Genomic DNA, 72,089 nt, shown 5'->3' with positions numbered 1-72,089 from the left:
TGTGTGCTCTCGCGCAGGCCGCGGCAGCCTTATCCTTAAAATTTAAAAAAAAATTTAAAAAAAATTAATTTTTTAAAAAAAAAAAGGTAGGACCGAGATCGGGAATATCTCCTAGATCCAAGCCCAGACCTAAGCCCAAGCTCACGCTCAGGCCTCGGCCTCAATCGCCTTTTAAAAAAACGAATTTTAGCTTCACATGTAGCTAAAAATTGATTTTTTGAGGACCAACAGAACGTCAGATGCCCGAAAATTGTGCTGTAAAGCACACAACGACCCTTTAAGTGATACGATTGTTTCGAGCTATCACACACTTCAATCAAAAAAATCAAACATTAAAAAAACATCAAAAACAAGAAAAAATCAAGTAGAAAATGGGGTGCAAAACACCCACAAAACAAAGCAAGTAACCTTTGAGGGTACTTGTTGACACTTGTAGGGCACCCAAAGCACATGTATCTACGCTCTGGTCGTGTGCTAGAGTCCGAACAACTAGCTAGTGCTTCGATTTACGGGGGTACTCACTATCCTTCCACGCTAGGGTCTACGCCCTCGGCAGGGACCCAAGGTAGTGCAACCCAAGACCCAAATATAGCGGCTAGCGACTCTTCCTCTGACTACGATATTATGGAAGATCATCTTACACAAAGCTCTGGGGGAACAAATGAAACCGTGCCTAGATGGGCCCAACAACCTGGAACTAGTTTTTTTAGCCGTTTGATGGAAACTTTTAGTAGAGATACGCGCTCTGAATCTACGGCTAGTGAAGTAAACGAAGGGGGCGGGGAAGTAGAATCACCATTCACATCTCCTGTAGACCCCACACTCCCTCAGAGTGTCCACGTGGACATTCTACCTACCTCATTTAATGAGGGCCCTACCGAGCTACCACCTTCCAAAGTCGCCTCTAAGGTAGCGGTGACTAAAAGTCAAAACACGGGAAGCAACATTGCATCCACCTCACGGCAACCCTCTAGTACACCAAGTTTGGATGGGGTATTTCTCAATGAAAATTGGGAATATGACCTACACATGAAGACTTTGAACGACCTATACATGGGCTACACATACCATGTGGGTTGGTTAGAAGTTGTACAATCCACATCTAGTGCCACTAGTCTGGAGGAACAACAACACATGATCTGCAATGTCATCCATAGGATTATCCAGTCCGAGAGGCAAAATCGAGGAATAAACATACCTTCGAAGGGTCCTATGCAATTTTTAGCCACGGGCAAAGGGAAACAACCCACTCTATCACAAATGGAGACTCCCCCAATGAGTCCCATCGATCCCCCATATGTTGTTTTGCCAGGGGTCTCAATGCAATCTGAGTCCACAAGTGATAGCTTTACTTTTCCAAGTCTAGCTCATCTTTCCGTTGATGACACCATGGCTACCATGCCTACCCCAATGATGGGCATGCCAAGAAACACGCCATGGACCTTGTTTGTTAGTAAAGCACCGCTACATGGTAGCTCAATGCCTACAATAGTACCTACAAGTGCGAACCAATCGTATGCACCTATGGGTCCACGTACTCATGTAGTCCCTACCCCTCCCATTGTTTCAACTACCTATGCTCCACAACCACAATACACAAGTTCTTATTTCCATGGGACTATACCGGCTAGCATTAGCATGCCGCATCCGACGTCTGTTATGCCTAGGGCCACTCATATGAACTATGGACCACCACATGGCACAACATCGTACCCAACGTGGAACCCAAGGGCTTCCTATGCGCCAAGCCCAATGCCAATACCTACTCCACATGTAGTCTTTGGAGCACCTTCACCCACGGTGCCTACTCACTTAGGTGACTTGGAAACATTTGCTCAAGCTATAGGTCGATCTATTGCTGAGAATATGCGTAATGCTTCTGATAGAGAGCCTAGAAGTAAGGCAATACAAATAGCCAAGCTCACACAAAAATTTAGTGGAGACGGGGATGTGAGAAAGCATATCGAAGTGTTTGAACAAATATGCGATTCTCTAGGAGAACACAATGACCTACATAAGAGCAATGCTTTAAGCCTAACCTTAAGTGGAAAGGTTGGGGATTGATATAGAACCCTAAGGGTGGAAGAAAAAACGATTTACCCTACTCTTAGGAGACTGTTCTTAAAAGAATACATACGAGAGGGATTACTTTGGGGTGTAGCCTCTCAGCTCTAGAAAGCCCAACGAGAGGAAGGAGAGTCGGTGAGAGACTTTATAAGTCGCTTGAAGCATTTGAATTCTCGTTGTAATCCAAATGATCCCTTCAACAATAACCAATTGCTGGATAGATTCATTAGGGGATTACGACATGAGGATATCTACAATGGCCTAGTCATTAGAGGTATCACCACATGGGAAGCAGTCACCACCAATGCGATCCAATTGGAGGATAATTTAATGATTCAAGGAGAAAGAGTGTCTGTTGAGTCTAAATCTATTAGCTCACAAGCATCGGGGCATCAGCCAATGACCCTAAAGCCTATTGCTAAGGAGCCAAAGATATCTGAGATGACTTTAGCAGATCTCACCAAGGCTATTCAAGAGAGTCTTAGAGACAATCGTGCTCCGCAAAACAATCATATGTATCCAAGAAGGGAGCAGCAATGGTGCTCAGTATGCTATGGACCGCATAGTACTAGTGAATGCCCTACTTTTAGAGTAAAATTCAATGGGAACTGCAATGCCTGTGGGAGGTATGGTCATCAAGCTAAGGATTGCATAGTATTTAAGCGTGCGATGGCCAATAGACCAACCTTAGCATGGACAGACACACCTCGAGTGCCTGCATTGATGCCGGCCCCACCTCCTGAACAAAACACCACAACACATGGTCCCTAGGGCCCAAAATGTTGTTCAAACAACACCCTTACCACCTCCAGTGCTAGGACTGCAACCACCACATCCGAGAATCACTTCTGTGAATCAAGTGGGTTGTGAGTCATCTATTTCTTGTTTGGAAGGCTATGAGGAAGATATAGATCCTAATATCGCCTATGGGATGGATGTGCTTGAAGAAAGTCCACAATACTACATGGAGGACTATTGGGGACAAGTCAAACCTGTATATCAAGTAGCTGCTCTTGCAACAAGAGGCCAAAATATCAATTACACCGCTAAGAGACCACCTCTTCAATGCTATGAGTGTGGAGGTCCACATCGTGTAGCCGAGTGTCCTATTAGGCTACAAAAGAACGCCACACTGATGCAAACCAATCAAGCGAGCACGTCTACAATGCCGATACTCGTGTAATCGATGTGGCATAGATCATTTGATTGCCCAATGTCCAAATAATCCAAATGCACCGAAGATCACGCCATTAAACTTGATTGAAGTTACCGAGGAGCCATCACCAAGTACACCCGTGGTACCAGTAAATGTACTCACACGATCGATGCTCCAAAAACAAAATTATATTCTTGAGGAAAGAGACACGGCATCAATTGCCCAATCTCAGAAAAAGAAGAAAACACGAAGAAAGAGATCGCAAAAAGCAGCGAAGTCAGACCCCAGTTCAAAGACCAACATAGGGACTGGTGATGACCCTGTATATATGAATGACGTTGAAGAAGATTCTGATTCACGTGAAACCATGGAGACCAAAACGACCACTAACGTAGAAACCAACAAGGAAGATCTTCATGATCCACAATGGTCAGGATCCAAAATGAAGATAGGAACTTTCCCAAACCCTACAGAGGAGATTGAGCGAGTCAAGCAATTAAGGATTTTGGTAGAAGATACCCAAAGGGATCTAGAACCAGCACCTAGGAAGATCCAGATTACAGACACCGTGTTCCCTACGCAACAACAACCTCACCAAGTCCATAGACCCTTGGACATACCTAGTGTCATCGAAGAAGAAAGTGACTTAAAGTCATGGGAAAGTGGGCGTACTCACTTCTTGATGGAAAGAATGTTTACAGAGGGACTACCTGATCCTATCGAAGAAATGGAGATCCCATCTTCCCCACGTCAAGGGATTCAAGGACAAAAGGTACCGTTAAACATTGCCAAATTGATGGATTTCATGTCTTCAGAAGTTAGAACCACCATCATGTCCAAAATATATAAAGACCCCGAGCTAGTCTCAGCTCTTCGAGCCTTCCTCAATGGAGAACTAAAGTTTGGGCTACCACAATTTGCACAGATGGATGGAGCTGGGGAGATGCCAATAGAGGAGGAACACTTAGATCCACAACCCAACCTAGATGAGAACCTTGTTATAGAAATACCTGTTAACAAGTTGGGGCAATACTTTGAGGGTGATGAATCCAATGCGACCATACCAATCACTACTAAGGGATTAACTGTGAAGGGAATCCTTGATGGTGGCGCTGGGATTAGCATTGTGACTAAAAATTGCTGGGAAACTATGGAAAGACCTCACCTTGCGACCACAACCATAGTAGTGAAGATGGCCAATGGGTCTATTGTTAAACCTATTGGGATGCTAGAAGATCTCAAGATCAAGGTATTTGGACATAAAATAAGGATTACTATTGTTATGGATTTCTCCAAACACACTATGGCATCGGAGATGATCTTAGGACGTCCTTTCATGAGGGAAGCAAAAATGGTGCATGACTGGTCTAAAAACCATGTCTACTTGCAGTTCCAAGATTCTGTCATTCGAGTGGATCTTGTGACGGGTCGAGCACATCCTCTAGGAAACAAGTTTATAATTGATCATAGATCTGACACCACAGTTCACTTGGCCCCATTGCAGTATTGTTACACGTGTAAAGTGGACACTGATGTTGGGGAAGATTCTCCTTATATGGATGTATTACCTGGGATGACTGAGTCGGACAATGTGGATTGGGTCCACCTAGCAGCAACCATAGACACTTGGGGGAACAGGGGGACGACTTGGGTAACACCTGAGGGGGATGAAATGACTGTACCCTTAAATATGCTACAAGCAATGCATATAGCTTCTGACAAGACTCATCCTAATATAACGAAGAAAACATATAAGTGGGTCCCTAAAGCTTCTTTAGCGACCATGGCTAGTACTAAAAAATAGAAGCCTTGTAAGAAACATACCACTCGCCCCAAGAAATGTAAGAGAACATGGCATTGGATCCCTAAACGATTATTGGAAGCCCAAGGCTACTATCGAGGAAATGATCAAATTTGGGTGCCAAAACGTAGATTGTGTTCTTACCTGTCACCTGACCCATGTGAGCCCAATCTTGTAGCTCCAAAACAAATTAACGACCGTGGAAAGAAAAAAATCACAGAATGCTACACACCCGCTCTAGAGCTAGTTTGGGTACCAAAGAAAGAACAATTTGTTCCACCTAGATCAGGAAGGGGAGAGGCCCATGAAGCTTCTAGCTCCTCATGTAATGCATCCATAGAGGTAAAAGCTTCTCCACAGCCTCCACCTACAATAGTGGACCTCCATAAAGCTACAAAGGAATCCACACCTCCCATTGTTCAAGAATCACCTAATGAACCACTTCAAGTTCGATCCTGGGAGAGTACCTTACCACCCTTGCAACTCGATGAGGCACCTAAGGTAATAGAAAACTACTGGAAAAAATCCTCACCTATTACCGACTGGAACAACTGGTTTCAAAGGGTGAGGAGCACATTTCAAACGATATGATCTACCCAAGGAAGGGGGGAATGTTTGCTGACAGTCATCATTCACTCATTCTCCTGTCAACCTTGTTTCCCTGACCTCTCAATCACCAATCTTAGGGAATGTATATATATAAAGCCTTATACTCACAAAAAAAATAAAAAAATAAAGAGCAAGAGCAATAAGCAAATGAGTATGCACAATAAAAGTCAAAACATTTGACCCAGACCTACACATTCACATTCGGTACACTGAAACAGAAACCTATGTCATAAAACACCTTTGATCGTCATCACTCGAGTGATGGAGGCTAGGTAGGATTAATACGATAGGAGTGTTTCTGTTTTAGAGTTGAGTGATTACCAAAGTTCTTTTTTCCCACTGATGTGCCTCCTAGAGGTATTCTTGTGTTTCATAGTGTGTACAGGAACATGTTGTTGTGGTTAGGATTTGGACCTTCATGGAATCTTTATCTCGACTCACTCTTCAAATCAAGCGCGACCATTGACACAAACAGGTGTTTCTTGTCCATTAGCATTGCCCCTTATCTTTTTGCATCCATGTTTGTCTGCTTTGATTGTGATTGGTAGCATAATATTCAGTGTATTTTCTTAGTACCAAACATTAAATTCAATGAATTTTTTGTCATAATCACTTGTCTAGATTTAAAAATCAAGCAGTTCGACTAAGCTAGTTTGACCAAGTTAGGTGTTAGAGATCTTCTCTTAATACCATGGGGAATGCCTTCCTAATAATCAATGGTTTCTTAGGTTCTTAATCCGATTTAAGCAACATTGTGTGAAATGTACTAGGGCTTTCTAGTGGGCTTGACCCTATTGACCTTTAGCTTAAGTATTATAAAGGGAGTTTACTAGTGTGATGAGCCTGGGGAGGTGTATCAGTGTTATATGACCCCCCCAAAGTTACAAAATTAAAATGCTGAAAACGAACAAACAAAAACAAATCAAAGTGCCACAATGTAAAATCTTAAGCTGGAAGAGAAATCTCAGTTTGATTGGGTACTTCACTCACATGTATCGCCTATGGTACTAGAGCCCTAGAGGTTCCCAATGTGGGCGCTTTTCCTTGAAAAGCAAAAACCCAAGGCATACAAAATAAGCACACACATCAAAATTGAATCACCGTGAAAAGACTTTGGGGGGTCAAAGAAAAGGTAATCAGTCAGGCGATGATTTCATGAGAAATTCCTTTTATCGTAGCTTAACTACAAGGTCTTCTAGGTATAGCCTCTAGTCAGCCCTCGAACATGAAATACTTGGCTCTCGCGATTAAACAACTTAATTGACCAAAGAAAATTAAGAAGCTTACCCATGGTATTAATAGTCGATCTCTAGTGCCTTTCGATCGTTAAATTAGTGACCCCAGACTTGTTTAATTTTTTACCTTTACATCTGTTTATGCATTTGATTACATTGCAATTTAATGTTTATTGCTAACAAATTGTTTAAAATTCTGTTACCGATCAATTTGTTTGCCTAAAACTGCATATGCTTTTTAATTGCTTATGAGAATGCAATTACTGTGCCAATGTTGTTTGATTTTGCAGTGACTGAAGAAGGCTACGGACATTCATCTGAAATGCTCTTCCACCTCGACGAACGAGCTTCAACTCAGTAGGTTCTGAGGACGGAATCTACATCAGAAAGGGGGGCATGTTAACCCTCACGGCTCACGGACACCCTATCACCTACGACGGACGTTGTAACCTACGGCAGACATTGTATTATTTATTTGGTAGAGTCAGGTACCGGGCTTGTCGGTCCAATAGGAAAAGGGTAAGAGTGATCGTCGATGAGAGGCGCACTCTAATTGGAACATTCAAGGGATTAGTTGGCTAAGCATGGGCGCCCAAGTGTGAATGGGGCAAGCTCATATAAAAGTCAACTAAACCTAAAATTCACTCATTCTCTCATTTGTGCAATAGAAGAGTGCTCTTGCTCCATCTCCATCTCCATCTTCTTCTTCTTCACCTCCTTTTGTGTGTGTGTGTGTGTGTGTGTGTGTGTGTGTGTGTGTGTGTGTGTGTGTGAGAGAGAGAGAGAGAGAGAGAGAGAGAGAGAGTGCGATCGAGCATTACGAAGGTACGACGGCGGTGAAGCGGTTGAGCGCGGCGTAGCGGCGTCTCCTTCTTCTTCGCGGCGAGGAATCCTCCACGAAGCAAGCGTAGAGCGGTGAGTGACACACCATCGCCTTCTTTGAGCTTACTAGTTTAGGCTTGTTGTGTGCTTGGAGCCATTTGTGGCTCGCACACGCACTACAAGAGGCTCTTCACATTAGCGACGCTCACACAGCGACGCTCAAAAAAAAAAATTCCCGGCGTCGCTATGAGCGTCGCTATAAGCGTCGCTATGAGCGTCGCAAATTTCTTTGTAAATTTGCGATGCTCATAGCGACGCTCATAGCGACGCTTATAGCGACGCTCATAGCGACGCCAGCTAGGGTAAAAAAAATAACCGAGCGCGCCCAAAAACTCAGATCTCAGATCTGAGTTTTTCGGCGCCCTCAAGCAAAGAGCAGGTAACGCTCTCCCTCACTCTCTCTCTCTCTCTCTCTCTCTCTCTCTTTTTCTTTTACACACACACACACACACACACACACGAGGAGAGGAAGGAGAGCCAGGTATGCTCCTTCCCTCTCCTCATTCTCATGTTCCCTTCCCCTCTTTCTCTCTCCCTCGCTCTCTCTCTCACACACACACATACACACACACACATAGTGTTTTTGAGAGAGAGAGAGAGAGAGAGAGAGCGAGAGAGAGTGCAAAAACGCACACACATACATAAACAAAGAATGCACACACATTGAGAGAGAAAAAGAGAGAGAGAGCATGCATAAACAAAAAACGCACGCATTGAGAGAGGAAAAGAGAGAGAGAACATGCATAAACAAAAAACGCACACATTGAGAGAGGAAAAGAGAAAGAAAACATGCATAAGATCCAAAAAAACGCACACACATTGAGAGAGAAAGAAAGAGAAACTAAGGGAGCGTCGTAGGAAACTAATTAAAATTAAAAGACCTAAAGATCTAGCCGACGAGGAGTTGAACTGAAGACCTATTATTCAAGAGAGAAATGGCATAATCAATCTATCATACTTGGCATGGGTGATAGAAAGGTTATACCATTTATCTCTTTTTATTGGCACACACATCCACACACGCGCACACACACAGGAAGAAGAGAGTTATAACGTCGTAGGAAACTATCTTAAAAGACGTTAAAGATTAGGTTATATGTAGACTTACATTAAATTAGATTTAGGTTTATTTTTAACTAGATTTACGTTTATTTAAGCTAGATTTAGATTTACGTTATATTAGATTAGATGCGGGTCTCCATAGACTGCGATGCCTGCATGAAGCGGGTGAAGAAAGCCCTCAATGGAATATAGGGTATTGCTGCCTTCACTCATGGTGGGCTCCGTCGATCCAAAAGTACTGGTGAAATGTCTTCAGAAGATAGGGAAGAAGGTGGATCTTCAGGGCGGCAAGAGTCACTACATCCCCGACACAATGACCATCTAGACAACCTCTAGTCATTAGACTTACGTTAAATTAGATTTAGCTTTATTTTTAGTTAGATTTACGTTTATTTAGATTTACGCTTATTTACGTTAGATCGAGTCCACGCAAGAATTACTTACGGTTTAGGGTTTAGAGTTAGACGAACAGTGAAAAGATCTACTGTGAAAAGATCTACTGTGAAAAGATGTTAAGATGAAGTGAAGTGCTACAGCTAGAGAAGAGGCAAAGGGATTTTGTCCACTACATGCAGTATCATGTAGACGTGGGTGTCTAGATTTCTTGTACCCACAAATATAGGTATTGACCAATAAAGACGAGATTATAACCCGGTGGTTCTGATCTCCGTGCACCTCTAGACCGAGGTGTGCGGGGATTGGACATGACTAGAGAATGTGAGGTAAAGAGAGAGAGAGAGAGAGAGAGAGAGAGAGAGAGAGAGAGAGAGATAAGACGAAGAATGCCAATAGAATATTAAATTTGTTGTCTAGGTTATAAGTTTTTTATCCTCATTATGAGTAGCGACGAGGATGTGGGACCGTCCAACCGAAACACCTATCTCTCAACGAGGGTCTTATGTCCTTGTAATCAATGCAAGCATGCTGTGCGACGGACAAGACGTGTTTCTTTGCAGCACGTTCGCGAATTTGGCGAGTTCGATCCATCTATTATAGATCGAGTTGTTGCCAATTATAACTCGTCGGACTCTGACGCTGGCCAACAAGCAGCAATCTTGCAACCCAATAGACGTATTCGCAGGCGCTTTGGTCAAGCAGCATATGTGAGGCCACAAGATGTAGCCTCTGACAGCTCGGGGGATGATCATGCAGAGCACATTCCCAACGAGACAATGTTTGAGCCCGAGATTGATGAAATGATCGAGACGATCATGGATTTAAAAAACAGAGTCATCAGCATACTTCATGATGAGTTTCCCGTTCCAACACGGGATCAGCGCTTCAATGAAGACCTGATGAAGATTCGAATGCGCGAATACTGCAAACACAAGCGTTCCGAAGTGCAAAAAGCAATCAAGAATGGGTGGAATAGGCCAGATTGGCTGGCCAAAGAAGATTGGAAGAATGCGAAGAAAGCAGCGCGCGAGAATCCCGACAAGTGGAAGCAACAAAAGGATGCAGCCAGAGCGCGAGTAGAGGCAGGGAGCTCGCACCACTTGGGGAGCGGTGGATGGGCATCATTTGAGGCTGATTTTGTAAGTCTTTTCACATTGCTCTTTATGCATGTTCGATAGTTTAGGGTTTATGAGTTTTTTAGTTCTAACATAATGAAATCTTTGTATGTTTTGACAGTGGTCGATGACAGGACGTGATCCCACACCGTACGAGCGCGAGTACGCAGGCAGGAAGGGCTTAAACGCCCTGATGGACATTCTCAGTTCTCGCGGCGGCATGGTTAGTATTAGGGTTTACTCTTTTTTATTTTTTGTATTGTTTTATAAATGTCGTTATATGTTTATATTTACTGAAAACTGTCTTATTGTCTTTTTTTGCAGAATCCGACAGATACGCCGCTTGGACGCGATGAGACGTCTGATTAGACGACGTCAGTTTAGCCGTAGCTAGATAGTATTAGTTTAGGGTTTCTCATAGCTTATGTATCATGAGACGGATTTTATACGTCTTTTTGAACCATGTATATTATTACATTTGTCACCGCAATTCCTTTTGCCAATCAATTCTTTATGCCTATGATGTTGTACAATTGTCATTATTACATTTGCCAATCAATTCAGTTTGTCTATGATGTGTACAATTGTCAATTTTGCAAACAATGCGTCTTGTGGGTGACTATTTTGGGTCTATTATTTACCTTTGCACTTTTTTTAAAAAGTGAATCAAGTACAATATGGTTGATGGGTGGCAGGGCATTCAATGCCCTGCCACCAAAAAAATATTCTCTCAGGCGTCGCTATAAGCGTCGCTATTTATGGCTCTGTAGCGTCGCTATATGCGTCGCTATACTCTTCTGTGAGAGCGTCGCTATCTGCGTCGCTATAGGCGTCGCTAAAGGCGTCGCTATATAGCGACGCCTATAGCGACGCAGATAGCGACGCTCTCACAGAAGAGTATAGCGACGCATATAGCGACGCTACAGAGCCATAAATAGCGACGTAGATAGCGACGCTTTTAGCGACGGTTATAGCGACGCCGGGGGTTATAAAAACCCAGTGTATTTCCGTCGCTAAGAGCGTCACAAGAGCACACAACCTCTTGTAGTGACGGTGTATCGGCAAGTTCCTTGCATTGACACGTGCGACATACGCGCACAAAAAGAGAGAGAGAGAGAGAGAGAGAGAGAGAGAGAGAGAGAGAGAGAGAGAGAGAGAGAGAGTTGGAGTAAGGAAGGAGATGTTGTAGCAACTATGGATAGAGACCTTGAAAGTGTTAGGGAGCTAGAGTTGGGAAGTTGATGCTACACATAAAGAAAGAGGTTCCATAACTCAAAAGAGAGATGCAATATTGGGAAGAGATAAAAAGTGGGGTAGGGAATTGTTCAAGGAAGGAGATGTTGGAGCTATGGAGAAAGAGGTTGCAAATTTAGCAGGAGATATTGGAGCTATGGAGAAAGAGGTTGCAAATCTAGAAGGAGAGGTTATAGCTATGAAGAAAGAGGTTGTAGATCTAGAAGAGGTTGTAGCTATGGAGAAAGAGGTAGAAGGAGATGTTACAGAGCTAAAATGATATGTTGTAGGCTACTTTGCAAAAAGGTGTCCTAGCATGAGAATAGAAGAAGATAGAGAGAGATGTCACGGCATTTTAGAGAGAGAGTGGGGATAAAGATTGTAGATCTGCACTTTTTAGCACAACTGAGGGGAGAGAAAGAGAGCTTGGGAAACTTTTGGAGGGGGAGAAAGAAGAAGAGAGAGAATACAAAGAGAGAATCAGAGAGGTAAACTTTTAATATTTGAAAATTGAAAAAGTACATTTGGGGGGTGGGAGGAGAGCAACTCTAACCAGACCTAGTAAAATCTGCATATATAGTCTTTAAGGAAAAAGAAAAAGTTTTTTTATATAGACATGTTTAAGTGGTCTATCGCACCATTCTAACCTTTGATCAAAGCTTGATTAAGTTTTAAGTATTTCTTTAAACTGCCAAATAAAGATACCCTCCTATACCCCATTTTCTTCCTAATGCATACACAAATCCCTTGAAGCCAATTCTTTAAGTGAACTTTTTGCAAATGAAACTATATTTTTTAGCATATTTATATTATTTTCTTATAAAATTCAAGCGAAATTTTTCCTTTTCACTCTCCTTTCAATTAATAGTCTTGAATTTCTAATCGGTTCAAGACTAAGCCGAGACAAACTTTTCTTGAATATTGATGTACACCCACTTCTCTTAAAATTGAGAGGGTTTCATCCCATTGTTTAGAGCTTGATAGGTTCCATGCTAAAATACTTAGAGCTTCATGTGTCAATAGTTAAACCTTGTGTGGGAGGAAAGAGAGCAAATTGGTGATTATTTACAATCTTATTCCAACGAATGTGTGGAAGAAGAAGGCTAATATGCGACTACAAACTTCAAAAAATGAGTCAGCAAATTGGTGATCATCAGCAATCTTATTTTAACAAACTAGTGGTGCATACCTGCATGCCCATAGCAAACGTTGAAAAAGGACTCTACTACTTGGAGAGAGTCTTACAATGGCAAACTTGACAAAAAAATAGGTTGACTCTCTCTCTCTTTCTTTCTTTCTTTCTCTCACAACATGGCGAGTTGACCACCCTCAACTACACCCTAAAACAGTGTCGAAGAAAGTTGTTTTTTAAAAAGCGGCGAGGTACTAAAATACTAGTAGATGTTTCCAAATTTACGATATTTTTGAGCTATTTTCTTATATATTTTATCGGCTTTTCTTTCCTTTAGCACAACTTGCAATTGGCTAATCTCAAATTTGCCCCCCCCCCCCCCCCCCCCCCCAAAAAAAAACAGCACTGCCCCCCAAAGCCTTTGCTAGGCTAATGAGACTTTTCCAATTCCATCTCTCCATATCTCTCTCTCTCTCTCTCTCTCTCTCTCTCTCTCTTTCTTGAGAGTTCCTAAATCTTCACCTTGTTCCTAAAATAGCGTGCGCTCAAAATAATAAGTCAAAGAGCTAGAGCTGTACCTCACGCAAACCTTTGAGACTTTGTGGAGAAAAACGAGCACTTTACGTTGCGTACGCCAAGTGTGACAGCGTGTAAAGGTTAAAGCTCCACACACGCGCGCACACAGACAATCTCAAGCTTTGTTCTCTCTCTCTCTCTCTCTCTCTCTCTCTCTCTCTCCATGTATATATATAAAATAAAATGCTGCTGCACTCCCCCTCTCACTACTTTCTCTTCCATTCATTCAGGGCAGAACAGATCGGTCCTCGGTTGTTTATTTATTGGCAGGCAGGGGGATGGTGGTGGATGCCATCGCTACATTCCTGCAGGACTATATCTATTTCATATTCCTCCTTTCTCTAGGATTGTTGGGCTTCTCCGCAGGCTTGTGTGCTCCAAGAACGAGGCGTCCACGATCAGAAGACGAGGTAGATTATCAGAATCAGCGTGCGGCAGACGGCAGCCGTAGGCCGACTAGAGCAGGTAGCGAAGGGGGAAGGGGCAATTACGTGGACAGTCGAAGAGTTAGCAAAGGTGCGTCTGGTGAAGCAGCTGGGGAATTAGAGGCTCGTAGTTGCGCCGGTATGAGTGCAAATGAGGTCTCTCATGAGATCAGACGAGAGAAGCGGGAATCGAAGCTGCCCGGCCGCACCACAAAGGGTGCGCAGGTGTTGAAGCAGCGGTCGTCGGAGTCGAGCCCGCGGCCTTTCTGGCCGCGCTCGCTGTCTCTAGGCCGGCAGCAAGAGCGTCGCCGTGAAGAGACGATCAACAAAGCTAGCAATGGAGGAGCTGCAGGCGATGATGAAGAAGAGAAGAAGGGTGTCGTGCAGAGGAAGGCGAGCCTGACGGGCGAGGAGGTGAAGGAGATGGCGGATGCCTTCATTGCGCGCGTGCGCGAACGCCTGCGTCTTCAACGACAGGAGAGTTACGAAGCCCGCCTCGACCGTTCCTCCTAGCCTAATCCCACTCCCACTTTCATTTGGAGTGCACTATGGCCTTATCCTTTCCCTCCCTCCCTCCCTCCTTCCTCTTGATTCTTGAGGGAAGGTTATTCTTGATTCTGAATCTAGTTGTTACTTTTATCACCATCCAATAAAAATGTAATTATAATCAAAACGTGGAAACGGAGTCTTTTCTAGTGTTTTTCATTAGATGAATAACATCATGAGCTTCTGCTCGAGAGGCACGGCATACCTAGCTAGGTATGAGTGCCTCCCTCATAGAAGCTCATGATGTTGAGGTAAGTCACAATGTGGGAATTATTGTGAGAAGACTTCTTGTGTATAAGAAAGCTGAAAAATGCTTACAACCATAACCAGTGCTACAAGAAACCTAACTCTACTTTGAAAGTAATGACAGATCCTTAAAATGCCTCTGAAATGACTTAAAGTGCGTTAAGGACCTAAGGTGCTTCAAACTGCTCTCTAGTACGAAGGTGCTTTATAATGGTAAAGATAGTGTTGAAGGCTACTTGTAATTGTGCTTCAAAGTGCTTTGGCATGCTTTTGGATGCCTCAAAGTGCTTTGAAGGGTCTTGAAGTGGCTGTTTATATTCTGAAACTTCTTCACTAAGTATTCATAGTGATGTGCAAGCTTTGAAAGCATGTTTTCACTTTAAAAGTAGAATCTATGGGCTTTATAAATTATGGATCTTAATTCATGCGATGGCATAACCCGCTTTTAGAGAAGGTTCTAGGAACCTCATCTTGACATAAAGATCTCCCTTAGAATCTTGATAATCTCAAACCATATTTTTTGCGCAAGCTTAAGGATCATAAGACTTGTTGTTGTGAATATTATGTGGAGCTTTTCTACTTTAAAGAATCTCCAATCAGTCGCATCAGGGAAGATTCGAGAGCATGGATGCTCAATTTTAAAGAAATTCTCTATGCGCTGCATCTAGTGCCACATTTTGAGTTTAACAGACCTCTTAGAGGCTATACTGTATCTAAAGTTATGTTGGCGTGTATATGATAGTGATGTGTGTGAACATACTTAGGACCATCGGGACACCTTTTTCCCTCACTAAAGGTTTTTCTTCTCCCATGCTTTGTATATATGCCCATCAATGGCCATATCTTATCTCGTATAAACACACTTAGTAATGCATTCTCTATTGTGTACCTTAAGCTTCCTCTTCATCTCCAAGTTGTGTGTGCATTCCTGCAACCCTAACTCCAACAGTTGGTATCAAAGTAGGTTGTGTCCTCCTAGGCATAGTCACGAGTGTCACCGAAACTCCCATATTCACTTTCTCTGGTTTGGGTGAGCTTTGGCAAGCATCAATAGGCCGATAAATACTGTGGGGCAACTCATATAGCTTGGTGTACTCAGAATTTTGATTGGGGCTCATTTTGGCCTCCGTTTCCACTACTACAAGTACTACACATGCAAATTCTCCTATTGTGCAAAATTCTTTCACACTACAAAGTTCCTCATAAGAGGTCTCTGACACTCTACTGTGGCTTGTACTATATAGCACATACAATTTCTCTTCATTTTTTCACTCAGTTTGGGCATTTTCTACATTAGTTTCAATCTTTCACCATGGTTGAGGGCGATGTTGTTCTCAAGATGTTGTCTATTGAGATGACGAAGTGGATAGAGACTAATATCCATTGTGGGCTTCCATGATGTAGTATGTACTTATTTCCAAGGGTGTATAGAACATTGTTAAAGGTTTTGATATATACCTGGGTTTTGTGGGTCCAAGTTTCATTCTAGAGATTCTAGTAGTTCTACTTTCTATTGCTAGTATTGTTTACCCACACTTAAACATGCTCCTTGGGATAGTAGAGATGCACAAGCACATGCATTGATTACACTGTTTGTCAAGTGCACCATTACTTCTCATATTTATTGTTCAGTCAAAACAACAAAACATGCTTCGGATGTTCTAGATGGATTGTGTACAAGTCGCAATGAGGCAAAAATAGCATATCTTTGCAAACAGGTAGAATCAAAGGTCATGCATGAGGAAGATGAATTGGAAATTTTTCTTGCTAGAATCAAAGATATCATGAGAAACTTATTGCCATAGGTAAAGTCATTCTTGATCATTCACTTTTGCAGACTCTCTTGGATGCACTACCAAATACGTAGTGGACTTTTGCTTCTACTTTAAGGCTTGTTGCACATGGCAATGATAATGCTCTTAAGTTTGATGGGTTGGGCACTTTGTTGTTACAAGGGGCTATGCCAAAAATATAAAATAGGACTAAGCAATGTGCTGCTAATCATGATTTTGTTGTTGCACAAAGAGGTAGCAAAATAACAATGTTGCTACATCCATGTTCCTTTTAGTTAACATCTACGAAAAATGCCTCCCATAGCAGCATATACATCCATCACTCTAGGACTATAATATTTTGTATTTGCACACTTAGTAATACATTTAATACATTCTCCCTTGTGTGGCTTGAGCTCGCTTATTCATCTCCAAGCTATATGTACATTCTTCCAACCTTAACCCCAACAAGTTCGTCAACTCAGCCTTTCAGAATTCTTGGTAGGTACCTCTTGTCAATGTGGCATTGCTAGATTTTCATTGTGTCCAAATGAAAAGTGTGCATGAAGACCCCCCTTTTCTGACTATCAAGGTTTTACTGTTGATGATGCACAAGAAGTAGATGAGTAAGGCCAAACAAAAAAGATAAAAGGAATTGTTGTTCAACAAGTTAGCCCCAAAGGTTTCATTTTCCGGTGTTAAAAATCTAGATAACTACTTTTGTCAAACATAGCTACAAGTAAAAATGGCACACTAAAGAAGTTCAAAGAATTTTCTCGATGATGGTGTGATCTTAAGATTGGTTTTTAAATAGAAACCTTGAAAAGGTCCAAAATGAGATCAACCAATGCATTATTATTCAAATTGCATTATCATCTTCGTTCACATCTCGTATGTATGCTCAATTGCTCAATGATGTTAAAAAAACCTCTCATTTGTCTATTTCAAATGACAAGGCCCATGACACTTTTGTTTTTAGCAGCATTGTTTTCCATTCCACAATGAGTGGTTGAAACACTAGGGATGGAGTGGGAAGTAGCACTAGGTATGATTCAATAGTGTCGCTTCATATTTCAAAGCAAGGTGGCCATTCCACCTTGTTGGCAAGTACTTAAGATGATGTTACCATGTATATAGTAATATGTATGTGAGCACACTTAGGACTGTTGGGGTGCTTTTTACCCTCACTGAGAGGTTTTTTCCCCCTATGCTTTGCATATACACCCACTCTATGGGTTGCACCTTACAAAATCCTCACTCTATGGGTTGCACATAGCTACAAGTACAAATGGCACACTAAAGAAGTTTAAAGAATTTTCTTGATGATGGTGTGATCTTAATATTGGTGTTTAAAGAAAATTACAGCAAGAAAAGGTCCAGAATGAGATCAACCAATGCATTGCAGGTACTTAAGATGATGTTACCATGTATATAGTAATATGTATGTGAGCACACTTAGGACTGTTGGGGTGCTTTTTTCCCTCATTGAGAGGTTTTCCTCCCCTATGCTTTGCATATACACCCACTCTATGGGTTGCACCTTACAAAATCCTCAATCATTAACGCCTAATAAAAAAATCCCTTTGCACATTTTGTGGATTGGAATAAAACTACACCTCTTTCTTCATAAACCCATAAACTTTTTTGAAAATTGAATTAAAATGTTTGCAAATATCTAACTCATATGAACTATGATATACCCTCCTATCAAGTGCACATGATACACCTACATATGTACAAGGTGCATCTTGAGCCCATCACTCTAGGGCTATCTTATATTGTATTTTGCACACCAAGTAATACATTCCTTATTGTGTGTCTTGAGCTGAATCTCCTCTGTTTCCAAGTTGTGTGTGCATTCTTGCAACCCTAACTCTAACAATTGGTATAAAAGCAGGTTGCATCCTCCCAGGCATAGTTGACAGTGTCATCGACACCCTCCTCCTCACTTTCCCCAATTTGGGGTAGCTTCACTAAGCGGCCTTTTGCAAAAAATCTCGTCCATTGTAAATTGTTGCATAGTACTTCCCTGACACCCTACTGTGGTTTGTGCTATATTGCGTGTATAGTTTCCCAACAGTTTCTATTCAGTTGGGCATTTTCTACATCAAGTTCAATCTTTCACTATGGTTGGGAGCAGTGATGTTTTCAAGATGTTGTCTTTTGATAAAAACTAGATGGAGATAACCATCCCTTTTGGGCTTACATGATGAAACATGTACTTGTTTCCAAGGGTGTATGGAACATTGTTAAAGGTTTTGATGTATGACCAAGTTCTATGGATCCATGTCCTATGCAGGATGCTGTAACTTCTAGTGGCTCGACTACTATTGCTAGGATTGTTTTAGCTATAGCGGAATAATCTTAGTAGAGATGTGCACGTGTATACAGTGATTGCACTATTTATCAAGCGCACCAATACTCCTCACATTTGTTTAGCCAAAATAACAAAAGAGGCTTGGGACATTCTAATTGGCTTGTATGTGTTGGGGTAAAGGCGCTGCGCCTTTGCCTAGGCCCGGTGTCTGGTGTCTGGTGTCTGGCCGCCCGTCGTCCACCCACCGTGTGTACACTTCCTTATTCTTTTATATATCAGGAGCTCCTCACTCATAGTTCCTGAGGTTGCTCCACCCACACCATATCGTGCTTCTCCCCTTCCCCTCACCGCACCACCGCGCACCCCGCGTGCGCAATTGCTTTTTAACAACCGATTTGGAAGCAATGGAGTTTGTTGGCTTGGCAGAGCTCGGAGCTCAAGCTTGAGCTTGGCGCTGGTAGTAGATCCAACACCAATTGGGCGAGATCGCAGATCTCGACACCCCAACGCGTGCAGCCCCTCTTGGCTTGGAGGGGGATCTTGATGATCCTTAGGGAATCTTAGTAGAAAAGGAGGATCTATAGAGCTGAAAAATTTGGGCAGGGAAGTAGCAGAATGAGCCGAGCATGAATATCAGCTTGAAAAGAAGCAAAGCAGGAAAAAGTCGAGAGCAAAGATAGTAGCTTGGCATCGAGAGCAGGTCGACAGCCTTGAAGGCTTTGCAAGCCTTGAAATCATTGAAAGCTTCAAGCAAGAAATCGAGAACAAGCAAATCAAAATTAAGTTGCAATCAAGCTCAGGGAACTGAGCAAGTTGGGTAGTAGCTGAGGATCAAGACACAGGCTTGGAAAGCATTGGTTGTGTGTTACACACACACACACACTTAGTATCAGAGCTGCCAAGAGCTATCGAAATGGGCCATCAAAGTCATATGTGTGTCAGTATGTGTCGTCGAAGCCAAAAATTGGAGAATCGTCGAAGGTCAAAACGTCGTGGAGACTACATCGGAGTCGGGACGCTTTGGATGGGGGCTAGAGAAGATCCCATGCCGCTATCGCTCTATCACCTCTTGTTGTGTCCATGTCGGGAAATTGTCGTCGATGCCGTCTTCCAGCGCCGGGCGGAAGTACGCTAGCCGAGATCGGTGTTGAACCAATGTGCCGAGTCGTCAATGCTCAAAGCCGGTGTTGCGCCGAGTCGTAGAGGAAAATTGCCGAGACTCGATGCCGTCACCAAAGTCGGGCCACCAAATCAGTGTCAAAAACTGATGCCGAAGTTGCCTCCCTTCATCGGACGGGAGTCTCCAATGCCGAGGAGAACGCCGAAATCGAGCCGATGTCGGGTGATGCTCGGGCTTACTTGCCACTTGTGTCTGCACACGCCTATGTATGTGTGCATGAGTGCACACCAAGAGCGCTCACTCTCTTTCAAGCTAGCTCGCTTTCTTTTTGAGAAAATCTCTCTCTCTCTCTCTCTCTCTCTCTCTCTCTCTCTCTCTCTCTCTCTCTCTCTCTCTCTCTCTCTCTCTCTCTCTCTCTCTCTCTCTCTCTCTCTCTCTCTCACAGCTCACTCAAGCTCAAGCCATTTCCCCGGGATTGCTGAGGGCTACAATGGAGCGGGGCAACAAGGGTGGGTGGGTGGGGGGGGGGGGAAGTCGGGATGGTCAAGAGCTTGGCGGGATCACGCTCTTGCACACACTATGTGTGTGAGTCTCAAATTTTTTTTTAAATGATGTTTTTCTGCTATGTGTTGGACTTGCAGCCCTGTCAACTGTCGGCTGAGTTGCAGGGTGATTTTCCTTTACCCGCAATGTTCCAAGCCTTCAAGGCTTTCCCAATCTTTTGCTCATCTTGCTTGCTCCCAATTCTGCCGACTTGCTGCATGTCTCCAATTCCTGCTTCTCAACATGCCCAACTCCAATTGAGAAGTACCCAATTGGGAGTATGTGCCACTTCCCCAGCGGTTTTGATTACAGGTTGCACAATCTTTGCAGTACAACTTATGCGGCACATGAAGTACTCATGTACGATTTTGTGGAGAATTCGAGAGAGCTTTTGACATGGTCTTGTGCAGTTTCATGCTATGTATGTATTTGTGGATAGAGTTTGAGCTAGCTATAGCTCGCAAGTAGCATGTTGGCATGTTTGCAGGTGTTTTTGGATAGGTGTACGTCCATAGAGCCACTCGATCTAGAGTGAGCTGTTTTTCTAGGGTTTTGGCAGAGTTATGTATGCTATTTTGTGGATCTGTTTAATGAGACACCGAGTGTCTGTTTTTCATGCGATTTGGTGAGATTTTTTAAGTTTTTGCTCAATTTTCAAGGGAAACTCTGCCGGATTTTTCACAGTTTCTTGCCATGGTTTATGTATATTCGCAGTTACTCTCTCATACTTTAGTGGTCAAGTTTACTCCCACTCTAGCAGTTATCTCTAGTTTTTTGGCTTAGTGTTTGCGTTGAGTTTTGGTTCATTTTGCAAAGGAAACTTTGTTCGTTTTTCCCCGTCTTCTCGCCATAAAAGTTTGTAGTGTTATGCCATCTTGTACAATGGTCGATAAATTCCCACTTTTGACAGTGATCAAGTGTTCATTGTCACTTTGACAGGTTCTCCCAGCTTGGACATAGCTTGGTGTTCTTGTACCCACTCTCGCAAGAGTGAGGTTAGTGTATGCTTGTGTGGTTACATACTTTGCTAGTCACAAGTTTTTTGTTGACTTTTGTAGGCAGTTTCTCTTGTGGGATGCGTTTTGAGTTAGTTTGCTCTCTACTTGCGTATATGGTTATGCACTTCACGCTTGGTTGAGCAGTTTATCCCAGTTTATGCTTGCAGATAGCAGACTGTGGAGTTGTTTTGTGTATTTGCGAGCATCGATTTTGATGTGATTGGTCATGGTTTTCATGATTGTGTAGTGGTCGAGTGATTGCCACTTTGTTGCCATTTTTTGCATTCACTTATGGCAGCACATATGTGTGACAGTGGGAGATGACGGTCTCCTTCTTGCCGATACTTGCATTGTTGGCATTGTGGTCACACAGGGCACATTAGGCACCGTTGTTCCAGACGTATGAGACAACAACAGAGATGTATGTGAGATGAAGATACAGATTTGACACATGCTAGAGAGGCAGTTCTAGTGGCAATCTATGCCAGTGATGACGGTGATGTTATGCTTGCCTTGAGTGTACCTCTTGCAGATATGTATATGGATATCACACTTTCTCCAGAGTGGTTACTAGATATGTATATGGATAGCACACTTTCTCCAGAGTGGTTACTAGATAACGATGTTGCTTTCCACGTCACACCATGTCGTGAGTGGTTTAGCACATTTTCTAGTGGGAGAATTGGTTGTGTGTACTTGGCCGATGGTTCACAGTTTGAAATAGAGGGTGCAGGAGATGTTTGTTTGTCTTTGCCTAGTGGTGCATCATACACGCTACGGCATGTGCGCTACGTTCCTCAGTTAAGACAGAGCTTGATCTCAGTGAGACAATTTGCACACTTTGGTTGTCAGATATTGCTTAGAGAGCAGTCTTTCCAGATGCATTGTGGTTCATTAGTGATTGCCAGAGGCGCCCGCAACGGCCTGGTATATCCTATGCATGTGTCTGAGGTTTGAGACAACATAGTCTTGATTTTGTTGTTGGCATGCTTTGAGAAAGAGACGAGATGTGTCTCCTTTGTAGGTGAGCTCCATCATGTTCACGAGACAGAGAATTTAGCTTTGCATGACGTGCCAATAGATTCTGTAGAGACATATAGGATGACAGTGCTCTAGTGAGACACAACAACTATTGTCAGAGTTTGTGCATGTAGAGGTAGAGTAAGTCTACTTCCTAGAGACACAAACAGAGATGACAGACATGGAGTTCTTTGATATGATCACGTTAGAGGATGATGAGTTCGTACCAGGATACACAGTTTTGCCTATGGGTGAGAGGGATGTAGCTATCCCAGTGTCGATGTTGACACATCCATATGCGATGGGTAGTCCTGATGATGCAGTGATTGCAGATAGCACAGGGGAGGCAAGTACAACCAGGTTTGTGTAAATTTTGTCAGCGTTCGGGCATTTCATGTTTAACTTACTAGTGTCGAGGCCCGACCTAGTAGCTGCAATGTGAGCATTTGTAGCAGGGGTTGTCAATCGTGCAATGACTGACACTAGCATGATGCATAGTGGAGTTTTACAGACCATATAGATTAGTTTGTGAGATTTACATGCAGGCTCTAGCGTGGGTATGCATGCTCGCCTACCACCAGAGTTGATACGAATGCATGTAGATTGACAGAGTGAGCCAGTGGACATACGTTGAGAGAGTCTCTCACCTTGTTTCTTGTACATACTAGCAGTTTAGCTAGTAGGTCTCACTTATAGGTGCATTGCCTTTAAGTGGGAGTTTGTTGGGGTAAAGGCACTCTGTCTTTGCTCGAGGTCGAATGTCTGGTGTACGGCCGCCGCCCACCGTGTGTACACTTCCTTATTCTGTGTACACATAAGAATAAGAAGCTCCTCACTCATAGTTCCTGAGGTTGCTCCACCCACACCATATTGTGCTCCTTGCCTTCCCCACACACACTGCACTGTGCACACACGCACTCACAGTATGATGGTCACAATGAGGCAAAAATATCAATTTTACATTAACAACTAGAATCAAAGGCCATGTATGAGGAGGATGCAATGGAAATTTTTCTTACTAAAACCAAAGATATCAATGAGTAACTTATTGATGTAGGTGAGGTCATTTTGAACATGCACTTGTGTAAATTTTCATGGATGCATTTCTATATTTGTATCACACTTTTTCTTTTACTTTGAGGCTCGTTGCATAGGGACATGCTAATGCTCTCAAGTTTGATGGGTTGTTCACTTTACTATTACAAGAGGCTATGTTAGGTAGGGCTAAGCAACATGTTTATGATCAAGCTTTTGTTGTTGCACAAAGAAGAGGTAGCAATAACAATGTTGCTACTTCCAATGTTCCTTCTTAAGGTATAAAACCATTTATAACAAATGTCTTCCATAACCGTAATGCATCTAATAAATCTCCTGAAAGAGGAAAGAAAAAGTTGCATTGCAATTGTTGTAGAGCTAATGATCGTCTGATAAAGAGATGTCTTGATCTAAAAGCTAAAGAGGCACGTAAGCATGAAAGAAAATCCTCTTCAAATGCAGTTATTACAAAATTTGCAAATTTTGTTGTTGATGGGTAGAATGGACTTTTAGTGCACAATGTTAGCATGACCCTTCTATTCATAAAGAACACATGGTTGAGGCTGCATATTCACATGTGTGGTATTTTGGGATGGTGGTACCAAGCAGATTACATCTCATCATGACTTGTTCAATTGTCTTGATACTGTTCCCAATGGGAATATTGTCCCTTGTGCCAATAATGCCTCTTATCCAATTCAAGGAGTGAGAAAGCTTGTGCTCACTATAGTTAATGGAAAATCTTCACACTTTTTTATGTGATTTTTGTGCATCCGATCAAGAAAAATCTATTGTGAGTTTCAACACTAGCAAGACTTGGTCTTATTGTAAAGTTATAGATGACATATGCACTGTCCATTATCTTACTTTAGATGATACTATGGTGGCATCATGTACCTTGTTTCATGGGCTATACAAGCTCAATTCTTATGACAATTATGTGCAAAAATATGCAAAACCAGTTAAAAATTCTAAAATTGTTTTCATAATCTAAACTATAGCATGCACATTTGGACATCTACATTTTTCTAGTTTGATGCATTTACAAAAAATTGATATGGAAGTTGAGGTTTTGAGCGAGTTTTTTAAAGAAATTGCACCACTGGAAAAAAGCTCACTCAAGAAATCTCACTCAAACTAGGTTTAGGAAGTATGTTCTCTCTTCCAGTTTTATCCCTGTCTCTATCTCTCGCTATATTTTTATACCTAATGTCTTTCTCACCCTCTCTCTAGCTCTATGCACATGTACAACTCTCTCTTTATTCCTTTCTCCACTCAAACAATTCCAAAGTGCTTTGCTAAAACAATCCACTTCTCTCTCTCTCTCTCTCTCTCTCTCTCTCTCTCTCTCTCTCTCTCTCTCTCTCTCTCTCTCTCTCTCACACACACACACACACACACACACACACACACACACACACACACATTGTATTACTCAAGGAACATTAGCATATTGGACACTTAGAGCTTTAATTTATTAGGAGTCCACCATGGGAATTGACCCTTCTGAGGTACAAGGTGGTTTTTTCCAAAAGGGGGTGGTTTACTGCCTTTATTATTACTTGCCGTGAAGGCGCCTTGTGTAGCTCTCTCATTCTGCTTATAGGCGGCCTCATTGTAGCCAGAAGGGGGGGGGGGGGGGGGGGGGGGGGGTGTCGGTCTCTCCATTCATGGCGCTCTACTCATTACTCTGAACTGGCGGCCATCTTCCTTCCTCTATTTAAAGAGGTGAGGTGCCCCTCACTTAGCTCTGGTTGTTGTTCTGCTTACATTAAGTAGAAATTGTGTGGCTATTTTAGACTGAAGTATGGAGCTCGCTACACAGGTTTCTCAGGTTGGCCACTCTGCCCTTGCATATTTCTTTGCAGACCTATTTTTATAGTTAAGAGGGGTGTTATTTCACTATGTTAATGACATTGTAGCTAGTTTTGATATCGTGATTCTTGATGTGGTTTCTACTCTGCATAAACAGATCCTGGTTACGGTCCTAGTTGGTCGATGAGTGTATATGATGATGATATTTTTGCCAGTGCTGTGTAATCTACTCATTAGTTTGGTTAAAATATTTTTGTGAAATAGTATAAGGGGTTACTGCCACTTGGCTTGTCCATACTATACTCCGTTAAAATTTATGCATCATCATTTAACAAATTACAAATTGGCAATACATTGGAGGGTTGAAAGTACATATGTATGGTCTCACTATTGGGTGTGGATATTACATCTCTTTTTTTTTGTTCTTTTGTGTTTTAGTGTTCTTACAATATTGGGTTATGTTGCTACCACATGGCTTGGCAATATATGGCCCTGATTGTTGATATCATACTATTGAAGTAGCATAATCAGTGGTATTGGCAGGTTTTCCTGTGTTCTTTTATTGTTTTTTTGCAGATCGTGCAATATCAATAGGGGTTTTTTTCCCTTAATGCGTATCGTTACGGAGTTTTTAAAAAAAGCAAGCAATGGGTGGGGGGTTTTGTGGTTACCCCTGCTACTTAATCACCATTTTCATTCTAAGGACCTCTAATGAGGCATTAGGAGAAATATGGACCTTGCATGGGCCTTGTAAGGAATCCTAATTTTTAGGGATTAAGGCTAATGTTGTGTGGGGTTAAGGGGACAAGGGCATTGAAGAAGGTAGTTTTGAGTAGGCTTTTCTAGCCCCCTTTTTAAGACAAATGTAGGATATGGGCCTAAGGGGTTACTTTCTCTCTCTAGCTTTTTTAAAGTGAAGTAAGTATAGGGGTGTGACCACATCAGCAAAAACATGGGTCACTAAGAGTCAAAATTTGACTTTTTAAAAGGAAAAACTTATTTTTACTTAAAAATCCCTCCCAACATATATACATATCCAAAAATCTTTTTTGACCCTTTTTTTTACCAACAACGCTAAAAAGTCCATTTTTTCAAAAAACTTTTTTCCCAAAAAGTAAAAAACACTTTGTTCTCTCCTCCTCCTCCCTCCTCTCTCCCTCTCCTCTCCCTCCTTTCCCCTACCTTCCTCCTCGTCCCCCTCCCTCCTTCTCTCCTCCCATCTTCCTCCCTCTACCTCCCCCTCCCCCTCCCCCTCCCCCTCTATATTTTCATCCTTTGCTTCCTCACGCAACAGCTTCCATGGTGTTCACGGACGTCACAAATTGTTTTCTTCCACCACCACGTACTCTGCACTCCAAAAGCATACATATTTGCTTACCCACGGTGTTTGCACCGAAGACCGCATGTGAGGGTGATCAAAGGTCATCACAGGAACGTCGCGAACTGTTGGTGAGACCACTGTTGACATTTGGGTGGACGACCATTTGTACCCTTATGATCCTATAAGCCGTTTCCATCCATCCTTTAATAGCCTTTCGACATTTCTTCAATTTCTTGGGAGGGGAGAAGCAGCCTTCACCTCAAGACGATAGCATTACAAGAGAGTGTTGCCTCTTTGGAGAGGGTGGTTGAATCTCTTCAACAACAAATGCAAGACAAGAAATCCCACATTATGAAGCTTTCCAACACCATCACATACTTGAAAGAAATACCCCTTTGTGCAAGGGAACGCAAACGCACGTATTCATCCATTGAAACTCTTGCACATTTGGGTGGAGCACGCAAACGACGAGTGATAGCCACAAGGTGATTTAGTCTTTACTTGCATGATGCATTTTTACTTCACACTATTTTCTAATATTAATTTTTATTGGTTGCCAGAAACTTCATTCAGGAGGTAGGCGATGGAACAAGCCAAGATGATCGAGTCAACCTTCTCACTACTTGTCTCAATACCCAGGATGTGATTTCTATCTTACAATCACCTGGAGGTAGCACATTAAGGATGCACTCACCAAGGACCTTATGCGTAAATTGACATGCAGCAAGCTTGTGATGAGACTGGAATCAGCACCAAAGCCTATTAGGCTATTTCCAACTCCTAAAGGATTCCCTCAAAGAGCATGGCATTGTGGAAAACCTATTTCCTATTCTACACAAGGTCAACCTCGCAAAGAAGGCCACAAACGAAGATATGTTCTCCTGCACTGGGTCATACCTATACATTAAGGACACATGCCAACTTCCCTTTATGCTTTGTGCACAACAAAGGCAAGGGAAAAAGGTAAGAAACAATCCAAAAGACCTTTGGAGAAGGGCTTCCCTTACACAATGTGGAACAATATTTTTGTGGACCTTAGAAAACTTCAACAAGCCATGCTTAGATTTTACGAGTTACCTAAAGAAGGTGACACACTATACTTTTTTCTTTTGGTTTTGTTCTTATCATAGACTTTGAAGTATAAGATCTTGGCACTATTTATTTTGTAGTGCTTGGCATAAAGGTCGCTTTTGTGCTGAAACTCGATGAATATCAAATAGTGAAAGGTCGAAGGTTAGAGAGGCTAAGTGTCACTCTAACGAATAAGGCCCTTTTGCAAACCAAGTGAAGGGATTCTGTCGAGTCATCTCCCACCCCGTCTTTTAGCATGCAATCAGAGAAAGTCATTTGGTGGTTGGGTGCTATTGAGGTGCCCAAAGAGACCAATGGAGTACTTTCATGGACTTTTGAGAGAACTCCATGGATCACAGAAGTAATACACTCCCAAATTTCAGGTCAAAAGTTGGAGGTTGAGGATTTTGATAGCTATGATGTGGAGTGGCACTTAGGTGGGGACCTGAGGACCATAAAGTGTTTGCTTGGCTGCAAACAAGGGGCTTCTTCTCTCATGCCTTGTCCATTTTGCACTCAAGGATACAAACCTAACGAACAAAAATCACACAAGAGCACTACAAAGGTCGGTTCCATGCCTCCATGTCAAGGGCATGGAGAACAAGGGCTGGATTGTCGTGATGTCGGAAATGAAGGTAGAGAATGGAAAGCGTCTATTCTGATGTCTCATGCTCAATGTCCCAGACCATGATAAAAAAGAGCACGCTTGAAATCCATCTTTTAAATTCCTCTATCGAATGTACATTTTTGTACATTACACGCATTCATGCACATTTTTGATAGGCTATTGAAGCTCCACATTGACTATGCTTTCACAATGAAACCATTGGAAACGTCCCAGGAAGCGATCGAAAGAGTGGAGGTACTCTTGAATTCCATTGGCTGTCACGGTGGAAATGTGTCTATCGTTGCTGCAAAGAACATAGGGGAGGCCCATGAAATTGCTCAACAAGTGTCAATGAGTGGACAAAAAGCCAGACACTTTTTGAGGAAAGTTTCCCAAGGAAAGCCAGGTCGATATACTGCTCAAAACAGCTCCAACTAGCAGGCAGGTAACCTTTAGGAGCTTTGGAAGGAGTTATGCAAAGCTACTACTGAAAATGATTCAAATGGTGAGCTTGCAAACAAGCACAAGCAAGTTTGGGCACATTTTGATAAAATGGTCAAGCTTATGGGCCTTAACATCACAACAAAACAATGCCAATCATTTCAAGAAGCCTTGGAGGATTTTACCGAGATCTTCACCCTTTCTTGGAGTGAAAATAACATCACACATTATATGGTAAGCCATGTTACGTGGTGAACATAATTATTACAAGGGATTGTTTTTATTAAATAATGTGGATTGTTTACTCATGTGAACATCATATCTTTGTTTGCGCATGGTGCATTTTTTATGCACAAATATGGATCGCTTGAGATTTTTAGCACTCAAGCCATGGAGAAGTTCCATTATCGAGCAAGGGGGATGTACTTCAAAAATACTCGACATGGTGGTGGAATGGTGCAATCCAATTATTTGGAGGAGATGTTCAACTGATTTTTTCGCACAACATTTGCTCGTAATCTCACAATGGAGCATGCACGACAATCCAAGATTGCTATTGAAGTGCAAAAATGGAGTCGTTAAGAGCATAGCAACAAGTGGAAAGTGTCGCAAGGCCCCGCCAAGCATGCTGCATGGTGCCAATGCAGAGTGCGACAAGGGTCAAAGTGGATTCTGTGCGAGTGACTACACGTGAACGCAGGGTCCAACTCTTAACGACATGTTCATTTAAAAAATAATAGTTTTTTTCCAAAATTAGTGAAATTAGTTGCAACAGGGCCCTTTTTTAATGGGCCCTTATAAATCTTGCATGCTCTCATAAACCACTCATTTCTTAAGCACATGTGAGCTCTTACCATACCAAATGGTGCGCACTAAACAAACCACAAAAGAGCATTCACCTGCCAACAAAAACACCCTCCAAGGATGTAAGAAGCCGGCATAGCTTAAAGGCACAAGAAAACAGCCACAAACACCTTGTCGTTCCAGGCACTCTTCTAGCAGTGGGCATGGTAGTAGGGCACGAGAGTCATCAAGGGCTGTAGAATCTTTACGTCCACAAGAAGAAACACCTAGACGAAGAATGAAGCAACGCGCCCAGCGTTGGAGAGAAGAAGTGGCCCAACAAACACCAGAGTCTGATAGGGAGGAGCCGCCACGCCACAAATCACAAGAAGGACCATCCAGGACTCGGGTGGTCCATACAGGCACTAAATCAAAGACAGAGCCACCATGGCAGCGAGCTGATACACCGTGCACACACCGGGTGCCCGCTGGGGGGAAGACACTGCCTCGAGGCTAGGGAGCTCTCCCCACAGCACAAGATTGAGATCCAAGGGAAGAGGATGAATCAAAAGGGGTTGCAGATCCAGCCCCTAAGCATGTAAACAAGTGCAAGTCAAAGTTTTTCAAGAAGCCTAAACGCCGCCAGCCAGGAAATGTGCAAGTGCCCCCAAGACAATCATAGTGGCACCGAAAAATAGCAAGGGCATTTGCAAAAATCCGGCACTACTAGAAGACTACAGACCTTTTAATTTGATAGAAAAGCTTCTTTTATAGTTTCTTATGGTGAAGCTTCATTAATCTTGAAAGATAACCTAAATAAACTGTTAAAGATGTTGATGGGGGATTAAGGCACTTGGATTGGAAGGGATGATTGCCTTTTAATCAAAATAATAATCTTTTTTTGCTAGAACCTTTGGGGGATTTTTATAAAAGGAGAACTACATTTTAGAAGACATAAAATACTTTTGGACTAAGCTTGTAAGTTTTTAAAAAAAGTTTGTAAGCTGGACATGGATAACCACTGGTATAGTCCATTGATACCTGTAAAACACATCCAAGGCTAACATATGTGTTGTCTTGTTTGGATGGATGCAGGTAAGGACTCTATCTTATCTTGGAAAGTTTTTTTTGGCTAGCGAGCTGTCCAACACTAGATTACACATTTACCTACTGCTTGGGAAGTTCTTTTGTTAGATATAAAGTTTAAGCCTTTCAACCACAATATAAGGACAGAAAACTAAAGTTCTTGGTTTTCTTATTTACAAGAAGAGAATTTGAAATACTGGCTTCTCTAGGAGATAGAGAGTTTAAGTATTTCAACCATTTTATATAGACAAAAAATGAAATTCTTGGTTTTCTTATCTATAAAAAGAGAAAAGAAATTATTGGCTTCTCTTTAAGATGGCAAGTTTAAGCTTTTCAACCAATTACATCACATTATTGAATGAAGATGTGACAGGTTTGCCTTGGATTAACTTGTCAATACAATGGAGTTGATTGCATGCACAATAACACTAAGACAATGAACTTTGTTGTAATTTATTTTTCTACTGGCTATTTAAAGCACTTTTTTTGTAAGTGTCTCCATCACAATCTACAAGCTTGTAATTTTGGTTCAGTGAATTTTGCAAAAGGAGATTGACAAGGCCTCCATACCCACCATTAGCAAGAAAAAAACGGAAGTGGTTTGTATGTTTGAATTTTACAATTCCCCTCCATTGTACTTACCATTCAAGTGCATCTCCTAGTGCACATAGTTGACAAGGTGGAATTAGCAAAGACCGTACATTCTAGATGAATGTTCTTTCTAGAGAATTGCATGAAGATAATAAAGGGATTTGTGCATCAAAGGGCTCACCCAAAGGGTAGCATTGCCAAGGGCTAGCTAGTTTCAAAGCAACAAGTATGCATTGAAAAGTGGATATGTAGGATTGAGTATGGAGATGACATGCTATGGTGGATAGCGGATGATAAGTTCCTGATTGAAGTTTTTGTTGTGGGCCCATGCATGCAAAAAAGAAGGATCAAGGAGCTAGAGAAAAAGACACATGATTTTGTATACTTCACAATCTTACAATGGAGAAGTGGCTTGCCTTACTTACACCAAAGAGAGAGAGAGAGAGAGAGAGAGAGAGAGAGAGAGAGAGAAGTTATGTGAGATGCCTTTAGAAGGGGGAAACAACCATCAATGCACTATCCAAGGGAGCTTGAGACATTACCATATTTTAGGAGTCTAAGATGGCTACACACCACTTTGGTGTACATGTCACAAATCGAGAGTGGGATTATTCTCAAGGTTGTAGCCCTTAAATAAGTATCTAAAGTATAACCTTTTGAAGGGTTTAGCTTGGCTACTTGGCTCATTATTTTGTAAATACCTTAATTGTGGAATCATGGCTAAATTTGAGTAGGCTTGTTGACGATGATACTCACATGCAAATCCGATTGTGGTGAAGATTTTGTATGTTGGGACATTGTAAGAAATATTGAAGATGAATTGTAGAGGGCTTGACATTGAGATATTTGATGTAAAATGGTTTAAGTTGAATCTGGAGGGCTATGTTGCAATAGTGCACAAAGGAGAGTTGGGCTTTGTTGTGCATTTGGAGAAAAAATGCAGCAATCTTTAGAAAAAAAAAATCCTTTCTAAGCACTACAAACAAGTACGTCCATTTTATTGACCACAGGTAATCGTGATAATTGACCTCATATGCGGCCATTACTCTTTGCTAGTGATTTTCTCTCACAAGACTTTTGCAGGCAGCCCTTTCCACATCAAGTACATCATGTATATTTGCATCAGTAATAGGCTGATCCACATTTTCCAAAACCCCTATAGGCTGTACACTTGCCTCAATGGAATTTACATTCAAGTTTCCACCATTAAAAAGAGAAAACAAAGTGTCATAAATGTCATGTGAGCTTACTTTACTATCTCTAGTACATGATAACAAAGGTTGAATAGAATCTTCACAAACACAACATCTCATGAAACCAAGATATGTTTCATTTGTGGACGGTATAACCTATAACCTTTGCTTTCAATACTATAACCAACAAAAATGCATTTAATAGCCTTATCATTTAAATTTTTTGTTGCATTTGTAGTACCAAAGCATAAGATAAACAACCCAAAACGTGCATGTGATTAATAGTAGATGGCTTTTTATCATGCCATGCTTCATAAGGATTCATGAACTGCAAGGCTTTGGTAGGACACATGTTAAGTGCATAAGTAGTACCCATGATAGCCTCAAGCCAGAATAAATGTGACAAATCTTGACTCTTTATCATACATCTTTCCATTTCCGTAAGCGACAGTTTTTTCTTTCAGTAACACCATTTTTGAACAGCAATAAAAGCATGTTCAATTGCACATTGTTTAACCACGTTCTTTCTTGAAAGTGACTCTTGCAACAGCAATGTGCATAATGCATCAAAATTGACAACTCGAGGGGTTCCTTAGGTCATAAGTCTCAAAGTACTAGCAAAAGTTTGGTAAGAATTTGGCAATGCATGAAGAATACTCTACACAAGTAAACTATCAGAAATGACTTCACCTACAGCAATGAGTTTCTCATTAGTATCCTTGATAACAACAAGCAAAGTGTCCATGTCATCTTCCTCTTGTATGATCTTTGAGTCTAGCTCTTTATGCAGCAATGCAATTTTGCATCATTGCGACTTGTATAAAGATGAGCCACAGTATCCCAAGCCCGTTTTGTTGATTTTGCTGAGCGAATGGTAAGTAATAGTGCGCTTCACAGATAATGAAATCAATGCATGAGCCTGTGTATCTCTAACATCCTAATGAGCTTGCTCGCCCGTAGGAAAAACAACTTTAGCAGACAGGTGTGCCAGAACTTGCGACATCCTCAACAAATCCTATATCCACATGCGGCAAACGTACATCAATGCCCTGCACAACATTTCAAACACCCTTTAACACAAGAACATGTGTCATCATGTAAGACCACATTAGGTTGTTATCCCCATCCAATTTATCCTCAGCAACAGTGAACATCTTGAAAACATGTGTTGTTGTCAACCATGGCGAGTGACTGCACCCTATGTGAAGACTGCTCGAAAAGAGAAAAACAAAGTAGGACTAACACGTGCTATATAGCACAACCCAAAGAGGACTGTAAGGAACCTATCATGCAGAAAATTGCACTGATAGAAATTCAGCACGAAAGGACAAAATTGTCTATGTAGTATTGCCTATAGCAGAAACAAAGGCTAAAATGAGCCCGAATCTAAATTTTGAGCAATGTGAGCACTACAAGGCTTCCCAAAGTATTAATCAACCTGATAACACTCACCAAAGCTCACCCAATTTTAAGAAAGTGAGCAGGTGGACGTTGGCGACTATACCCGGGAGGGTGCAACTTGCTTTGATACCAATTGTTGGAATTAGGGTTTTTTCATCGATAATTGTTACTTCACTCTATACTTGTTCCTATTTCATGCATTTTTAAAATGATACAACCTATTCATTGATTCCTATATTCACAAAGTTATGAGTCATTTTAGCTCGATGTATTCAACATACCTTTCGGATGACCTATTGTTTCTCTCCCCCACATCCTTGGAAGCTATCCAAGACAAGGGTAAGACGCCTAATCGTAGTGAGACAAATCATATTCCATGTCAAGTGTGTCTATGCATTGTGGAAGCCAATTTTCTCATGTGTACATTTTAATGCTTCTCGATTCTTTCTGATTAAAGTTACCCTAGTGTGATACTTTTTTCATGCTTTTGACACTTTCTATGATATTTTATGACATTGATGAACCGTTTTCTATTGACAAATTTTATCCTTGATTGAAATCTTGTGAATAGCTTCACAAAGATCATTGATAGGTCGATACAATAAGAAAAATCATGATAATTTATACCTGATTCTATGTCTAGAATAAAAAATAGGTGTTATACCAACCATAAATTCTACTCAACAACATGCGTTACTTTGTGGGAAGAATTAGTCAATAGTCTAGAAAACTTTCCGACCTCTTGAGAAATGACTTCACGTAGAGAATTTTCTACTTTTGGTAGAATGCAACACTAAGTCTACTTTCTCGAAGCTCACCATAACCAAATAGTGAGGATTTTTCTTTCGTTTTTATTTCTACCATGAGGAGCTAGCTGTCTTCAAGCTCAAGTAAAGCTCAAGTAAGGATTAGTAAAATTGACAAGCCTATTAGATGTATTGAGTTTTTTTCCAAAACCTTGAAAAGAAACTTTTGTCATGTTAAGCAACCTAGTATTATGGGAGACAAACACTAAAGGAGAGCGGGGTCGAAAGGGAGTATATATAGGCTAGACCTTATAGATGCACGCTGGGTGGTGATTTACTTGCTAAGTTCTATGACAAGGGCTTGAGAGGGCCACTCAAGAAATTAGCTATGGTGATAATGTAGCCATTGACATACGCATTTTGGGTTAGCATCACTAGCTTATAGTATTTAACTGTTTGTGAGTTGACTTTACAACTTTCCCACTCTGGACATAAATGTTACTTTGGCTGATTTTTTAGAATCAGAAGTAAAAGAGCAATGGCTAAGTAGACTCCATGATGGTGTTATTTGTTGAACATTCTGAAAATGGTACCCTCAAATCACAAGTTCTTTTTAGTAGAGTTTAGTAACAATTATATGGGCATACCTGTATCATCTTAAAATTTAAAGGAGAACTCTTGTCATGGCAAACTTTAAAATGCAGAAGTATGAGAAAACATTGAAGGATGCCACATAACAGCTCTTGCAAACTTAACTATGATATTCAGGACAACCACAACTAGCCCTGATGTCACAAGAATTGGGAAGGCTGTTGGATATGAGCAAGCATTCCAAAAACTTCTAAAATTGAAGCTTGCAGACTAATTGATTCAAGCGATCTTGACAACATAAAGGAGTAATGGCAAATATACTGAGGGTGAAAAGCTTTAGTGGTAGCAATAGCAGTGGAGCTAGAGTTGGAGTGACACAAAATGCAGCAACAATAGGTACACGGCTTCAAGCAATAAAATCATGACAGAAATTCACAAGAAGCAAGGCACCACCGTCATCCACGACCATCATAGAAGGATGATAAGACTGCCTCAATGTAGCATTAAAACATCAACATACAAACAGTTGAGATGGCTTGGTGTCAACATAAAGGAGCCACAAGAGCCTCCTCAAGGCACAAGCCCTACAACTGGGTCACAACAAGACAACTTCCGCTTATGGAAGTGGTCTTGTTGTGACCCAGTTGTAGGATGATAAGACTGCCTCAATGTAGCATTAAAACATCAACATACAAACAGTTGAGATGGCTTGGTGTCAACATAAAGGAGCCACAAGAGCCTCCTCAAGGCACAAGCCCTACAACTGGGTCACAACAAGACAACTTCCGCTTATGGAAGTGGTTAGGGGGTCTTATGGAAGTGCAAAAGTGATAGACTCGAGCATGTCTAGACTGATGTTATTCCGCTTCATCACATGCACAACTTACGAGGGCGCCTTTTTGATATATTCACCAAACACTTCCAAGAGATTGTTGACAGGTTTACCTTGAATGATAGAAGGTGATCATCCTGTATGCATCAGAAAAAATTACAAACCCGAATCAAATTTATGCCTTGCAGTTTCACTCCCTGTAATGAAGGGAGTAGCTGTAGCCTGTACTAAGCTTATAAAATCGCTATATGTCATTGCAAAAAATTATCACAAGTGAAAGAACTGTCCTTGAAGGAAAATTGAAATTGGGATAAAAGTTCTTGGAGCATGTTAAGTGTCATCTGCTTCTATCAAGATAAAGAGAGGCTTCCCTGCCAATCTAGCTCTCCCCTGCACAGCCAACAAAACATAGGCTTCAATATTCACTACAGCCAGTCCAGCACAAGATAGGAGATGCAATCTCATGCTAACCTTCAGTTCTGGTAATTCAATGATGCATGCGCATTCCAAGACTTCAGCTCCAGCCCTCTCTGCTCAGTTCAAATGGAAGCAGACACTTGTATATATAAACCAACTCACAAAGAAATGCCCCTTTCATCTGATCACAGATAAGAGGCAATGAGACTCACCGAGCAAATTGATTGCAGCACAGAGTGTGCCTCCTGTTGCAATAAGATCGTCAACTACAAGTGCACGGTCACCCGTCTCCACAGCACCTACATGCATTTCCAGCCGGTCTGATCCATACTCCAACACATACTCTTCAAAGATCACTTCACCTGTCAAAACCATGAAACATCCAAGCACCCTTTTCAAATTTAAAAAATGTTGAAGCTCTTAAAACCATATTACAAGGGGTACTTTTTCAAGACCTGGTAGCTTTTTGGGTTTTCTCAGGGGGATAAATTTGGCACCAAGAGCTAAAGCAATGGGTGGCCCAAAAATGAAACCTCGTGCTTCAACTCCTGCAAGAATCTCTCTCTCTCTCTCTCTCTCTCTCTCTCTCTCTCTCTCTCTCTCTCTCTCTCTCTCTCTCTCTCTCTCTCTCTCTCTCTCTCTCTCTCTCAAGCTTTGTTGTTACCTGGGGAGCTTAGATTGACATCGAGAGTCGTGTGCGAGAGCAATAAGGAGCTCTGTTGCAAGGGCAGCGGTGAATCTGACAGTGGTACCTGATAGCGTGGTTCCATGCGCAGGAGGGTTCAGCACTGTGGCAGCCAATAGTGCACAGGACGCAGTCACCCACCTACTCGCAGTGGGGGAACCTGCAGGGTGAGCACGCACAAGCTGGCAAGGTAGCTAACACAGGTTAGCAACGCACATAGAGCAGGCCACCTCTCTTCTCTTACTCTCTCGTGCTACTCCGCGATGATGTTCTCGCGTTGCGATGCGCCAAGCGTTAAAATTCTGCTGCCTTAGTAAGGCTCTACAAAGGGCTTTTTCACTAAGCATAGGCTTTGCTTAAGCACACGGCTCGGGTCTAGCCCTCACGCATGTCAGATATATGCCACGACCACCCTTGGTCACTTGTATGAGCGAATTGTTATCAACATGGAGAGCCTTTCCCAGATCTCTCTCTCTCTCTCTCTCTCTCTCTCTCTCTCTCTCTCTCTATATATATATATATATATATATATATATATATATATATATATATATATATATATATATATATATATATATCTCATTATTAAATGTCCTGTCTCTTTCTACCTCAATGATCTCTCTTCTCCTCAGGTGTGCCTTGTTCATGTGTGTGGCATTGCAAGTGTTCTAGATCGAAGTCGAGGTGTCCACCAGATCACGAGCCAGTTCTTGTCTTCACTGCATCTTCAGCTGCCACCTTTGACACTTGCTCTGTCTGCTCTTGAGGGACCAGTAACATACAGGCTCACACACAATCCAAAAGCTCTCTCCCAGCTAAGGGCACCCAAAAGAGAGAGGTCTTCATTTTCAGCTTTTGTGGGTGGATTTTCATGTCACAGCTTTAATGAAACGCTTGCCTTCTCTCTTGTCTCATGTAGCGCGACGATTCCGCTCTCATGCATCTCTTTCCCCCTTACACACATGGTATTGCCCCACTAGTTAGGCTCCTCAAATAACTATGTACAGTCTTGTGGGTTTTATGCACGTTTGCCCAAGGCAAGAACCTTCTGAACAGGAACTGGATTAGCTAATTGCTAATCCGCCACAGGTACACATTTCCATTGCAATAGATTGTGAAACCGGAGAGTTTTCTCACGTGAAAACTCTTCTAAATCGAAAGGGAAGTGTCCCATTGCGTGCGAAAGCTCCTAAGACAATAGTAGACGTGTTTGCTCGGCTCAAAACGTATCACTGACCAAACAGAAATTACAACACGCTGAAATTCACTTACAGCTCATCGGAAAGCTTCTGAAATGCAAGGAAATCCATCCTAGACTTGTACTTTTGACCTATAGAGATTTTGGCAGCGTTATGTTGCCGAAATTAGGTCGAAAACCTGCAATTTCAGCCCTTGACAGGTTTGTACAGGTTGGTGAGGGTTTGGTGTAAGTGTTCGGATCGTTTGTTTGAAATCTAATAAAGAAATACCGCAAGGTGCACCAGTCTTTGGGGCCTAAACGATGTTGATCTTCATGTGCGCAGTGACATTTTGGTCGGACCCATCTGTGTTCTCTCTTCCTCTCAATCTTCTATGCAAAGTTAACAGGTCATTGAATTAGTACCACCCTCTACTGTGTACAGCCGGTTATATGGTTCCATTGAGGGGATAGTCACTTTTTCTTCAAAAACTACAGCGTGGATTGTTGTGGGTGAAAGAAACACAGAGCATATCATTATGGCAAAGAAGAGGGTCTAGACCAAGTACTTGAAGAGGGATCTTCCTCACATGGCACAAAGAAAGTTCCTTCAACTCTTCCAGAAGAGGACAAGGGTATTTAGAGCTCAGCTGCTTAGCTGCATGGAAATTTTTCAGAAGTTGGTCAAGAATCCAAAGATGCAAGAGTTCTTGCAAGTTCCTATAGGCTCTGACACAAGGCATGACTAAGCCGTTGCAGATAAGGGAGATTTCCCATGCAGAGGGGTCTCTTCATGCTCGAGGGAAAGCCCATGTGATTGAGCAACCAACAGTGTCCATTGATCCAAAGCAATTTTCCTTACCTAGATAGGAACCGTTTGTGAATGGTCAAGGGAGTAATGAACAGGCTATGTGTCAGACCCTCCCATTACCTACTTGATATCCTAGTGATTTTGGAGGTGGTTCAGTGTTTCAAGCTATGATTGGACCTTCCATAGGTTTGTAAGGTTATAAGCCAAGGAATGTGTTTAGGACAATGCAACCCGGCATGGTTAACCCTATGTAAGGGAACATGGGTGTCCAACCGAGTTTTCAGGGTGCCTATGGTCCATTTCGAATGCCTGGAATATGGTTTGTTTTTCACAACCATATGCCCAAAATGCACATATGACAGGTAAAACAGGTGATGCGAGTGTTGGAATGGTCAATTGTGGAGCACCACTTTTACGAACACCTGTTTATGACAATTTGACTCCTTTGAGTCAACCTAAAGATTACAAGGAAAGCGGGTAGGCAGTAGTGAACTTTGAAACTTTTAGGGGAATTGAGGACCAACTGAAGGCTTTGTCCTTTATGCAGCAGTTTGTTGCAACTTATGTTGGAGGAAACTTCACAGAGTCTTCAAAGATACGCAAGGTTGCCACTTTCTTGAAAGGAAATGCGCTTCAGTGGTGGACCGCATTGTTGAATCAGGGCATTAGTGGTGCTAATCCTATATTTAAGATTGAAACTTCATACTTAAAATCAAACTGAGACTCAAGAGACTGAATGTGTGTTTGATTGATTGAATGAATGCTTGAAAACTGAGTACAATAGGCTCCTTATATAGGAGACGAAGACACAAATGAAGAGACACTTCTCATGGTGAAGAGACATGACTTTAGACGTAAAGACATATCCTTTCGACGAAGAGCTCCAACCATTGGATGAAGCGTCGCAACCGTAGAGCGAAGGGGTGTAACGAGTCGACAAAGGAGTGTGGCTTTTGGCGAAGAGGCATGTCTCTTGAGCAAAAGGTCATGGCCATCCAAGCGTAAGGGTCCTCCTTGGCATGGCACTTTGCGTATCCGCAACTAGGAGTAGATGCAATACTGTAACATAGTCACAATCGTGACATTCCCTCCCATTTAAAATGAGAGCCTCGGTTAAAGGAATGACTTGTGATGTTGATAGAACTCTAGAAAAGCAATGAATCTTCGAAAATCTTCAATCTTTGAGTTATTTGAAACCTTTGTCTTGTACCTTTGCTTCTTGCGAAACCTTTTTGCTTTGACTGCTAAATCCCATGTCATTGCATTGTTCAAAGACTTTTAAGACTTTTTAGAGGAATCTGGCATACTCAGGTTGACTGCAACAAGAGATTGATCTTCAAAATCCTTCATGTGATATAAAACTTCTGGTTCAAAATCTTCCAATAATGTGAAATATTTGGTGAAGAGAAAATCTTCTCAAGACATTCTTCAGAGAGGGTAACTTCATTTTTGCTAATCACTGGAGAGTATTTTGGATTAAGACTGCAATCATCTTCCAATAATGAATCCCAAAAAATTTCAAAATCGTCTTCAGAAATTGCCACTTCATGACTTGCAATTGGCATATCACCATCCAACAAAGAATCAAAGAAAGCATAATCACCTTCTGACTCAGAATCTGCAACTATGTCCTTATCTTTGTCTTGTAACGAAGTATCACTTGGAAAAACTTCTTGCTCGAAATCATCTTTGTCTTCATCAATTGACTCAGGAGAAGTTAATCAATTCAAAAATTCGTCACTTACATTTTTTGCATCCGCATCGGAAATCATATTCATTTCATAATCCATTGTATCATGCCGTTTGATTTGTACACGTGAGGCTTGGATCACTCGTTCCACATGATTAAGTCCGTGTAAAATCAGTTCACGTCCAACTTTGAACAAATTGATAGTATGTCCTCGAAAGCTAATGGTTTGATCATATTGAAATAACCAATGTTGACCAAAATAGTAAGATAAAAGGCATGACTTCGAAATCCAATTGATCTGCATAATTTTGAATATCGAACAGCAACTGTCGAACTGTCTCATCACAAGTTAAAATTGATCCATCTAGTAATTCCACATCATATAAGTGAGGTGTCTTTCGAGTTGGTAAACCGGGCTGTTGAACTATCTGAGTGCTGATGAAGTTATTAGAGCATCCGATGTTCACCAAAACATTGATGGAGCGACCATTGAGAGTTCCAAGAAGGCTCAAAACTTGCTTTGAAAGAGGCTCCAAAATTGAAAAATCACATTGAGCATGCTTCATAAGAATAGTCGTATCCTCTGAGACACGAATTATATTGACCACAGATTTTCCTTTGTCTTTAGAAAAAGCTGGTTGTTTAGAATTCGATGATGTTTTCGCGTTGGAATTTCTTTTCAAATTAAACGAATTTGGTTTCTTTGGACATTGATACCATCTATGGTCACCACCGCAAATTGTACATAATCCATCCTTCTTTAAAGTCGAAGAAACATTTGACGAAGAGCCTTGCTGAGTATTAGAACGCCAATCTTGAGAAAAGTCACGTCCTTTACCACGATCAAGTGGAGTATTTGAAGAAGATCTTCTTTGAGGTTGTCGATCTTGAGAATAGAACCTTGAAGTTGAATAAGGTATTGTGACTTGCTATCTGAATTGAGATTGATGCTGATGACTTTGGCTATAGCTTTCTCTGCAATCGCGCTGTGAAAAGCGAGCGTTGTTTGAAGATCAGTCTCTACGAAGAAAATTCCGTATAGGATGCTGATTATCGCCAAGACGCTCTACATAGGCAATTGCGGCATCCAAGGTGGTAGGGTTGTATTTGTGCACATTGTCCTTTAGGGTTGGTTCAAGCCCGTCAATGAATTTGTGTAGTTTATCAGAGGGGCTGACATTCTCTATCTCTAGAGTTAGTTTTTGAAACTCTATGATGTACGCGGCCAAGGAACCTGTGGCTCAAGCGGCGAAGAGAGGACCGGGCATGAAAATCCGCATCGGCAGGTTCAAACGCTTTGCGAATAGCACTCCGGGATTTATCCCAAGAAGGTGTGTGTTTACCATCAGCACCCCGTCGTTGCCACCAAAGAAATGTTGTGTCCTTGAGCAAAGAACTAGCAAGTGCAACTTTTTTACTCTCTACTAAGTCCGTGTTGGACAAGTAGACCTCCATTTTGAGTAGCCATTGGTCCATTACGCGCTTGTTGCGGCGACCATTATATGGTTCCGGCATTTTAGCATCAAGCTTCTTCTTTTGAGCAGCATTAAAAATTTTATAAAGTAATTGAAGTTCACGATTGTCTACCTCATCAGTAGGATTTGGTTCGTTTTGTTCGTCCACTGAAGCTTTGGAAGAAGGTGTGGAAGAAGGTGTGGAAGAAGCTGCATGTGTAGTCCAAGAAGTTGTAGGACGACTTCGTGAAGTGTTTTGCGTCTGCATCTGATCCAAGCGAGTGTGAAGTGATGCGAGGCTTGTGGAAAGTGTGGCCATCTGCTCCTTGATAAGAGTAAGGGCGTCTTCAGATTCACCTTCTCCACCCTAAGAAGTCGGCATGGTTACGCCTCAAAGAAATTCGAACATGTGAAGGAGCACGTTTTGCCACAGGTACTCCGGGAGCAGGAATGGCGCCTCACGGATCCAGTGTATCGGGAATTACGATTACTTCGGCGTCTCGCGGAACCTCTTCGGGAATCTCGTCTATACGAGAGAAATGGGACCGGAACATGGAAGTCATCGACGGCTATGATGCGCGCGTAGTGCACACAAGGCCAGCGCGGGAGAGTGGGAGAGAGGGTGACGCTGGCTGTAAACGACTGCTGATATTCATTTTGACATAAGTTTATTTGGGGGTTTTAATTGATCAAGTGAGTGAGTTCACATGGGATGTAAAATAAGGGGTTCGTTGGCCGGTCACTTAAAATGTATCAAAAGTGGATTTAATATGTAATTCAGCGCTGCTAAGGTTTGACGTAAAATAAAGAAAAGGACCAGCGCAGAGTTGCTCCAGCGATTTCAATTTTCATGGCGTTTCAGCCCAGCGCATGGGGAAGGGAGGGGTGTGATCCGCTAGGAAGGGGTGCGAACCGCTAGAAGAGGTGCAATGAAAGGGCAGCCGATAGGTGAAGAGGTGGGGCAACGATGCAGAGGCACAACGGAGGGGTACCTTCAAGAAGGGCAGGGCAGCCGATGAAGAGCCACTATGGAGAGGTACCACCCGGCTATGAAGAGGCACGACCCGATGGAAAGTTGCCGATGAAGAGGTGCGGCTCGAGAGCTCCAGCAATAATTCTCAGCACGCACATGTATGCTGCCTGTTGTGTGCTTGTTCGCAGGTAGCGGTGGGAGGGCGGGTTCGAAAGGGTGTCACCCGAGCAAAGGTGCACGAGGTTCTTCGGGTAGGCGGCACACACACATCAGTGCTACAATATGGTTAGTAGTAGTAAGTAATAAACAAATACCAATGTTACCTCATACCGTCGGGAGAAAAATTGCATTCCATCTTTCTTCTGCTTCCATACAGCTCCGTGAAAAGGGTTAGTGTGTAGCGACGAGGGTGAGAGGCTCACAACCTTCGAGTCCCGGGAAAAAAATTCGCTATGATACCATTGTGAGGACTAGTGGTGCTAATCCTATATTTAAGATTAAAACTTCATACTTAAGATCAAACTGAGACTCAAGAGACTGAATGTGTGTTTGATTGATTGAAAGAATGCTTGAAAACTGAGTATAATAGGCTCCTTATATAGGAGACGAAGAGACACAAATGAAAAGACACGTCTCATGGTGAAAAGACATGACTTTAGACGTAAAGACACATCCTTTCGGCGAAGAGTTGCAACCATTGAACGAAGAGTCGCAACTGTAGAGCGAAGAGGTGTGACCAGTCGTCAAAGGAGTGTGGTTTTTGGCGAAGAGCCATGTCTCTTGAGCGAAAGGTTGTGACCATCCAAGCGTAGGGGTCCTCCTTGGCATGGCACTTTGTGTATCCTCAACTAGGAGTAGATGTAGTACTGTAACATAGTCACAATCGTGACACAAGCACCTATAACATAGGTTCAATTCAAACAACTTTTCGCACATGCATGGCTTACAAACACTTTTGAAGAGGATGCGATGACAGCATGGCACGAGTTAAATGCAGCAAAGTGTGCGAACCTTGAAGAGTACAATAAGCAATTTTAGGCCGCATTGTTGCCAATAAGCTCCTACATGTTTATGACATTGTCAGAACAGATTGAGAAGTATAGTTGTGGATTGTCCAAGGGAATCAAGCACTATTGCACAAAGACGACTATCATGAATATGGCACAGTTGATTGAGAATGGGACATTGGCCAATAATCTGTGGAATTTCCAATGGATTTAAGGGCAACGAGCGAGTCCCAGGGCAAACAATTTTCAGCCAGCGAAACCGGCCGATAGGGCGATAGACTTTAGCTTTCACCCAAAAGTTCCCTTGATAAACTTTACTTGAACTTCACGACACAACGAAACTTCAAAAAGAAACCTATGACAGGAATTCAATACTACAAACAAACCACGGCTTGGTAGCTAGAGCGCTCCCAAGCAGACGACGACACCATATTGACCCCAAAGACCGGTGCCCCTTTCAATATTTCTTTAATCACACTTGAGAAAGACCTATAAACTTTTACAAGCTGTCCCACTTTTATCACGTTGAAATTCCCCTACTCTAACAGAATTTCGGCAACATAACCACAATAGAAGTCTCCATTGACAAAATCCCAAGTAAATGGTGACTTTCCACGCACTTTGGAGCACTTTACAAAACCTGGCGAGAACTCACAACACGCTGAAATCTCTGTTTTTGGCCTACAATTTGCAATAAAACACATGTTCGGTGATTCTCTAGCTTCCCCAAAGCTCTTGAGACTTGTAGGCATCAAAAATGGCCAAAAAATCAACGACGTAGCTTACACGTTGAAGCTACCACAAGGCTGGAAAATACATAATGCTCTTCATGTCAGCCTTCTAAGGCCCTTTGTTGATGATGTGCCAGAGAATATGCTTGATGAGGAGCAGCCCGAACTGGAAGAACTGGAAGAACTGGATGAGATTCTTGTTCCTAAACATATATTAGCACATAAGGAAAGGAAGGTTAAGAGAAAAAGTTGCAAGACGCTACCTGGTGAAGTTCAAGAATTATCCATCATTGGATGCCAAATGGATGGAGGAATCTGAAATTTGATTTGGTTGATTCGCATCAGTTATTGCAACTATATCTTGAAACCTTTCAAATGGAATCCACATTGATTTCATGTAGCTCTTTGAAGCAATGTGAGAGCATGGTTCATGATGCTCAAAGGAGTAGTTAAGCGATTGTTATCTACTTCCTACATACAGAATTTAAGAGCGGAAGTTTGTACTTGAAAGTACACCATAAGACTTCTATGTTTGATAAATGTGTGGTAGACAGGCTGGTGGGATTGTTAATCGTCCAACGCTACATTTCCAAAAGCATGTATATCATTGAGTCCTATCATAGAATGGCTAGTGTGAAACGGAAAACCGGTTTTTCACATCGAGAATCTAGGTCAGTCAATCGGGGACTGGTTGAGACAATTAGCACGGAATTCTGAAAAATATGGCAGCTTCTGTGCGCCTAAATGGAATTTGGGCCACTCGGCAAGTCACTGACAACTTCGTAAGTTGGGAGGGGTTAGAAAATTGAACCATAAGGGACATAGTTGAAGAGCAACCTGCAGGCCAACACACAATCCAAAAGCTCTCTTCCCAGTTGGGGGCGCCCAAAAGAGAGATAGGAATGCATTTTCAACTTTTGTGAGTGGATTTTCATGTTCACACCTTTAATGAAAAGCTTGCCTTCTCCCTTGTCTCATGTAGCGCGATGATTCCGCTCTCGTACATCTCTCTCCCCCTTACACATATGGTACTGCCCCACTAGTTAGGCTCCTCGGATGATGTCACGTGGACATGCTTTATCGACTGCCAGAGCCAGTTTCCCCCTTCTTCCTAGATAGGAGTGTCTAGAATCCTAGGAGGATTAGTACCAACAATTTGGTGAGCGTGTTCGCAAGACCTGCATGTCCAAACGAGTCCATTAGATTAGGTTTTCCAGTTTTAGAAACCTGTTGCATGAATGGTTTGTGCATGCATTTTGACAGATGTTATTACACTACAATGGGAATCATGACGTGCATATAGTTTTAGGTTAGAGGAATCCAACGAGCCATTCCCCGCATGGATCGGATTCCCGGTGGGCGGATGAGCGACAGTTTACCGTAGAAACTGACCCCCTGGTCCAATTTAAATCATTTTATGATTTATTTTGTTGGGTCTGGTGGCTAGTTTGTCCTACGCAGATTTATAAGTCAAAAACTCGGCCTATAAAGGGAGCACTCAGCCTAGCATTTTCATTCAGATTTCCAATGCTAGCAGAAGAAGAGCAATCAGCCCAGCGTTTTTGCTCTTATCAGCTAGTGTTTTCCGCAACGAGCAATCAGCCCAAGAGTTTTTGCCTAAAAACCCCAGATCAGCCTAGCGCCTGAAGATTTTCAGCACATCAGCAACATTTTCAGATTTCAGCTCCGTTACGTCGCGAGAAACGGCGTGTATCTGTATTCGCTCTCTTCCCGTTGAGGTCGGGTACTTCCGCAACCCATCAAGCCTCACCTTGGCTATTCCCTCACCGTCATCGAGTGCTCACATTGTTGTCCATCATAGGCGTCGTCGAGATCTGCATTTTTAGCCGTGCTTTACGTGAGAGATCTGCTGCGTTTTACGCTTCATATCTACGTTTTTGTAGCCAGCTTTCAGCCCTTCATTCCTCTCACATCGGGAGCGCAAAATCAGCCCCAGATCTATCCCTTGGTGGCCATCTGCAATCCCACATCGAGAAGGATCCAAAGGTGCATCAAATCAGCCTCGGAGATGCCTCGTCTTGAGGAGTTACAGCGACGACAGTCATCATTCGCGTCAGTAGAGTCTGCACTTGAGATATTGCATGTGTGTACATTCCATTTACGCAAACAAAAGCAAATACCACACCGACAAGGGTGTGGGGGGCCCATGAGAGGGTTGGTTGGGACCCCATCGGGTGTCATTCTCCTCTTCTCTCTCTTTCTCTCTCCCTCTCTTCTCTCTTTCTCTCTCCCCTTGGTCCAATTTATTAATAAATCATTTTTATGATTTATTTTGTTGGGTCTGGTGGACAGTTTGCCCTACGTAGCCCTTAGCAGATTTATAAGTCAAAAACTCAGCCTATAAAGGGAGCACTCAGCCTAGCGCTAGCAGAAGGAGAGCAATCAGCCCAGCGTTTTAGCTCAGATCAGCCAGTGTTTTCTGCATCGAGCAATCAGCCCTAGCCTTTTTGCCTAAAAACCCTAGATCAGCCTAGCGCCTGAAGATTTTCAGCACATCAGCAACGTTTTCAGATTTCAGCCCCGTTACGCATAGTTACAGGGAATGGCCATTTTCAGGTCTCCATTCCCCGTTCCCATTCCAACTTCCCGTTCTGAATCCCCGTTCCGTGTTTTAGACGTGAGTATTCGTAACAGGGAATGGCATTTCACGCCCGTTGCCATTCCCCGTTCCGCGTTCCGGATTCCCGTCCGGGTAACTATGCCGTTACGTCGCGAGAAACCGCGTGTATCTGTAATCGCTCTCTTCCCGTTGCGGCCTGGTACTTCGGCAGCCCATCGAGCCTCACCTTGGCCAGACCCTCACCGTCATCGAGTGCTCACATTGTTGTCCATCATCGGCATCGTCGAGATCTGCGTTTTCAGCCGTGCTTTACGGGAGAGATCTGTTGCGTTTTATGCTTCAGATCTGCGTTTTTTGTAGCCAGCTTTCAGCCCTTCATTCCTCTCACATTGGGAGCGTAAAATCAGCTAGAGTCTCAAAGATCTATCCCTTGGTGGCCATCCGCAATCCCACATCGAGAAGGATTCAAAGGTGCATCAAATCAGCCCCGGAGGTGCCTCGTCTTGAGGAGTTACAGCAACGACAGTCATCATTCGAGTCAGTAGAGTCTGCACTTGAGATATTGCATGTGTGTACATTCCATTTACGCAAAAAAAAAAAAAGCAAATACCACATCGGCAAGGGTGTGGGGGGCCCATAAGAGGGTTGGTTGGGATCCCATCGGGTGTCATTCTCCTCTTCTCTCTCTTTCTCTCTCCCTCTACACATCTCTACCGCACTCTCTCATTGCCTCTCTTCAGGGAAAGGTAAAAGGAACCATCATCTAAGCTAAAAGGAATCACTGATGCAAGGAAAGAAAGAAAAGGATTTGTGGAAGTGTAAAACCTAGATCTTCACCATTTCAATTTCGCTGCACCCGACATTGGTATCAGAGATTTGAAGATTTTGCACTAATCCGCTAATCCCCAGTCATTTCTCCTCAACTCACCGGCTTGGCTCTTGCGGACGCGTGATTGGGTTTGAGAGGGCCCAGCAATGGGAGTGTCCCCTCCTTCAACACAGAGGTCAACGGGAAGTCCGCCTCGCATAGGGACTCCAAGGCAACTAGACCCACAGTGATTCGAGGTGCCCGGCTCGCATGCGGGGCTCCTCGGGGCCGTCAGCCCGGATGTCGGCTCGGCACATCGGCAAGCTTCAACGACTTGCTACTCATGGATGGCTTGTCCAATTTTGACTTTTAGATGACTTCCTCTTCGAGATCAGCTATGCACATTCATGAACATGCGCTCGAGGCGCTCGTCGTTCGCCTACTCGACATGTCAGCAGATTTTGGCCCAGCCCACGTTCCGAGGCATTTTTGACAAATTTTCAAGATTGTCCGAAGTTGCCTGAGAGGCTTTCAGAGGAACCTCTAGGACATGCGCTTGAGGTCGAAATAGACTCGTTCGCCCACTTGATCCTAAAGACGCTTCCACACTCAGCTTCAACTTTCACAACGCGGAGCCGCGACGGCTCTCGCGCACATCAAGCTAAAAGTGACGACAGGCCGATTTCTCGATAGACTCTGCATGAGCCGGGCCAAAGGGGACTCAAGTTAGCAGAACGCGAGTTGTGGGGACTTGGCCTCTCGGTGAAGGTTCTACCTTGAGTGTCCCGGGCACACCCGTAACATTTGGTATCAGAGAAAATGTTCTCTCTTCTTCTTAATCTTCTGTGTAAAGTTAACAGGTAATTGATTTAGTATCGCCCTCTACTATGTATGGTCGGTTATATCCACCCCGACAACTCCAAATTGCTCCAAACCCAGCCAAAACTGCCTACAACAAACAAGGAAACAAGCAGCAAGAAACGTACGGAAACAAGCAACCATACATGCTCACACCCCCTTGACAAGCCACCACACACACACACACACACACACACACACACACACACACACAGGCATCACATGCAACCACAAGCAGACATACAAAGCCAACAAGTCGCAAACATATGTAACAAACAGGCATGCAAAAACAAGGAAACGAAACCGAAGAAACCTGTGAAAGAAAGAGGCAGCAAGTAAAGAAACCATCACGAGGCACAGAGACAGCCGACCAGATTTGGGGGGGGGGGGGGGGGGGGGGGGGGGGTGGTTTCTCTGGCACTGCGCAGCATAAAACTAAAAAGCCCCTGTCAGCGTGCGGCAGCAGAAGTAACCCACGAGAGCAGCCAGTAGCGAGGGCAAGTCATGGAAGGGCAGCACAGCAGCAGGAGAGGTGAAGGCGTGCGGCATAGCAGATTCGCATCAAAGTTTCCCTAGCTAGCTCTCGCTCTCTCTCTCTCTCTCTCTCTCGTGTACTTTGACAGCAAGAACCCCCAATTCAATATGACAAACATGAACACAATTTGGCTTGAACACTCCCAGATACATACACACACGACACTCCCAGATACATGCACATACATACACACACCGACACACCCACACAACCATCCACATTTCATTATAGAAAAGATTTGAAGACTTTTTTTTCCATACAAAGTTGCAAAGGAAGAGTCAAGACTACACACAACATTCCAAAGTTAAAATTATTCAAGCCATCAAATAAAAGCATTCAGAAAGATGACAATACCTGCAACAACCGTAATATTTTTGTCCTTAAACCTCTCCACAAAAATGTCAATAGTATCTTGAAAAGCTTTGTGATCCAGTAGAAGAGTTGTTATGTCTTGAAACTTGATACCTTGAAGTCAAACAATGTCTTAATGTTAAAGATTGACACCAAAAAAAAGCTCTATCACGTTGATATGGTGCACATCTCCTCAAAGTTAAAAGACTTTAATATGCCATAGTTCATAAAAGGGACAAGAGATGTACAATCTTAACACTGGTGGGAGAAGTCTCAAAATAGCCTGTGTAAATAGGTTGGTCTCACACAAGACAGGCGATAACCTTATGAAAATCAACACATTCTAATGGAAGTCCAGAACCCATTCCGCATAGTTTATGTGATTGTAAACATCTTCTTGTTCAATGGTTGCATAGACTGTATTTGTGGATTGCTTGACATATTGAAAGCATGCATGCTTGGACAAGTGACTGCTCATATGTTCTCTTGAGTTTGGTTTTGACAGATTGCCATTACTCTTTCTCTGAAAGGAGGATATGTGACCCTCTTGATAGGGCATCTGCACACGTAGCACTTGCTATCACACTACGTGCCTCGACCAATGGGAATTGGTGGTTTAATTTTTAAGCCAAGTTGCTTTACAAGAAAACGAGGAGATGAGGAAACAAGAATTCGTTTTTGCCCTAAAAAGCTCTAAAAACATGTGTTTTTCAGTGTTGCAGAGACCTCGAAAAATCTCTTCAACATATGAGAATTTGGATATGCAACAGAAGAGATGTTCTTCTCGACGAGCCCTACGCATTGGTGCGAACGGATTTTTGTTTTGATAACTTTGGAAAATTTGGGTTTTCAACAGCAAATTAGATTTCGGCATGTGTAAAATTAATGTTTTTGGAAGCTCTTTGTCATCAACCTTTGATACCCATGAATCAAAGAAATTTATGGAAGATTATATATGTTGTTAACGTAATTGGACACGTGTCACAAATGGGTGACGTGGCATGGCCCTCAACACACTCACAGAGTGGGGCAACGATGAAGGGTGGGAGTGGCTAATAAGTCCGGGGTCGGGACACGAAGATTGTTTAATAGAATTTCCAATAAACTTTGGAGGACACTTATGCTTTGAGAAAAGCACATGCCTGAAGCTCTGATACTACTGTTACAGACTTGGACACCCCAAGTCGGAAATATGGCACGAAACACAACAGAATCGCTTAAAATACTTCACAACTTTATCACACTTTAAAAATTAGAGTCGACATTGCCCGACGTGGTTCCGTGCTTAGAGGTACTGTAACAAACTTGGACACCCCAAGTCAAGATTCTACCGTGACACACCAAAGATTCGCTTCAAAACCCTTCACAAACTTAAGAGAGAGTCGACACGGCCCGGCGTAGTTCCGTGCCCACAGGTATCGGCCCCATAGACTGGCGCCCCTTTCTGTATTTCTTTTTATATTAATCTTCGAGCAAAGCACAACTCCCGCGGGTGCTCGCTCTCAGACTCTACGTCCAGATGCTCTCAGAGTGAGCCCCCTTGGGTTTAATTTAAAGGTTACAAGGGTTGCTAAAAGCAGAGCCCCAGAAGCATTAAAAATTAAAAGCAATGTCTCCCAAAATCTAGTGCTGCCAAAAGCAGCCAGCGAAAATCGCGGGATTCTATACGCACTGCCACATCAGCAAGTCAGCACAAATCATGGGATTCCGTACGACTGCCACGTCAACCACTAAGCGTGAATTACGGAGATCGGTATTGTCAACCATGTCATCACGTCCATATGTGTGTGTCTGAGCACTGCCACAACATCAGTTTGTGACACACCCCCCTCTTGAAAGAATTGTAATCGCCCTTGATCACACCTGCAAAACAAACAGAGGCCATAAACTGTCTTAGTAGACATTGATTGTTAGTACCGACGCACTAAACACGACACATCTAGCACTTGTCCAAAACGGTAGTCACAACACAGGACATCACATGACAAATCACAAAAAAATTTATTCCAAATCTCAGACCATGACTGCCAGCAACGTATTTAGTAATCGCATATAGATCCATTCCGGACCTCATTGATGCCCGATTAGCTAATCCTTATTGCGATCATGTCTATAGACATTCATTAGACCAAAATGTTGCACTCATTTCGTCTTTCAGTTCCTGCTCAAACAAGTCAAGAGAGAGAGTACAAATCAATCATATTCATTTTAGGGAATTTCGTGTCATAAAGTCATACAACAGAATACTAGTCAGCCCATTAGTATCCCTAAAACCCAAAGGGGACATCAGTGACCTTATTCCAAAATCGAGGTAATTCGTTGACAAAGGAGCGGAGTGACTCCCCTCTTTTGCAAACCCGTGGCTAGCTACTCCAGCTCAAACTTTACCTTAACCTCCAAAATTCAATGGAACTCTCATGAGCGCATCAAGAGTTTCTGCGGGATGAGATGGCCACACAGTTAGAGCTGAATGATTGAACCACTCTGTTTAGTATGAACTCAGTGTGTGATGGATTGGGATCCCTAGAAATGATTACTCACACACAACAGTGCTTAAGTGCAGATTTCCGGAATGATTGACCAAATAATCCGACATCAGTGAGATCTGGGATAGATCTAGATGCGATTGCTAAATACGTTGCCAAGAATCAAGGTCTTAGATCAGAACGGAAACCAGATTCACCCTTGCTGAGTTCGGGGTTCTATCGAAGTAGACCATATGCTAAACCGAATGCTTCAAGGTAAAGTTCCAAAATCTGAGGAGTATCTGCTAGGTCCTCCTCCTCCATCCACTTCGCATCTAATGCCGAATAGTTCTTGAATTTAACAAATAACTGCCGAATCACTTTACCTTTCATCTTTCTTTCCTTGTGTGCCAAAATCTGTTTTGGAACGAGTATCTCCTCGCTTTCTTCCACTTCAGGTTGCTCATCAGGCTCCCCATCAACTGGCACATCACCTTTAAAAGGTTTAAGTAGACTCACATGGAATGCATTGTGAATCTTCCAAGTATCGGGCAACTTGAGTCGAAAGGAGACATCATTTATCTTTTCTTTAATATGGAAAGGGCCATAATACCTCATGCTAAGCTTTAGAAAAAGCCGCTCCTTCCCCTTTCATTTCCTTAGGCGTGCCTTCTCACAACGTAAAAACACCCAATCGTCTCCCTTTAATTTCAAATCTCGTCGATGTCGATGTCATTCTTGAGATTTCGCTAAGCCTCTTGGACCTTGGCAAAAGCAATGTCCAAGTCCCTCGTGTACTGGTCGGCTTCAAAAATGTTGTCCTTAGTGTTGAGAAAGGGTGGAACCTTCGGAGCACCTTCAATTATCTCAAATCGTATAAGACTCCAATAAATCCAAAACAACTGAATTTGCAATCTCAGATTTCCCATCTGTCTGCGGGTGGAATGATGACGAGAACTGCAACCGTGTGCCAATGTTCTCCCAAATAGGCCTCCAAAACAAACTCGTGAATCGGGGATCTCTGTTGGAACTATTGTCTCAGGCATGCCATGCAATCGAAATATCTGTGCAATGAACAGTCTCGCTAAATGGTTTGGCTTGACTGTTTTCTTCATTAGAATGAAGTGAGCCCGCTCTGTGTCTTCCGGAGATCAAAGATAAAATCCATTGCAATACTTTCCCAGGGGCGGGTGGGAATGGATAAAGGCTGTAGTAATCCCTATGAATGACAAAATTGCATGTGCAAACCTACCTGTAGTGGAAACGGAGGCCGAAATGAGCCTAAAATATTTTTCGACCTGCGAGTGCTTGCCAAACCTCATTGTAATCGGAGAAAGTTAGCAGGCATGTGCTGGAGCAGCTGGCCACTAAGTCTGGGAGGATGCAACTTGCTCTGATATCGATTGTTGGAATTAGGGTTGCAAAGAAACGCACACAGCTTGGAGAAGACAAAGGAAGCTCAAGGCACACAATAGTGAGTCTATTACTTAGTGTGCAATGGAAAGATAGATAGCCCTAGAGTGATGGGCATATATACAATGCACGGGGGGGAAAACCTCATAAAGAGGGAAAAAATGCCCCGGTGGTCCTAATGTGTTCACACACATCACTACCACATGTATATGGTAACATCTATGTGAAGCAGCAGGAGAAAAGAGTGGCAAAGTTCAACCAACATTTTCCAAAAAAGCTGATCGAGAAGGGTGATCTAGTGATGAAGTATGAGAGATATCTCGACTTCACCTTTTAGAAGAAATTCAAGAAGAAGTGGCCAGGGCCTTATAAGGTCCACCAGGCTTTCCCACTTGATGAAATCCAGTCTTTTTGTTTATTTGATCTTCTTGAAAGAACTGAATGATGATCAAAGGTCAAATATGTCTGACCTCGACAAAGAACGACAAGAATTTCTGCAAGCTCAGGCTTACTGTTTCCCTGGATCAATCTTTTCACACACGTGTCAACCTGCAGTTGACGTTTGTACTCCGCTCTAACTTCCCTGTCCAAAATTTGCCCAATTCTTCATTCTTTTCTTCAGTTTCCGCACCGGGTTTAAACTTTTCTTCGCCTCCCTACTAAGAGATGTTATCTCTGTCAGATTCTCTGTGAAGCCCCGTGTGTGCTCTTGGGTTCTTTATGGCTTATGCCCCTTAAGACAGAGCAATGAAGACAAGAGGGCACCTGATGCGCGATGGACTAAGGGTGGGAGTGGCTAATAAGTCTGGGGCAGAGGCACGAAGATTCCTTGACAAAAAGCAACTTGACTGCTCTGTCAGATTCTCCTCGACAACCTGTGTTGCAGAAGGGATTGGCTCCTCCGTAGAAGAAGAATCTTTTTGAGCTCTGATACCACTGTTACAAGCTTGGACACTCCAAGCGAGAAATCAATAGCAACACACAAACAAAAAATGCAAAATCACTGAACTTTAGTAGAGGGGGAGAGAAAGTCGACACGGCGCAACAGAGTTTGTCACAAAATGATGACGTGGCATCCCGAAAATGGAAACTGACAAAGAATAAGTTGTACCAACTTATGGTACCCCCTCCGAAGGGGTCCAAAGGGACATAAGGACAAAAATTACGCAACGCATGCTGACGCGGTAGAGCTATAAGGATGGCCGTGAATCGCGCTAACTGCTGACGTGGCACCGTACGAATTTTTGGGATTTGCGATGGTTGCTGGGCAGCGCTAGCTTTTGGGCCAGATGCTTTTGAGACTAAAGCTTTTCATGTGATTGCTTTTGGGGCTCTGCTTTGGCAAAGGTCCCTCAGGAGTTGTATGGCCTGAGGCCATTGATTCTCCTATCAGATCAAGAGGAAAGCTAAAGGACAAACGAGTGCAAAAAAGCGAAACCTATACTAGCAGAAAGAGCTAGACAAAACGGGCAAAGAGATTGTGCTTGATGTAAAACTGAAAGACGAGTATGTCCCACTTGATGAAATCCAGTCTTTTTGTTTATTCGATCTTGTTGAAAGAACTGAATGATGATCAAAGGTCAAATATGTCTGACCTCAACAAGGAACGACAAGAATTTCTACAAGCTCAGGCTTAGTGTTTAAGTACAATTTGCGGTGGTGACCATAGATCGTATCAATGTCCAAAGAAACCTAATCCGTCTAATCTGAAAAGAAATTCCAACGCGGAAACATCATCGAATTCTGAACAACCAGCTTTTGCTAAAGACAAAGGAAATCTGTGGTCAATACAATTCGTGTCTCAGAGGATACGACTATTCTTATGAAGCATGCTCAATGTGATTCTTTAATTTTGGAGCCTCTTTCAAAGCAAGTTTTGAGCCTTCTTGGAACTCTCAATGGTCGCTCCATCAATGTTTTGGTGGACAACGGATGCTCTAATAACTTCATCAGTACTCACATTGTTCAACAACTTGGTTTGACAATTCAAAGCAGATAACTCAATTTTAACTTGTGATGAGACACTTCGATAGTTGCAGTTCGATATTCAATATTATGCAGATCAATTGGATTTCGAAGTCATACCTTTATCTTATTACGACATGATTCTTGGTCAGCATTGGTTATTCCAGTACGATCCAGCAATTAGCTTTCGAGGATATACTATCAATTATGGACACTAATTCTACACGGGAATTATCATGCAGAACGAGTGATTCAAGCCTCACGTGTACAAGTCAAACAGCATGATACAGTGGATTATGAAACGAGTATGATCTCGGATGCAGATGCAAAAATTATAATTGATTAATTTTTAAATTCATCAACTACTCCTGAATCAATTGATGAAGACAAAGATGATTTCCAGCAAGAAGTTTTCAAGGGTGATATTTCGTTACCACACAAAGATAAGGACATAGTTGTTGCTTCTGAGTCAGAAGATGATTATGCTTTCTTTAATTTCAATTGATGAAGACAAAGATGATTTCCAGCAAGAAGTTTTTCCAAGTGATACTTCGTTACCACACAAAGATAAGGACATAGTTGTTGATTCTGAGTCAGAAGATGATTATGCTTTCTTTAATTCTTTGTTGGATGATGATATGCCAATTGCAAGTCATGAAGTAACATTATCTGAAGACGATTCTGAAGAATTTTGGGATTCATTATTGGAAGATGATTACAGTCTCAATACAAAATCCTCTCCAGTGATTCATAAAGATGACGTTACCCCCTTTGAAGAATGCCTCGAGAAGATTTCCTCTTCACCAAATGTTTTGCAGTTATCAGAAGATCTTAAACCAGAAATCTTACATCGCATGAAGGATTTTGAAGATCAATCTCTTGTTGCAGTCAACCTGATTAAGCCAGACTCCTCTAAAAAGTCTTTGAACAATGCAATGACATGGGATTTAGCAGTCAAAGCAAAAAGGTTTCGCAAGAAGCAAAGGTTCGAAACAAAGGTTTCAGATAACTCAAAGACTAGATTTTCGAAGATTCGATGCTTTTCCAAAGTTCTATCAATATCAAAAGTCAACACGGGCTCTCGTTTTAAATGGGGCGGAATGTCACGATTGTGACTATGTTACAGTATTACATCTACTCTTAGTTGCAGATACGCAAAGTGCCATGCCAAGGAGGACCCCTACGCTTGGAAGGTCACGACCCTTCATTCAAGAGACATGCCTCTTCGCCAAAAGACACACTCCTTCGACGACTGGTCACACCCCTTTGCTCTATGGTTGCGACTCTTTGTCTAATGGTTGCAGCTCTTCGCTGAAAGGATGTGTCCTTACGTCTAAAGTCACGTCTCTTCACCATGAGACGTGTCTTTTCATTTGTGTCTCTTCGTCTCCTATATAAGGAGCCTATTGTACTCAGTTTTCAAGCATTCATTGAATCAATCAAACACACATTCAGCCTCTTGAGTCTCACTTTAATCTAAAGTATAAAGTTTTAAGTCTTAATTATAGGATTAGCACCACTAATCCTCACATTTGGACACTGCTTTTACCAAGGTTCGCAAGGCTCTTGAGAAGTCTCAAGCACAACATACGAAGGCAATTGATAGACATCAACGCGAATTGCAGTTAGAGGAGGATTATTAGGTGCTCTTACGGTTTAAGAAGTCTTAATTATAGGATTAGCACCACTAATCCTCACATTTGGACACTGCTTTTGCCAAGGTTCGCGAGGCTCTTGAGAAGTCTCAAGCACAGCATATGAAGGCAGTTGATAGACATCGACGCGACTTGCAGTTAGAGGAGGATTATTAGGTGCTCTTACGGTTTCCTTTCGCCTAAGGAAACGAAAGGGAAAGGAACGGCTTTTTCCAAAGCTAAGTATACGGTACTATGGCCTTTCCAGATTCAAGAGAAGATAAATGATATATCCTTCAGACTAACGTTGCCAGATACTTGGAAGATTCACAATGCGTTTCGTGTGAGTGTCACATGCACATCTAACCCTATGTGCATGTGGACAAGCTACTTCAAGAGAAGGGTTCAGTCAGCCTAGCTTAAGAAGTGTTCTAGCACTTTTGTGAGTCTAATCGCAGATCGTGCATGTCCAGACACTTATAGTAGATGCATATCCTCTGGTTGCACACAGCATGATCATCAGCAGTACCATCCGACTCCATCAGGAGCATTTTACAGTGCACAGAACCTATTTTCCCTATTTAAGCCATTTTTTCACTTATTATTAATAAGTGACTTTGTTGGGAAATTGGATAGGGCAATTCTAGCAAGATAATATATAAGAAACCTAGCGCTAGCACTTTCTGGCAGAAGAGGCAGGACCACAGTTGAAGTGCACCTTCTCAGCAAGACCAGCAAGAAGACCTAGCGTTTTCAAGCTACCAAGACCAGCCAGCGTTTTCTCAGCAAATGTAGATCAGCCCCAGCGTTTTGCAGTTCCTGATCAGCCTGGCAACAGCAGATCCCTTTGCGTTTTTGCAGCAAGATATCGGTTCAGCCCTAGCATTTTTGGATCAACAGCACAACCTAGCGTTTTGCAGATTCCCAGCGACAAACCCCTTTTCTGCACCAGCGTTTTCAGTTTTCAGCATATAGACTTCGTACCGCAGCCCCCCGAACCTCACAGACCTCACCTTCCCGCAGCAGATCCTTGTCGCACGGTCAAATCAGCCACGTTTGCAGATTCAGCCCGGAAAACGCAGATTTCAGCATCTGCGTTTTCAGCGCATCGTCGTCGCATAGTCGTCATCGCCGTCGTCACCGACATAGAGTCAGAATTCAGTAGATACAAGATTTACAGATTTCAGCCCTCAGCGTTTTCAGATTTCAGCCCGTCTCGTCGTCGTCCTCATCGTCGGCAAGTCCATTGCATTGTAGAGACTTGTGCAATCAATAGTAGACCGCTCTCGCCATAGAGAGTGGGGCCTTCGGAGGAGGGTTCGACAAGATTCTAGTGTCGTATTCTTCTCTCTATCTCTCAGTCTCAACACCTTCATTCACAGTGTTTATCCACTTGTTTGTGATCATTTGCACTCTCTTACTAAAGGAACGGAAGGCTCTCCCTTCCATAAGTAAAAGGAACCCTTGAGCACAATTCGAGCACTCATCTTGAGCAAAGTTCAACATTCACTTCCGCTGCACCTTACATTTGTATTAGAGCTTTGGCAGTGTTTTGTATCACTCAAGGAAAGAACCACAAGAATTTTTTTTACTTGTTGCGGTCGCACGTAACCCAAGTCCACTTGGGCATGTCGATTTCTAATCGTGTTTTTGAAGAGTGACAGGAAACCCAAGAAAGAAGGGCTTGTCTAGCCTCCCCTTGTGCCTCTTTTCACTCATTGAGAGCGGACCGTGCACTTAGCGGCCAGCCAATCGACGTGAGGTGGGAAAAAGCAACCTTGGTGTGAGTGCAAGGCCGCCAAGGGGTGCGCCCGCGGAAAAGAGTAGAGCTCGGGTAAGAGAAGATCCTTCTCTAACAAAGATTGCAAGCGAAAGAAGAACCTCAAGAACCTCAAGAACCCAAGAACCCAAGAATCACAAGAACCCAAGTTCCTCGTGAACTCAAGAATCCAAGACTTTAGTGTATGGTCATCACCCAAAGCGGAATGGATACTTCGCATGGAGGTGATGACCATGAAAGTGGCGAAGAAGAATTTTTCCCACCAAGAGGTTTTTCCGACCCTCCCCCCTCTCCATCTACGCTAAGGATTGCACCAAATCCTATGGAGGCTTGGGTCAAGACGATGATGGACATGATGTTACAACAAGAAGCGCAACGCGCTGCCTTGGATCGCGAGCGTGAAGAAAGAAAAGCAATCTTGGATCGCGAGCGCGAAGAAAGAAACGCAGAATTGCACGAATGCGAAGAAAGAAAAGCAGAACGAAAGGTCGACTTGGAGCGTGAGCACGAGCAAGCGCGCTTGGCGCCCGAGAAGCAAAGGGCAGCTTTGGAGAGTGAGCGCGAGCAAGCTCGCTTGGCGGCCGAAGAGAAAAGGGTAGCCTTGGAGCATGAGCGTGAGCAAGCGCGCTTGGCGGCCGCAGAAAGAAAGGTAGCTATTGAGCTAGAGCGTGAGCAATCACGCGAAGCCCAACGAGTAGCGGCCGAAGACACACAAGAGGCCTTGGAGTTAGAGCGTGAAGCGCAAAGTACATGTACTCACCTCGAAACCCGAGCCGGAAAAAGACGTTGGTGGTTCATCGAGTGGCGCAAGTCGAGATTCGGACTCCAACAACCCCGTCACAGAGAAGTTGACATTCAGTAAGTTAAACGGTAAGATGGATGTTAGTGTTATTCATTCTTGGTTGCATCAATTTAATGCTTATTTTGCGACAACTAAGGAGACAGGGAATAGCAAGGTTTTAATGGAAGCCATGTATCTTGCCGGTGATGCCATTAATTGGTACCACGCATGGCAAGAGGCACAGTTGGCCGCGCACCTAGAGGAAGCTGACGGAGACAGGTCCCTTTCCTTCAATTGGGCCGACTTCCAAGACAAGCTCAAGACGCGGTTTATGCCTCCTCAGTACCTAGCCCCGTTGAAAGAAGATTGGCGCAATCTCAAGCAAAATGGTATGCCAGTCATGTCTTTTTCTAACTGTGTTTTGCAGCCCGGCACCCAATTATGCAAATCGGACAATGAGCGCAAAGAGGCTTTCCTTTTTGGGTTGGACAAATATATCAAGTTTGATGTAGAAGTCTTCGACCCCGCGGATCTCAACAAGGCGGTAGCAATTGCTCTCTCCCAAGAGATGAAGCACAACAAGGAAAAGCCTAAGGAGAACAAGTCGTCTCAAAGTACCTCTCAGACTTCTCAAAACCCTCAGAATGGTAAGAACGGTAAGAATGGTAAGAACGGTAACTCTTCTAGCCAATCTTCCTCTAATTCTTTGGAAAAGAACTCTAACAATGAATCTAAGGGTAAAGCTAAAACACCTGCTAAACCTAAGCTCACCCTTGATGAAAACGCCGCAAAAGGAATTATAGGTGGATACATAACGGCAAAAGAACAAGTCATTTATGCTAAGGAAGGTCGTTGTTATCAATATCACGTCAAGGGTCACATTAAAGCGGCTTGTCCTAAGACAACCCCACCCAAAGAACCTAAGGCACCCGCAGCAACCACAAGCACTTTAATGAACCAAGTTGAATCTTCTCATGTCTCTGACACACACATTGATGAGTCTCTCATGAAGTGTTATGATCATATAAACAGTCAGCGTTTTGTCATATTGTTTGATCCAAGCAGTATGCATGATGTGATTAGTGTCTCTTGTAGAGAGAGCCTGCCTAGAGGTTAGTCAGAATCTCCTCTCGAGGTGTCTAGCTTTGTCTCGGTATGGACTCTCTCATCACGCAAGAGTGCCTTGATGTGTTGTTTACAGTTCAATAAGCTGCTTTCCGTAGGAAATTTGTCGTGTCTCCTCTCTCAGCATGTGATATGCTTTTGGGCATTAAATGGTTTCGTGAGCATAACCCTCTCATTGATTGGGTGGACAACACTCTCACATAAAATGCCAAGAGAGACTCTCCCATGATCATTCGTGCTGAGAAAGGTCTGCATTCTTTGCCTCTCATTTCTCATGTTCAAGTAAAGCGTGAATTACGACGAGGAGCACAAGCGGCATTCATCTATGCCTCTCCAGTTACCAGAGCATTCAGGCTCCATACAGGTATTCAGTTTTGTTTACCAAGTTTAAGCATCTCTTATTCAGGCTCCATACAGGTATTCAGTTTTGTTTACCAAGTTTAAGCATCTCTTTTTGCAGGATCATCTTCCACCCCGTCTCCCACCCAAACGGTCGGAGGACCATCGCATCGAGCTTACGGAGGGGGCACAGCCTGTCAGTAAGGCTCCCTACCGTTTGAACAAGACACAGGAAAAAGAGTTAGAGCGGCAACTCACGGAGTTGGTGGCTAGAGGATTCATACGTCCTAGTGTAAGTCTTTTTGCTGCTCCTATTTTGTTTGTCCGCGAGAAGGATGGTTCATCTCGTTTGTGTGTTGATTACAGGGCATTGAACAAGATGACCGTCAAGAACAAGTTCCCGATGCCTCACATTGAGTATATCCTTGATAGGCTCAATGGGGCAAAGGTCTTCAGCAAGGTCGATCCCAAAAGTGGATACCGTCAGGTAAGAGTATTCAAAGGCAACATCTTCAAGACCACTTTTCGCACAGACCGAGGACAATGGGAATATGTGGTTATGCTTTTTGGACTGACAGGTGCCGTGGATACATTTAACTGTCTCATGGTAGGCCATTTTGACGATATGGTTAGTGTATGTGTGTTCATCTTTCTTGATGATATTCTCATTTTTTCTACATCGTGGAACAACATGAAAAGGATGTAGAAAGGATATTGACCCGTTTGGATGAGTGTCAGTTGTATATTACAGCTAAGAAATCTGAATTTTTTCTCACTGAAGTTACTTATCTAGGTTATATCATTTCTGCAGAAGGCGTCAAGCTAGACCCCGCGAAGGTGGAACAGGTACGTAACTGGGATTTGCTCAAAATTGCATATGATGTGCGTTCTTTTCTTAGTTTATGTCAAGCATATAGTTCGCACCTAGAGAATTTTGCACGCTTGCCGCACCTATGACAGATGTTTTGAAAGAGGTAAAGACTCACCGACAGCGCGTGGATTTACCCGAGGCAACCATTGAGGCTTTCGCAGCTCTCAAGGTTGCGGTGACAAAAGCGCCAGGTTTTATCCTTGCCTATTGGGATGACCCCTTTGAGGTATGGGCGTATGCGAGCAATGTCGCCATAGGTGCTATGCTTCAACAGCATGGTCGTCCCGTAGCTTTCCTTAGTCGGAAGCTCAATAGTGCAGAAAAGAACTATTCAGTTTATGATAAAGAACTTTTGTATGTCATTCACTCTCTTAAGCATTGGAAACATTTTCTTTATGGTAGAGAGTTTACAGTTCGCACAGATCACAAAGCCCTCGAGTGGCTCCAGTCTATGCCTAGTGCACATTGGAGTGGTCGCCAAGCACAGTGGTCACAATTGTTTAAGCAATTTGGAGGTTTGATTGAGTATGTGCCTTCAACATTACTAAAACTTCCCTTCACTTCCTTGTTGTGCATTTCTACCATCTATCCCTAGGATGCATATATACCTAGATGAATCTAAGATAAGCCCAAATTCAACAATAAACATATTTACTAGAAGTAGAGGAAGGACACGTTCCTCTATGATAATGTATTTTGGGAGGTCCGTGCCAACTTCCCTCAATAGTCAAGTACAATCTTTTTCATTTTTTTCTGGTTCAAGAATATAAAAAGCAAATACATGATTAAATCATATGCTAATCACATTTTCACTTCACAAACCTTCTCCTCAAAACTACATGTCATTTATGACTAGGGTTATGCAAAATTCAAATGATAATTCTTGAGTCTAGTCGAGAGTCATTACTGATCAGACATAACAATTCAGCAAGCCCAACCCCAAAACAGACCAGAAACTAGCCCATAGCTGTGTAAAAAGTGTGCGTTTTACCTGGTTTGGGAAAATCTGGAATAACTCGAATGGCTTTGGAGATGCGCTCGATGCGGGGATCCTCGCACTCACCATTTCCAGCTGCCGACATTTTAGAGTACTGACGGAACTTAGGGTCGATTCACACGCACCCCTTGTTCTTGGCACCCGCGTCAATTGAAAACTAGGTGAGAACTCACGGTGGCGCCAAAGTCCAATGAAACACCAATGATGCACATAACTTTGGCATCACCTTCAATATGTTTGGCAATTATATAGACTAGTAAAACGCCGCCGCCGCGGCATGGCCCTTCTTACCCTCAAACCTCTTGCTCTTGACAAATTTCATAAAGGCAGATCAAAAAAGGTTCTCTCTCTCTCTCTCTCTCTCTCTCTCTCTCTCTCTCTCTCTCTCTCTGCGTGCTTGCTATGCGTCTTTGTCACCGGCTTGCAGGGGGCACGATTGGATCAAGCTGCTTGTGACATCGTAAAGCGAATTTTGTATGTTTGTGAAATTGAACGCTGGTCGGCACACTCTTCTCCCTTTCTCTCTCTCACTCCCTCTCGCTCTCTCAATGTGTGGGGACCCTAAGAATCAACGATGTGTCTTCTGAGACTTACCGACTTGCCTATCTGCACCCCTCCTCCACACCACCGGCTCTCTCTCTTTCCCTCTTGAGTAGCAGGTCTTGAGTTCAACTCTCCTCATCGGATCTCTCTCTCTCTCTCTCAATGTGTGGGGACCCAAAGAATGACGTTGGATTCGGCCTTGTCGATGTTGTTCGTACGCTAAATATTTTGCATTTCCATCGATTGTTTGGGATGGGCGAGGGGATCAAGCCGTCTCACTGAGCACAACATTATACATTTCCTCCTGCCAATAGTCGTTCGCCAATCCAACTATACACACATCCAAGCGTATGTGTGACACAAGCCTTACATAGTGGAACCTCGGGTTCAACCCTTTCCCACATATTGTGGGCGAGGGAGCTTGCGCGTTCATGTAGTTGTCCAATGCGCATATCACAAAGCAAGTCAACTTTTGGTAACTGACTGCCATGTCAGCTTGAAAGGAGGGGAAGAACGAATTCCCTTGAAAATTTCAAAAGATTAAAGTTATTGTAAAAAATACCGATCATTTTTCAAAATTTTCTCTTTGAATCCACCATAAAGGGAATTTTGTATGTTTGTGAAATTAATTTCTCTGGAACGTTGATCGGCACACTCTTCTCTCTTTCTCTCTCACACTCTCTCAATGTGTGGGGACCCTAAGAATGAACAATGTGTCTTCTGAGACTTGCCGACTTGCCTACCTGCACTCCTCCTCCAGACCACTGGCTCACTCTCTTTCCCTCTTGAATAACAGGTTTTGAGTTCAACTCTCATGGTCAGATAGATCTTTAAGGTCTCTTGGGATGGTTTCCTAGGACGTTAAAATTCGCTTCTTCTTCTTCTTCTTCTTCTCTCTCTCTCTCTCTCTCTCTCTCTCTCTCTCTCTCTCTCTCTCTCTCTCTCTCTCTCTCTCTCTCAAGCTGTATCCTATCGTTGTCAAGTGTCGACACAACTCATTGTCAAATTATGTTCACATTATGTTGCACAATTTTATCTCTTGCCAAGTGCCAATGTGCTGGTTCAATTAAACATGTTCAAATGGTGGTTTGAGTATTTGCCCCTAAGTTTCAATAGTATCAAGAACAAACGTTTTGGACACCTACTTGCTACTCTCCTACTCGGTCCTCTTTCATTAAGCGGAATCTATGCAGTAAGTCGTTGAATCTCCTACCAGGAGCTTAATGACACTCATAAGTTTCCTGCCCTCGTCAGACTTGTGAGATGCAATGTCAGTTCCCTCGTCCGCCACGTGCCCCTGTGGGTGCTCCTCCTCTTCATGCCCACGCATGCATCCTCAGAGGCAAGCGTAGATCCTTGCAGCTGCAGAACATGGATTCGGTTTCGAGGTGCTCCATGCATAGCGCCTCAAAGCTCTTGCCTCACTGCATTTCAGCACCCTCGCAAGGATACTAGGCAATGAGGCATGTGCCCTCCCCTCACTACATCCCATGAATAGACGCGTCCACTCTCTCTTGCGACTGTGAGAGCCTCGTCTCTGGCTGATGTCTATCTGGCTCGCGCTTTACATAGATCTGGTATCCAACAATGTCCTGCACATGCCCGCTGGGATATTCATGCAGCTCCTCCTCCCGTATAAGATATCTGTCCATCCTCTCTCCCATCCTCTCCTAAGCGCACAACCAGTGTGTGTGTGTGTGTGTGTGTGTGTGTGTGTGTGTGTGAGAGAGAGAGAGAGAGAGAGAGAGAGATTACGAGCATCGTGACATCTCCTCCCTTCCCTTCCCAAGCTCATAAATTCCCAAAATTCCCTTAAAATTTTGCTGGTGCGTGCGTGCACACACATACACTCAGAGAGAGAGAGAGAGAGAGAGAGAGAGAGAGGGAATACACCCTTCGACCTTTCCCCTCTCCACCATCTTGCCTGCATCCTCTCCCTCTACCCATACTCCCTTGAGAGATTAGGTGAACCTGCAGCTTTCCCTGATTGCTCCCCCTACCTCATGCTATTTGTGTGTGTGTGTGTGTGTGTGTGTGTGTGTGTGTGTGTGTGTGTGTGAGTGAGTGTGTGTGAGAGAGAGAGAGAGAGAATTCCGCCCTCCTGCAACTCCCAGTGCACAACCGCTCCGTCCTTCTCTAGCCTAATCTCCACGCTCGCATGCTATGTCCAGGGCATCGAACTCAGAGACAGAGAGAGTTTCCGCCTAAATAGACCAGCTTTCTCCCCACTTGCCATGCGTCCTTAGCCTTTTGCTTTTCATCCAAGAGTGGGGTATCTTTAAAGATACCCATTAACAAGACATGCGTACAGACCTACTTGCTTTCATGTTTTTGTGCATGGGGTCTTGTAATTTGACGTTTTTTGTCCACAATTATACTTCCTCGCTTATCTAATGGAAACTCTCGAGGAAGACTTTGTTCTTGCCCAATGGACATTCTTTCATTAAGTGACACCTACTCTCCCCATTAACCTTTGATCAATATATTCTCTCTCCATGAATATGTGTATACAAACAATGCATTTGCTTGTTATGAGATTGCTCCAATGCTTCACCTCCTGCAAACTACCTACTAACGACACTTTCAACTTGTGAGGGCAAGAGTTTCGTTATTGTTGTGTGCTCCAAAGAGAGTGAAATACGAAAAATGATATGGCAAGGTATTATTGTGGGGGGAGAGAGGGAGAGAGAGAGAGAGAGAGAGAGAGAGAGAGAGAGAATGGTCGCAGTCCTGTGTGTGTATGTGTGTGTGTGTGTGTGTGTGTGTGTGTGTGTGTGTGTGTGTGTGTGTGTGTGTGTGTGAGTGAGTGAGAGAGAGAGAGAGAGAGAGAGAGCGAGCAAGAGAGATGGAGTCATAATCTACTCTTACCATTTGTAATGAACTAACTAAAACTACCTGGTCCCGTTGCCCGAGTTCTCTCTCTCTCTCTCTCTCTCTCTCTCTCTCTCTCTCTCTCTCTCTCTCTCACACACACACACACACACACACACACACTCACACACGTCCTTGTTGAAGGTCTCGCTGCCACGACGCTAGTCACCAAGTTCATCACATCAACTTCAAGGCCATGCGCACACACAAAAATGATAGTAGCCATTCAACAGAATAATGAACACACGTTGGGGATGCAGCCGGAATTTCTCCACCTTAGGAGCATTTCACAACGGTATGTAGCCAGAATTTTTCCACCTGTACAGTCTGTTGAGGGACATTTCATAGCATAACAGTGCTCACAATTCGAAGATGGAGCTAGTCTATCTCTAGAGTCTAGATTCATTCGTGTCGTCCCTTCCCTCTCTCTCTCTCTCTCTCTCTCTCTCTCTCTCTCTCTCTCTCTCTCTCTCTCTCTCTCTCTCTCTCTCTCTCTCTCTCTCTCTCTCCCCGCCCGCCTGTGTTGTTGCGTGCTAGGAAGCACCTGCCGGAGTGATCTCCTTTTGCCACGTGTCCGGGAAGAGGGTCGGAATCCCTTCCCCCATTATAATAATATAGATATAGATATAGAAACTAACTAAACTACCTGGTCCCGTTGCCCTCTCTCTCTCTCTCTCTCTCTCTCTCTCTCTCTCTCTCTCTCTCTCTCTGTGTGTGTGTGTGTGTGTGTGTGTGTGTGTGTGTGTGTGTGTGTGTGTGCTGGTGCGTGGTGCGGCCCTCTGCTCTGCGTGGTGCAGCCCTCTGCTCTCTGTGTGGTGACGAAGTGAAGGCGGCCCTTTGCTCTGCACCTACAGTCCCGCCTCAGCAGGCTTCAGTCAGCTCCACAGCGCGCAGGCTTTAGCGAGCAGGGGGTCGTCCTCTTTCTCTCACGAGAAAGCTTCAGCCTCAGCACCACCACGCGAGGAGGCTTCAGCCTCAGCAACTCAGCACGCAGGTGGACCTGTGGCGGGCCTAGGGGATTCACGCAAGAGAGGTGGAGCAAGCAGGAGCTCGCGCGAAGGGCAGGCAGCAGAAGAAGTCCTACGCATAGCATGTCCTAGCAACCCTACGCGTAGCAAGTCCCAGCATACGCGCGCCCTTCACCTACGCGTAGGAAGTCCCAGCCTAAGAGAAAATTTTAAGCCTTAAGGTAAAACGCCTTAAGATAAAATATTTTAAGTTTGTCCTATTCTCCCTAGTACCCTACCCCCACATTTGGGGCTCGGGTTCGATGGATCCGCCTACCGAAGGGGAAGGGCCGGGTGTAGATAGCTACACCACCCCAAAAAAAAAACAGCTACATTTAAGCGGAGAAACAGAGATATTGTACTATCACCAGGATCATTACAAGTGGGGAAAACGTCCAAGTTACATGATGAACTAATGATGGAGAAGGTCCAGATGAGGCTCAAATCAAAGCTAAACTACATGAGAGATGACATCAGGAAGGAAATGCATGCGAGCGCTGAGAGCTACAGGAACTCCATGTATGGAGATATGATGAGAGAACTAAGGAGAGAGATCCGGGGGATACAGAATGAGGAGATTCAGATCTTGAAAACGGAATTACGAAACCTAATCAAGGCCGAAGTAAATGTAACAGAATGCGTTATGCAAAAGAAACTCGATGAGGCAGTAGCAAGTTTTGAAGCATGGAGAACAAATATGGAAAAGCACATGGGGGAAAAAGATGCAATAATTGAGGAGCTAAAAGGAGAACTTGCGGCTTGCAAATCTGCAACTAAGGAGAAGGGAGACGACCAACCTTCGGTGTTGAAGGAGCTCGAGGACATGAAAGATCAAATGAAAGCTCTACGAGAAGGAGATGAACAGAAATCGAAAACGGCATCTTCATGGGCGGAACGTCTTTTTAAGACACAAGAAAAGGTTGATGAAGCACAAAAATGGATTGAGGATGCGAAGAAAGGGAAGGCCCAGATGCTCGAGACCACACCTACTTCTACCATTATTAATATGACCATTGAGGAAGAGCAGAAAAGGAAGAATCGGGCTCTGCATGTGCGGGTCACAGGAGTCAAAGACAGAGAGAATGTAGATGAAGAAGTGAAGGAACTGCTACAACGCATGGGCATCACAAAGCCTACTCACACAAGTGCATGGAGAGTGGGCAAGAAAGGAATCGATGAGAAGGGAAACGTAAAGGATCGGGCACTTATTCTCCGCTTCCCGAATATAGAAATAAGGAAAGAATTTCTAAAGAAGAGGCCAACTCTTAAGAAAACCGGTATTTTCCTGGGAGATGACCTTACATTGGCACAAGTGGCACACATGCAAGAGTTGATGCCAGAGATCAGGGCAGCGAGAGAAAAGGGGAAAATCGCCTTTTATAGAGGAGGGAAAGTAGTGGTTCTGGAAAAGCGCTCAGCATGACGATGCGAGACCTATGGGCGACGCTCTAGATAGCGGCGTGGAATTGTAATGGGTCATATAGGCTAGATGTAGGTGCCTTTGAAGACAGCTTTAGGGACAGAGACATAGTTTTCTACTTAGAGACACACCAGATACCGGGACAGCGTATGCCACATGTGAAGGGTTATTTATGGGAAACAACTGGGCGACCAGCCAAGAGATCTCTACAGGGTAGCCGGCGGGGGTCAGGAGGAGTAGCAGTCTTATTTAAAGAGGAGCTGAAACCACTACTACAGATTATCAAGAAAGATGAGCAAGCAAGGTATATGTGGGTGAGAATGAGAGCCGAGACAGGTAGATTTCTATATATCGCTATATGCTACTTCCCTCCAAGTACCTCAGTCTACTCCTCACCTAAAGGACAGTCCCCTTTCTCCATATTGAATAATGACATATGGGAGTTCTCTAGAGATGGAGACATAGTTCTCTTAGGAGACTTTACTGCCAGAACGGCCAACTCTCAAGCAGTATTCTATGATACTTCTGAGGAAATGCTCAGAGAAGTGGATTTATCACAAAGGGGGCTTACTAGAAACTCACAGGATAAAGAACACACTGAATATGGGAGACATCTCATGGAGATGGCAACCATACATGGTTTGGCCATACTTAATGGTCTAGAGAATTTCCCGTTATCTAGGGGATTCACATGCTTCCCACACAAGCATGGGGCCAGTACAGTGGATTATGTCATGACTTCACCAAGCTTTATTTCTAGTATCAAGGACTTTAAGGTGGGACCCAGACCGGTTGGGATTGCAGTGGATCATGCTCTCTTGACCTTATCAATCTCCTTCCAATACAATGCCTCTCAAGTACAAAGGAAGAAGACACACACAAGATATACTTTCACGCCAGAAACTGATTCAGTCTATGTGGAAAAGATCTATAAAACTGATTCAGTCTATAAGGAAAAGATCTATAATAGGATGTGGGCAGCCGAGCCAGTATATACTATAGAGGAGATTACTTCTCACTTAACAGAGATACTACATAGAGCAGCACAAGAGGCATACCCACATACTCAACCTGATCAGAAGAGAGGAGTTGGGAACATGCCTCAAAACAGCTGGTATGACGAGGAATGCAGAGAGACGAGAATCCAGGTCCAGAAAGAGCTTACACTTGGGATCATCACATATAAGCAGTCTCGGATTGCTCTTTGGCGTATAGTACGTCGCAAGAAAATGACATTTTTAGCGAAACTAGAGAAGGATTTATATCAGCTCTTCTTGAGTCAGGACTCACATGAGGCATGGCGCTTATTTCAAGAGCACTCACCACCTCCGACGATTACTTCTCCTGAGATCTGGGGTCAATATGTAACATCATTATATATGGTATCTGGACAGCCTCCATTACCAGATCCGCTAGAGCCATGCCCTGCTGCTAGTACTTTCTTTACTACGGAAATGGTGGAAAAAGCCATTGATAAGATGAAGACAAGAAGAGCATATGATCATGAAGGTTTAGTAGTAGAACATCTAATCCATGCCAAGGATCTACTTTCAGAAGTCCTTGCTCGGCTCTTTAATCGGGTCATGTGTGAAGGATTACCTGAATCTTGGAAATTATCTACTATCGTACCTATTTTCAAGTCAGGGGACCCTATGATACCCGGGAACTACCGCACCATTATGGTAGGTCACACTTTGACCCGACTGTACGCATCCATTCTTGAACAAAAATTGAGTAGATGGGCAGAGAATGAGGGCATAAGAGCAACAGGACAAGCTGGATTCAGAAGGGGTTATTCCACTTTAGATCATATTCTTACGCTCATAGCCATTATTGAGGAAGGAAGAGCAAACGGGAGAAGGATGTATTGTTGCTTTGTGGATTTTCGGAAAGCTTTTGATACAGTACCAAGGGCCAGATTGATGCGCAGGATGCAAGAGTTAGGGGTCCCCAAAGAGATTATTTGGGGGATCATGGCCTTATACAGGTCAGTAATTGGTTATGTACGTACTCCAGAAGGGGAGTCCGACATTGTTCATTCCACCGTTGGAGTAAAGCAGGGATGCCCACTGTCCCCTACTTTATTTGGTATGTACATAGATGAGGTATCAGATTACATTGATAGAGAGGGTGACAGAGGGGCTCAATTTGCAGGGTCATGGATCCCTTTGTTGTTGTATGCAGATGATATTGTATTGATAGCAGAATCACCAGATGGAATGCAGAGGCAGCTAGATGCATTACATAAATTCGCGAAGGACAGTGGATTGTCGGTAAACTTGGGTAAAACCAAAGTTATGGTGTTTAACACCACACCGCAGTGGGTCAGGAGATCGGCACCTACATTTGCATATGGCCAGGATACATTAGAGTACACAGATGCATACACATACCTTGGGGTGGTATTTGCAGGACCGAAGTTTACTCTTAAGAAAGCAGCGGATGCTAGATTATCCAGAGCCTCTGCGGCCTTGGGAGGGTTGGAGAGGATGTGTTCACAAGTGCAGTTTCAGGAACCACGAACAAAACTTTGGCTCTTTGATACTGTGGTGGCTTTGGCTATGCTTTATGGGGTCCAGATTTGGGGACCATCTGTGGATCAGGATAATTGGAAGTCAATGGAGAGACCTTTGGTATCTATGATTTCCCGAATGATTAGAGCCAAGGCCTCCGTACCACACGCGATTACCCGAGCGGAACTAGCGGCCCCTCCGATAGAAATTGAAGCTCTTACCCGATCAATGTCCTTTATACATGGTTTGTGGGATACAAATAATTGCCGATATACTAGACTGGCCCTCGAATCCTCTCAACAATTAGCAATGAAAGGGGATACATCATGCTGGTATGCGCAACTATTCTCGTGGTTTCGGAGACACGGGTTCAGTATGGAAAGATTACCCCCCTTCCAATACTCTCTTGAGGCTCCATCACTAGCAATTACACGAACGGAGATTAATAAAATCATCCAACAGGATCTTATACAGTTGGATACTAAGAGGACATGGGTAGACCCTACACAAGAATTGGGCACGA

At 43.2% G+C, this 72,089-nt stretch overlaps 2 protein-coding genes across 3 annotated transcripts; one reads left to right on the top strand and one right to left on the bottom strand.

The window, feature by feature from the left end:
* Positions 1 to 13,450: 13,450 nt before the first annotated feature.
* LOC147448186 (uncharacterized) lies at positions 13,451 to 14,387 on the top strand. Its single transcript, XM_086524511.1, has one exon. It carries the CDS (start codon positions 13,543 to 13,545, stop codon positions 14,200 to 14,202), a length of 660 nt encoding a protein of 219 aa, XP_086380637.1. The 5' UTR covers positions 13,451 to 13,542; the 3' UTR covers positions 14,203 to 14,387.
* Positions 14,388 to 35,807: 21,420 nt separating this feature from the next.
* LOC147448185 (adenine phosphoribosyltransferase 3-like) lies at positions 35,808 to 63,422 on the bottom strand. Of its 2 annotated transcripts, XM_086524049.1 has the most exons (6): positions 63,207 to 63,414; positions 49,846 to 49,956; positions 36,637 to 36,729; positions 36,394 to 36,543; positions 36,236 to 36,294; positions 35,808 to 36,154 (listed from the first exon to the last, which is right to left on the bottom strand). In XM_086524049.1, the coding sequence occupies exons 1-6, from the start codon at positions 63,295 to 63,297 to the stop codon at positions 36,095 to 36,097; spliced, it is 564 nt and encodes a 187-aa protein (XP_086380175.1). In that variant the 5' UTR covers positions 63,298 to 63,414; the 3' UTR covers positions 35,808 to 36,094. The 2 variants fall into 2 exon arrangements, with proteins under 2 accessions (XP_086380175.1, XP_086380176.1); XM_086524050.1 differs by lacking the exon at positions 49,846 to 49,956 and having other exon boundaries at positions 63,207 to 63,422.
* Positions 63,423 to 72,089: the final 8,667 nt, after the last annotated feature.

Source organism: Adiantum capillus-veneris, chromosome 11 (genome assembly GCF_014529385.1).
Source record: "Adiantum capillus-veneris isolate H3 chromosome 11, ASM1452938v2, whole genome shotgun sequence".
NCBI lineage: Eukaryota > Viridiplantae > Streptophyta > Polypodiopsida > Polypodiales > Pteridaceae > Adiantum > Adiantum capillus-veneris.
This window is presented reverse-complemented; position numbering and strand designations above follow the sequence as displayed.

What these genes read in the sequence shown, in the direction of transcription:
- LOC147448186 (XM_086524511.1), top strand. Translation starts at nt 13,543, where the DNA reads ATGGTGGTGGATGCCATCGCTACATTCCTGCAGGACTATATCTATTTC.
- LOC147448185 (XM_086524049.1), bottom strand. Translation starts at nt 63,297, where the DNA reads ATGTCGGCAGCTGGAAATGGTGAGTGCGAGGATCCCCGCATCGAGCGC. An exon ending in TGCTGCAATCAATTTGCTCG is followed by an intron (nt 36,295 to 36,393) that starts GTGAGTCTCATT and finishes TGAACTGAGCAG; the next exon opens with AGAGGGCTGGAGCTGAAGTC. An exon ending in TTGAATTACCAGAACTGAAG is followed by an intron (nt 36,155 to 36,235) that starts GTTAGCATGAGA and finishes TTGGCTGTGCAG; the next exon opens with GGGAGAGCTAGATTGGCAGG.